The sequence below is a fragment of the Rhopalosiphum maidis genome, unplaced genomic scaffold (assembly GCF_003676215.2).
Source record: "Rhopalosiphum maidis isolate BTI-1 unplaced genomic scaffold, ASM367621v3 scaffold142, whole genome shotgun sequence".
Classification (NCBI taxonomy): domain Eukaryota; kingdom Metazoa; phylum Arthropoda; class Insecta; order Hemiptera; family Aphididae; genus Rhopalosiphum; species Rhopalosiphum maidis.
In genome coordinates this window covers 1-50,824 of record NW_021014631.1, presented here as the reverse complement: position 1 = coordinate 50,824, position 50,824 = coordinate 1, and the positions used below count along the sequence as shown (strand labels likewise).

Here is a 50,824-nt window from a genome sequence, read left to right as displayed (position 1 = left end):
GACACATTTTTGACGTAAACACAAAAAACTGGAGACAGATTTATACAAATTCTAACATAAATCTAATGTTTCAATGAATATCATCAACCTCAACGTGTAAAAAAATATGTACACAATTAAAATTACAAATGTAATCATTGTAAATGTAATGTCTATAATTGTTTAATTTTAAGATATATTATTTTTTAATATATTTCAATATTTGTAATAATTGTATTATGTCATATTTCTAATAACATTTATAATGTGCAACCAATTAAATAAACAAAAAAATTCTTCGTGAGCCAAACTAAATTCATGAATTACAACCCGTTAACAATCTATAGGGGTTAAGAAGACGTTATACCCGCATGTGTTGTCTCTGTCTTACTAATGTAGATCATGATAAATTACGTTCAGCAGAACACATTTTGTGATATCAGCTTTAATATTAGAGTAAATTTACCTATAATCAAATTTAAAGGTTAGAATATTATCTAGAAAATGGCATCTGTTTTTATTGATATTATCATTTTAAAATAATTATAACTACCTATTTAGAATATTACAACTTTAAAATATTCATAACTCATAACTCTAATATTAAAGCTAGCATCACAAAACGTGTTTTGATGAACGCAAATTTGCTATGATTTACATTAGTAAGACAGAGACAACACATGCGGGTATAACGTCCTCTTAACAAAATAAGCTATAAACATCTACAGAGTCTTAAGGAATCTATTGATATAATCTCATACAGTCTACATTCAACAGACAATGATGAATGACATATTATATTATATTTAGATACGCCCGACAATACGCTACGATATAATATTGTATTGTGCACAATGACCAAATCAAAGTAATAAAAATTCGATAGATTATAAAAAGTGAACCATGTATTACAAAATGTATTTCTATTTTATACATACAAAATTAAACATAATTTACGCAAACAAGTAATATTTTATTTCCAAAAACTAAAAATAATTTAAAATGTTATAAGTTAAAATTAATATAAATAGGTAGGTAGTAGATACAATTTTAAATGTTTTAATAATTAAGACTATAATATACTTGATTGTTAGTGTTTTATATTTCAGTTTCGTGTTTAAAATAATGAAATAATAATAATTTTTGCAAGTAAATGAAATGTTATTATTCAGTCAACCCGGTAAAATTAGTTTTATTGACTCGAGTTACTTTTTAAAGTAAAACTTATTCTGATACATGTATTATACCTGCCCGCTAATAACGACGAAACACTGTAAAATTGTCTTTTAATTTTTAATTTTTAAATAATAATTAAAAACAAATTATTTTAATGCGCATGCTTAAAAAAAGGATAACAAAATTTCACAGAGCTGAGTAGTTAGTTTATAATACACGCGTAAATACTATATTATAGTATATACATATACACAACGCCAGCGGCCGTGGTCGGAACTGACGTCCCTCGACTTTTCATTTATAATAATGATTTACAATTAAATATTACACAATATTGTAATATTACTATATACACGACAGTCATTTTATACGCGTGCGCCGTCATCGGTCGAACGTCGTCGATTTCATTTATCATCGTCGCCTCGTCATCGCAATAATATTAATAATAATAATAATAATAATAATACGAAAAGCCGCTGTTTTGTATTCTTGCATCGTGTATGCCCATAATATACATTATTTTAGCGTTTAAAACATAGTCGATTAACATTAAGGTCTACGCATTTGGTTCCTACATTATTATATGCATCGTAAGATACCTACTCGGAGGTGTACAATTCATAACAGGTATACCCGGCAAAGATTAATATTCTTCGTTCGCTTATGGCTTATGTTATTATTACGATTTAGGACGGAGATATTTTTAAACTTTAGTACAGTCGCATATGATAGTTTCCTGTTCAACTGAACACTATCGTATGACTTGTGTGTCACTCATGAGTGACCATTAATGGAACTATAAAAAATAAACAGTATTAAATTTCAAGTTATTTTTTTCATGCAATTATTATAGTTATCTTAATTAAAAATATATATTTTCAAGACATTTTTACTAATAGTGTCAACGAGTAATTTTACATTATAATTAGCATTTACATATAATTAGTTATTTTTTATTGACTTGAGGGTTAGAAAAGATATTTTAGTATAACACGGAAAAACTGGTTTCTAATCTATTAATATTAAAAATTGAAAAAAATTATTTTTTTTCTACTTTCTTGGCATATTACCTGCGTTTTTTTATAATTTAAATCTGGTAAATTTTTTTGGCTCATGATTGTAATTGTAGTCTATAGATAAGTTCTAGAGCATAAAGAATATAATAGGCATCATATAGCTAGAAATACTACAATAATATAACTTAATAATAGCTAGGTATATAATATTTAAAAAGGAAATTTATTTACTCTATTTTTTCTGATGATTTGTAAAATCCGAGGTCAAATCGTTACGATGAAAACAAATTTTAAACTTATCAATGATAAATGATAATGTAAATTTTTCTCTTTTCAAAACCACATTGAATTAAAAAAAATTATCTTTCTTCTTCAGTATTGTATATATGTAACCTTTTCCCTAAAAGTAATTTTGGTTTAAAAAAAATTTTAGTACGTAATATTAGTATGAATTTGTACGACTAAATTTTAAGTTCTCAATATACCCAATTCAATGTGAAAAATAAATTTTCGATCTGTTTGATGACGGCGAATAATCAATAATTTTAGAATTTGCCTTCGTTGGTCGTCATTTGCATGTCGATTAGACGGATTTGCCGGGGTACCATTTTAGATCGAACACAGTCCGGACGAGATATAGAAATAGCATCGTATCCATATGTACTTGTATTTTTATTTTTTATGTATAAGATCAAAAGTAAAATATTAAAGTCAACATTATTTTTTTTTACACGTTAAATTTATATTTTTATCAAACTGAATATTTTCACGAATATTAGTGGTTGTTCTTATCGATTAAGACATTAATTTGTACACAAATGAAACTTATTATTTTTACTCTCGAGGATGTCAGCGCACCGCGTACCGTTCGTCTTCTTTGGCTGATTCATGCGTGCATTATGACAAATTTGCGTTCGCCAGATCCAATTATGTATTGTCACCCACCTTTAATATTATATATTAGTAAATTAACTTATATTCACATTATTTAAAGCAGAACTTCTTACCTAAAACCAAAGTATTAAAATCACATTCGAATTCAGAAAATGGAATCTTCAAATTACACTTAGATTCAAAGAGTCTAAGTTAGGTTCAATCATTTCATAAAACTTCTAAACATTTTGGTGCACAGTTACATATGTGACGATAAATGCTGTTTTATTAAATTACTGCTATTTTATATAAACAACTTAACTAATTTAGAAATAAACGTAAAATATTAGGTATTTGGTACGATTATCGACGACGATATCTATTTGTCGATAATTTTTTCATACGATGCATCATGATAAAAAATAAAAATACGTATTATTTCTTGTTTAGACTAGAACATGTAAAATATTTTAAAACATTTCGTCCATCACTATATAATGTTATGTTATATTATGTCGTTAAATAATTTACAAATCGTTAAAAGTGAATGTGACTTAATTATACGTACATAAATATATTAAACTTCTACATTTTATAAATGAAAATATGTACGATAATGGTTTTTGAGCAATTCCTATTTTCGAATATAAACTTTTTTTATTATTAAACTGCGTGCAATTACTGCAGTTGTTCAACAAAAATACATTTGCTCATAAGTCGTAAGTCATAAGTGTGATTTGATCTTTTCGACTAACCACACTTTTATATATTTTTTAATTATACATACTAATTTACTGTACGTACATTAACAGTGACATTTACCTTCACGAATTGTATTATTAGTTTATTTTAATAGAACAGGTGATGTGTACAATGTTCATACTGCATACATTTTTTAACCTTTGTAGTTTGTACCACACATCATGAACAAAAAGTCGATTAAAATTGCTCAATATACATCGCTACCTATGCAGTATGTACAATTGTCAATTTCTAACGCAAATTGGATAAGCTGTGTATTAGTAATATTAAGTGTATGTGTATCTATCTGATAGTAGAAATGTTTTGTTTGTAAACAATTATCTAAAATGCAATAGCCTTTTATATTGTTAAATGTTCTATAACACGTGCTTCGATGGTTCTCCGGATCGGATTACTACGTCTCATGGACATTGGATATGGTTTGTTAGTTTTTACTGTTTGTTGTTATTTCATATAACTGTAGTCTGTAATCGCAAGTATGCCATATTTTGATGATAATATAATTATGAAATTGGTACATCAAATTGGATATTGATTATTAGCACAATACTACTCGTATACTCGAAATAAGATTACAGTATTCTGTTTTTCTTTCTAAACTTATGCGGACGATGTTTTAAAATTGCTTAGCAAGAACAGGTAAGGGTACAACTTCAAATTGTACATTTAAGACAAAATATTATGTTCTTGCACAACAGCACCCGCTGTTTAAGTGTAATAAAAAATGTATAATCATGTAACTCAGTTTTATGATGTTAAAAAATATATTGTAATAAATAAATAAATAAGTATTAGTTCAGTTGTTTAGTTTAACTTTTAATATTTAATTATTTAAGTAGTCGTATCTATAAATAAATTATATTTGCGATTAATAAATGTATTTTAATAATAATTTAATATTACACTATTATTTTTGTGTATGATGGTTTTAAATTATTTTTCAATATAATATATATATATAAAGATGGTGCTCTAATATATACATGCTCCATGTGGAAATACTGATAATATGTTCTTACTTGGCACACATATCTAGAGCATTGCCCGGGCATTTCTCAGAATGACCAATTTCCTACTTGGTTTATAATACACACACACACACATATATATATATATATATATATTATATCGAATTAAAATATTATTCTGCCGTGATTGTCGAGTCAAATAGTGCGCGCGATATAATAGATTTATTATGCATATATAGATACATAGGTATCTACTATCTGTACAATATACGTATACGGTTTAAAGAGATATACCAGAATCGCGGTAGACGACGAGCGCTAAAGCATATCGGGCTGGACCACCACCGCGTGTTATATATATACATATAGCTAGCAGCTTCTGACGACGCTGTAGCAGAGATCCGACTCCCCGCCTCAGACCATCGCGGCTTCTCGTCCGCGACAACGTATGTAATAGTAATAATACACTCACCGCGTATTACAATGTCGTCCCCTGTGCACGTATTTATTCTATCTATAAAGTAGGTAAAAAACACTACTCGCGCCTCTCTCTTTCCGTCTCTTTATCACTCTCTCTCTCTCTCTCTCTCTCTTTCTTCTTCTTTCTCTCTCTCTTTTCATTTTTTTTTTTATCCCTCCTCACCCGTCATCACCACCGTCGGTACACGCGCGGCACCGTCTGCTCTCTCTCCCTGTATAGATGAGATGTGATGGTTTATTTTTAGACCCGCGCCGTCGCCGGCCTGCACCGTAGCCGCACTCGGATAGACAGCGGCGCAGCAGACAGTTATTATAATATCATAGCTAGTGCGATATACGCGAGACGAGCGCACACACGCGTCACACACACACACCGTCCGGATCTCCGGCGGAGGCGTTCGAGTTAACCGTTGTCGTTACCTGCTGTAGTAATTGTATTATTAAACGAAAATATTATAATTATAATAAATTACACATCAATACCGCAGGAAGACCACGACTTGCGAAGACGACGGAAGAGTTGAAATCAAATTTTTGTAAAAGTTTCGTAACCAGTCCGTAGTATTCAAAGGCCTGTCTGCAGTGTGTATTACACAGCATGTGATATACTAAAGTGTACGGAACCACGCGCAAGCTCAAAAACACCGACGCGAACTCCGCGCGCTACTTGCCGCCGCCGTTTTCAGCGTTTTATCGTCGGAAATATAACGGGATTCGATCACACGGTAAACAGTAATATATATATATATATATTTATATATATATGTATGTATGTACAGTAGAAATAATTTATAATTACATCGGTTGAAGTGATATACCAGGTTTAATGGCCCAAAATGAAAGGTCCCGGCAAAATCCTGTTTTATATCGGTTGTAATGACGTTCTTATAACTCGGATACGGATATATAATTACGTGAATTTAGACAATATTTATAATGACCTCTGGTCACATTATTATGGACGGCGGTTAATGAAAACAATAATTTTCAATATAAATAACCAGTGACAAATCGCATCTATTATGGCCATTAAATAATAAAAATTCTAAAATAAACTTTGAAAAAGTAGAAATCAAAATACATGGTTTTTCCAATATTTATCTAATGAATATTAAAATGTAATAAAAATGTTGTTTACTGATAATTCTTTTTTTAATTTTGTTTATTGTGACCTTTTTTCCTGGAATATCATAATACACGATTTCTACTGTATATATATAATAATATACTTATCATATATATTAATTGGTAGGTACTCGTACAACAATATGCCATCTGTAAATTATAGTTATCTATTAAAGCATATAATATTCGTTACACTATTCATAACAAATTGTATTATACTTTATTACTTCGCAATTATAGTTTGTCAGTCAGTGTTTGTGAGTCATGTGGATTAAACACTATGAAGAGATGTGTGTGTGTGTGTTTTTTAAATCATGTGATTTGTTAGGTACTTAATGAACAAAGTATACTAAAATTAAAAACGAAATAATTTGCGATGGTGAATTAAAATAAGTTCTTAAAAGTTGTAGAAAACGAGATTCCAAAGGAAATATTTTGAAATTGTATATTTACGAAATTTCCTACAATTTATTAAAAAAAGGTACCAAACATTTCACTCAATGTGCAAAAACAAATATATTTTTTTTTACTTTTTTTGTTTAAGGATACAAATAGAAAGTGTGATAGTAATAGTTGTCTAAATTTGTGCGATATCGTAAAAATTTTCTGATATTGGGTACTTTTTATAAAGACAACGCAAGTCGAGGTGTTTAAAAACGACCAACTAAAGTCGATTAGCACAGTTTATATAGATACGTATCAATATTGTAGCTGAATACCAAAAACTTGAGAATAGGATGCCGCGCATATTATAAAAATATTCATAAATAAATGTATGTTAAACAAATATAAAATTACGATAGATAGCATATTTTGTACGATTACCTATTAACATTAGGTGTATACTTAATATTTAGATTTCTAATATTATATTTTGCGGTGACGGCGTTTATTCGTTACACCGGGAGCGGTGGTGCAGTTCAAGTGTACAACAATAGTGCACATAGGTACCTTTGTATATTATAATATAGGACATGTTATGATAATGTAATAACAGTAATATACTGGTATATAATATATTAGATTGTAACGTAATCAGGTGATCGAAAATGTATGTCGACGACCTACTGCTGTGCCATTATAAGGAAATCTGTCTTAACCCTACATAATATTATAGTTTTAACAAAATATATACCATTGACATTAAAAATTGTACAATCAAATTCTCATCAATAGAGCTCCGCAGTTCGTGGGTGCCAACTTTTTCAACTTCAATCGAGAAATTCATTTATGGTCTAATGTAATTGAACTTAAATGTTTAACGAAATTTTTATCGGAGATATAAATACAATCAAAAATGACTATATAGAGGTACCTATTTTAATTATCGACCATGCATTCACAATACTAACTTATAAATTTATAACAAATATACTTATGTTCGTGTATTTCTTTTTAATACATTTCGTATGAATAGATTGCAATTTGTAGTTAACTATTGTATTTTTATCAAATTTAGGGAAAAAAATTAATAATGTTAGTTTAAAATTATTATTTTTAAAACGTTGTCTCCTTGCACTATCCGACAATCAAATTATTAAATATATGTACCTAAAATAGTAAAATATATGAAATAAGTATTAGAATTTAATTTTATCATTTGAGAATAGATAAATTAAATCATTCCATTATTTTATTTTATTTTTTTAAGCCGGTAATATGTATATCATATTAAGGTATCGACGTATTGGTACAATATTATTTCATAAAAAAATATATTCCAACTCAACTGTTATACAAATTTGCATTTATGATAGACACGAGTATTAAATATATATTGTTTTATGATGTCTTGTCATTCGCAGCCCGGTGGCGACCTTCCATCACCATCCTGGCTTACACTGTTCTATAACACACTACACACTATATGTTGCACGACACAGTAGACTGCAATACATACATATATATATATATATATAATAACACCTCTGCAGTCTACACGCACAGTATTAGATTCCATGGGTTGTCGCGTGGCGTGATATTATTTTTGGCCGTGTTCAGTTTAATGTTATGTTTTGTTTTAAACGACATATAATATTTATATATTTAATTTTACCATGAATAACGTTATTTAACGTTATTACGTTTTTTCCGAGAAAAATAGTCAACGCAACACATTACGTGAATTTTTTATTTCATATATTTTATAAACCTGAGTCTTTTGCACAGTTATTACTTATTAGTTTTAATACGTTTAAATTATCATACAAATTAATGTTTTTTTTTAAATAAGAAAGACTTTATGATGAATATCATATAATATTAAAATTATAAACTGTATGAAATATTAAGAGCAGTATCCACATTTTCATAGTTTCAACATTTTAATATAAAACGCTTTTAATACTAAAAACAGTAAAAATCGTGTTCAAATTTCTATGAATAGCTCAGCTAATTTGAAAATTATACTATGATTAGAAAATGGTATCATACATATTTGGTGAGCATTTCAAATATTTACAGTCATTACTTATTACTTACTCATTTTTGAATTACCTACAATAAAATAGATTTCGTTAAAAATGCGTAGGTACCGAGGTAGATATTAACTTGATACTCGTGCTTAAACTGATTTGTTAAAAAAAATATTATAATAATAACACGCATAATCATTTTAAAATAAATACATTTATCACTGCTTTGAATATAAATAAAATATAGCAATATGCGTATGTGTTATACATATTTAGTAATTTTACTTGCAGTACTCCCTTCCCGTTTGAAATAAGACTCCGAATGCGCCTATACAAGGACTCTTGCAGAGAAACAGCTCACTAAATGAAAAATACTTTTAATGCATTTTATTGAACAATAGTTTCTCATAGTAGGTTAATTTGGCCATAATCATAGAAAAAGAAAGAAGAAATTTTATATTTTATTATTTATACATGAAAACTTTAAATTATTAAAAAACATTTTCTCAGGTTATGTATTTGCACTACCTGCCACTCTCCAGGCGATACTGCGCACATACAATTGATACAAAATTGTCATCGTTTTCGCTATATAATTGTTAGATTGAGTAAAATTACGAGTGTTCAACCACTAACGGGGTAGTTTTTATTGTTTTGAATGTCCGCTTTATTAGAATTTATCCACCTTCAAGTATACGCTGCAGTGCTAAAACTAATTTATTACTACAATTAGTGTGCTATTAGTTGTTATAGCTAATAGCATATACACACACATAATAGCTACAAAAAATACTTACAATTTCCTGTACAACGTTGTAATAATATTATATAGCTATATGGAATTGCTGGTTTGTCGGTATTTGGTGGCATGGCTAACGTTGCAATACCGTATGAATTGCTATGTAGGTACACTGCAGCTGGTGTTAGCGAACAGATTTACGATCGAAACGTCAGACCAAACAAAACATATACTTTAATTATATGTATATCTATATACACTGAATTCCTGAATTCAATCCATTCCATTAGAATTTAAATGGAATGACCTGTGAGAAGACGATTATTGTAAATGTCAGTTTTTGTTGAGTGTTGACTATTTAAGCTAAAATTAAAATTTGATGCGCGTAATATTTCTTTCGAATTGAATAAATGACCTACAAGTAACATTGGAAAGTATCAAACTTAGTACTTACCAAATATTGTAATATTGCGAATAATAATACATATTATAGTCATATATTACGTTAATAATAAGAAACTTAAATATAATTATCAATATTGTGTGTTATATTTTATTATAAAATACTATATATAGAAGTGGTAAGATAACCAGTTCCAAAGTGATACCTAAATCAAATACCTTTGAAAATAATTAATAAATTATTATAATTCTATCGAGGATCAAAAAATTCAAATTTTGATAACATGCTAAGTTTAGAACAATAAGATTTTTTTTTTTGAAAAAATGAAAATTACCTATTTGGAATTGTTTATTTCTCATCGTGAAATGCAAGGTGAAAATGTGTTTAAAAATGAAAACAAATTTTTTATGGAAAAAAAATTAAGCTTATACTTAACTATACCTCAAAATATGATAGTTTTTTAAAAATGGCATTATCCACTAATTCCACTGACCGGTATTCCTATAGCCATTCCACTTAGGATCTAATTAGGTTGTTGAAAGCTCTTTTCAGCTACATACAACAATAACAATATTATATAGGTCGCAACCCGTAGGCAAAGGCAAACCCACGAATTTATTATTTATAAGAACGTGACTGTATAAACGAGTATATTATACATTATACACATGTCCATGGAAACTATACATATAAACGACGAAAATCAAAAACCTATTACCATGCACCTGACGCTCTCCAGGTCAATTACCACTGCACAACATATTATTATTGCTTCTTTCTACCTATAATATATAGTTATGTGTGTACTGCGTATTATTCTCTGAGGAAAAAAATCGTATAACGAGCTATTTCTTCTGTAGTCTTAGATTTGAAAAAAAGTCTTAGACCTAATAAGTATAGTAGCTCAAATTTACTTTTGGACAGGAATTTCGAATATTATTTTTTTAATCATGTTCTCCCATTACCGCGAACCCTATTTAATATTTAAATTTATACAAAAAAAAGATCATACATTTGGAACAATCTTATAAATTTTACAATATATTCATCAAGCATTATTCACATATTATATCATGTATACTATATGTTTATACATATATTATTATGTAACATCATCATGTCAATTAATCGAAAAATTTAATTTTGTGTGCTTTATTTGGGAAATAACAGCGTATAAAATTGGATTAAAAATCGTAATGAATTTAATAACTAAATCAAATTTTTAAAAAAAGTGTTATAGCTATATACTCATATGGATAATTAATTATTTCATTAAAGACTGTATGAGTTGCATGTGAAGCTTTGATATAGTATCTAATATCTATTGTTGTTATTACTTACTATGAAAAAAGATGGAAAATTATTACAAAAGTCGTCAACAATAATTTGATGATTTTTGTTTATAATAAATGTTTAAATTATAGTTGGTATTTAATATAAAATATACCTTCACCGAATTATAATGTGTTAAGTGATCTCAACCAAAAATCGAGTTTTCATTTTTTTTACCGGTTTTCATACAATATACAAATTATGCTTTTCTGTAGAAGAAATTCCACTATATAATTAACTAATATTTTGTAAAATAAACATTATCCATCTTGATAAATCTAATTGTATGAATGACAAACGTGCTACGAGAAATCAAGTTTTAAATTTATACGCACTCCCAAGTTACGAACATTATTTATAGTCAATAATATATAGGTATATCAAAATAGCTAATTCAACGACAGAAGCGTCATTTTGAGAGATCGTATTTTTCTAATTTTTGTCAAAGAATCCTTTTCTATTAATTTATTTGACATAGACAGTACCGTGCAGAGACAGCTATATAATTAATAAATATGCATATTATATAAAATAAAACGCTTATAATGGATGCAAATCAATGGTATCGACCGATATTTATAAAATGTTCGTCAATAGATTCAACAAGATCCGTAGATTATTATTTACTTGTTACTTTTCATCGCATAAATGTTGAATATAATTTACTCATAATAACTATCATTTTTCTTATACACTCATTGTTGTCCTTCCTCATTGACGGTTACAGAAAATAAAATAGTTATAATTGGATATAATTTTAGACTAGTGTTATATATTTAGTCAAAACAACTCAAATAATTGTGTTAAAAATCTGTACAGTTTACGGAGTTTAAAAAGGAATAAATCCATGGACATATTATTTGTCACGGGTTAGTGTAGGTCCGTGTAGGATCAGTTAGTAAAATGTATATAGTATAATAAAAGTAAAACTAATGTTTCAATTGTTAGTACGTGATTATGACCATTATGTATGAGTGGAGTGAATTATATAGCAAGGAAACAACGAGTACTTCAAAACGTATATTTAATTAGATTTATAAACATACGCTGTGTATTACACCATATATTATAATTATATTATGTTATTAACTGGAGGTTATGATTTCCGCCGCGACGATGATACAGTGTTCAATACACATTTATTTTCTAGATTTTTTCAGCTAAAACATATAAGGCACACATAATGTGTGAGGGTATTTTAATTTTTAAGTAAATATAAATCTTTTCTCGTCTCAGGTATTGACGTGATTTTTTTAAATGGCGAAATATAAATTCTAAACATCATACGAGTATTATTGTGTTTTTATGGAACAACATTGAAAAATAAATTAGGAGTGTTTAAAAAACAAAAGTTGACACCTTTCACATGTATAATATTATTGTATGTGAAGCTGTTTAAAAGAATAAAATCTCGTAAATATGCACAATAAAAAATATTTTACTTCGGGGTACTCATGAATCTCAACGCTTCTTTTAGAGAATTGGCGAGGGGTTGCTATACATATACTTAAATCAAGACAAACAATTTTTGTATTTTTTTATGGTAAAAATCTTACTACTTTTACCCGGCTATAACCACCTGTTTCAACATCCTTTCCGTAACATGTGTAATACACTAATACCAGTATAGGCAGTATACCACACACAAATATACAATATATAGCTAATACTCTATACAGCATACGTTTATAAAGTAAAAACTAACTGAATGTTACAAATCGGTATGACTAATGAATTATTGACAGAATAATTGATTAGCGGTAAGTTATCATGAAAATATAAAAATCAATGTATTCATCAATTATAGTGGTCATCAAACTGGAAAATAGATTTCGCAATTAATTTCCTTGATTATTTTATCATCTATTAAAACAATATGTTTTTTCTTCTAGAAATATATAGTAAAAAACAAAATGTTTACATAATAATAAATTAATAATTAAATATAATTCTTGAATATAATTGGCCGTACAAAAACACTTTATTGTGATACCTGGACGCTATATTTAAAACTGATATATTGTCCTGGTCAAACGGGAAGGTGTCCACTGAACAGTATTAAATAATTAGGGAAGATATTTATACAGTTTTACAATTTTTTTATTTTTGGAGGAAAAAATACCTAGTTTTTACCAAAATGTGTTTCATGACCTAAAAATTCTACGTAATATAAAATTGTAACGCAATATTGTATATTTTATGTGTATAGTATATAGTTGTACTCATTACTCAAGTGCTTCTTATAACACTCAAACAAAACGTGAATACAAAATAAATAATAATTTTTCAATATTTTATTAATTTAAGTAGATAATTTGATAAAGTATAATCACTCATAGGCAGTAAAACAAATTTTAGTACAATTTCAAAAGATGTATAAACTTGGTTATTTGATTAATCTTGTTAAATTTCATATTATACAAAAAAATAAATATGTTTATAAAAGTATCATATTGTATTGGTTTCTTTTTAAAAACAAAGCTAAGGAACTAACGAGTACCAATGGTTTTGAGGTAAACAAAAAATATGAAAATTTGTTTGTTAGCATGTTTTTAAAGAAAAAATAATAATTATTGTACCGTAACAAAAATTTTAAAAATATTAGAATTTATACATTTGTTCAGATTTATTATTATGTATGGATACTTAAACATAATTGCATTCAATATTCATGTTTAAAAAGACATATTTTACTTCACTGCCTTAAGAGGATGTCACCCGCATGGCCGCGTGTGTTGTCTCTGTCTTACAAACGTACATCATAGCAAATTTACGTAATATGCGTATTAGAGTAAATTTACCTATTATCAAATTTAAAAGTAAGAATATTATCTAGGCAATGGCATATGCTTTTATTGATATTATCATTTTAAAGTGATGTGTTATGTAAGATACTTCAACTTTAAAATGTTCATAAGTACCTCCCTTTAAAATAATAATATCAATAAAAGCATATGACATTTTCTAGATAATATTAATACCTTTATACATTTTATAATAGGTAATTTTACTTTAATATTAAAGCTAACATCACAAAATGTATTTTGCTGAACGTAAATTTTCCATAATATACTTCAGTAACACAGAGACAGCATATGAGGGTATAACGTCCTCTTAATAATAATTATATAATAGTACACGAATTTAGTTATACAAACTTTCACATCACTTATAACAACAATTATTAAATTATACTTTATTTTTAAATTTCCACCTAAAGATCGACAATAGGTTCGTTAATATATCGTGTTTTAAGAAAAAAACATTTATAGATTTTACCATCCCGGTCCTAAGTTCTCACTTGAGGCGAAGGCGATTGTCCACCCTGGCCTCTCCCTAAACACTGTTCTAAATCTTTACCTATATTATGTGTATAATATGATTGGCCATAATATAATATAACATCGATTGGACAATTGTTTAGACATTTTCGATATACGCCTAGACCACGTCAGAGTTTGTTTACGCGTCGCGGAACACATAATGCGTCCCCTCCACTAAATTTACAGCCCGAGTGCATACTTGACCTAGAAATGGTCGTGACGTGACGCATCGATATGATAATACGTATTATATAGGTATCATCGCAGAGTGCAGTATAGAAATACGTGGTAATATAATAATATATACTATCGGGAATTACTGTCGGGTTAGGTTTACCGTCGATATACCACGACGTTCGTACAGTCGTATACCAAGGTTCTGATTTTCACGTGTTCTAGGCGAGGAATCGTTTTTGTGCCAGCAGTACGCGGCACGGTGATCATCGGGCAGTCATGTCACCGCAGCCGTCGCCGCACTTCAATCACCAACAATCACCGCAGTACGCCTCCCGCAACGACGACGGTGACGACTACAGCTGCAGTTGTTACAACCACTCTAGCCCGTTTTCCGGTACCCCAAGCGTCGCCGACCCAACAATCGCCGGTCAACAGTTTTCCGGCGCAGTCCCGATAACTTCCGGTTCGCCGCGCCGATGACGGCGTTATCATGACCGACCGCCGGTACAGCGGCAGCTGCGGAAGCAGCAGCAGCGACAACAGCGACAACAGCTACAACGGCTATAACGGCAACAACGGCTACAACGGCAACAACGACTACAGCAGCAGCAACGGCTACAGGTGCGGGATCAAAACGCAACTGCATGCACCGTCGTCGGGCCGATGTAACGACCACTACAACAACAACAACAACAATATTTGCAAAACCGGGGTCGCCCGACCGGCCGCCATGCACGTGAAGAAGACGTGGAAGACCGCCGCGGTGATGTTCCTGGCCGTGGCCACCGTCTCCACGGTCACCGCGGCGTTTTACTTCAATTACGCGGCGACCGCGTGCTGCGCGTTGGCCCCGCAGTCGTCTTCGTCGCTGCTGCAGGAACCGTCCAACGCCGCGGCCGCGAACAACGGTCCAGACCGGTCCAAGTCGGTCGGTTCTTCGGTACCACGCACGTCCAAGCTGTACGCCGTGTGCGAGATCCGCGATCACCTACGCAGCCCCGCCGACCGGGTAAGTACCAGAATTCATGATAAATTCGCAAAATAATAAATGCGGGTTTGCGAACGTCGAGTTCCGTTCGACAAAATTGAATACTTATTACGAAATTTCACGAAACGTCGCGTAAAAATGGCCGATAACGTTCGACGACGAGCGCGCGCCGTTATGCGTGTTGTCATCAAGTCACCTCAATCGCCATATTATACCTATCATATTATATTCATTGTCGTTATACATTCATTCGGCGAGATCACGAATAATTTTCACGTATACATGTTTTTGGATTGGGTACACATATCTTGATTTCCTTGCTGTCATTTTGGGTAACACTAAATATCACCATATACTATTATGATATGTTACCCATTTTATTGTTTACAGTTAATACATATTAATACTTCATAATAAACAACGATATATTATATTTTTGATTGAATTAAACATTTAACCTGACATAAGATACCTAAATTGCAAAATAATGACAAAAAATTCAAAAACATATATAAGGTTCATAAATTTTCCTTAAAGTGGATAATATCGATTTTTTTTACTTGGGTCCTTGAAATGCGTTGAGTTGACTGCATATATCCTCATGTCGTCTTTTTACCATTTTCAATTTTTATAATTTTGCCTATCGTACCTATTATCTTATATTATTATCTTAGTTACCATATGACATAAAACTTAAAATATTTTTTTTTTATACTTCACGGTTATGTTTGGTTAGGTAAGAATTGTATAATATTACCATTTGATATACATTTGGAAATTTGATATAAAAGCATGGTTTGACGTATCAAAACTACTCTATAAAAATACAACTAGGGAATTAAAAAAACTGTCATTTAGGACATTTTAGTATAAATATCGTGATAGAAGATGCGTTGATGCAGCACACAACCACATTTTATTCTTAATATAAATTTGAATTATAAAATATAAAGTAGCGTTAAGTTTAAACAAACATTTGTAAACTCAATAGTGTAATGCTTTATTGTTATTCCCTGTAGTTGTGTACATTAATTGTCGAGGTAATAAATTTAATATTGACAAAATGTTGGCCTAAAAAGATTAAAATATGAGAGTATGAGACGCTCACCATGCCTCATTTCTTATCTTTCTGGAGTTGAGTCACCAACTATGATCGAATGCCTCGTAATAAATTCGAAGTATAGTGGAGTTTTATTCTTATATATTATTATGTTTTGAGCCGGTAAAATAGTTGTTATGGAGCTGAGAACGAGAAAATTAGGTGCAGTAGCAAAGCCAGGATTTTTTTCAGGGGTGGGGGTTAGTAATAAAATAAAATAAATCCACAACCGTGTTAAAATAATAAAATAATTGTATGATAATGATTATTATCACCAGTGCAGTCGATAACGTGAATACGGCATAACAGAGTACATTTCACCACGAATAAATGATTTTATTTCTATATTATAAACATTATATTTTTGATAAAAATACGGCCGAAAGGGGGGTCAACAACCCCCCCTCGGCTACGCCACTGATTAGGTGTGATATGAGAGAGAGAAAATAATAATTTTAGGCAAATGATTTGTTTGAATAGACGGGTTTATTAAAATAAATTTAGTTCCAAGAATTCAAATGGCATTAAACTAAGACTAGGAGGAATAAAACAGATTTAGAATCGTCTAGGTACCTATTATAATTTATATCTATATATACCACTCCTCACGATTTTAATGGGGGTAATTTACCATAATAATAATAATAATAATAATAATAACAGTCTTTATAGAACATAGGTTACGAAAAACCTCGAGATGGGCGTCGTAGACGTCAAGTTAAAACATTACATAAAAAAAAAAATTAAAAACATAATAATCATATAATGATTAAAATGGGAAGAAACAAATCGGCCAGATAACGAATGATTGTAAAATCATCGACATCGATTTTGGCTCACCGACGAAAAGACTATTATATTGAAAAAAAAAAAAATACTTACAACTAGAGGACTGAATTACTCTGAAGTGAACAAAGCTGGTCGCTCTCAGTCGACTTTCAAGGCCGAGAAACGAAAAATAAGTGGCGGTCGATTACGCGACGGTCGTCTTCAAACGAAATAATATGTACTGTAGACAGGTGGGGGGAAAAATGAATAATTTATCATTTTAGTTATTTGTGACTCGGTACGTTTTAGTTATCTAACTATTATATAGTGTGCAAATCGTCATAGATTCTATCTTATATAGCGGACAGTTCTCGACTTAGAGCTTTCTCGACGAAAACGGCGTGTCAGTGGCGTTATTTCTGCCGTGACATGATATAATTATATAAATTACAAATTAAACAAATTATAAATAATAAAATTATATTGTGTACTTTGTATAGGTTATAATAATAATAATTATCATTATCATTCTTATTTTTTATTTGCATTGGATATGACAAACTGAAAAATAATGTTTTATGCTTGTCTACAATACTAATGGTGTTTATGTCGAATGATAATCGTAAAATCTATTACAGTATTTATAGATACCTATTTATTCACTCTAAGGTACAATTAAGCCAGGTTCTTTCGACTGGAAAGTACATAAATAATTGAATTTTCAACAAATAGGCAAATATTTTACGAATAACGTATTTCGATGACTATCGCGTATTTGACAAGTACACCAACATTTGCGTAATAGATGTAAGAGTAACCAAGTTAACTGTTATTACTACCGGTTAAGTAATAACAAATATGGGGGGATACTGAAAAAAATACTTGGACAAAATCATGAATAATCAGAAAGCAAAATTGTCTATCTACCAATTATTATATTTATATATATATAAATGTTACACTATTAAAAACAAGATTCTCATTTAACTTAAGTAAATTATTATAAACTTGTATCTAACATAAACAAATTATCTACCTTGTTCAGATATATCAATTATTTTTAATAATGATAGGAAACTTTTAATGTATTATATTACATTATATATCGTTTATTATATTTTATTATTCATAAAATACATAATTTATTGTGTAAAAAGCGCAATACACAGATATACCTTAATAAGTATTTAGAAAAATAAAAAAAAAAATACTCTTACGTAACTTTGCTAATTGTTATAAAAAATAAATACAAGTATAAAACTGTAACCTAACCAACTAATGTTTGCCTTTGTGGCTTTGCTTATAATGTTAGACCTCGCCGAGCGTATAGTTCCAATTTAAGAGTTTGGGTGTATACTATTAATAAGAAATATAAGAAGTATGTATATATTAAGAAGACGGCATGACGCTACTTCCGCATGTTTTGTCTCCGTTTCACAAACATACAACATACACATTTTAGATAAAAAAAAGTATAGAACCATTAACCAATTGTGTTGTTAGCTTTAATGTTAGAGTAAATTGATCTTTTATCAAAGTTAAAATTAAGACAATTATCTGTGCTTAAGTGTTAATTTTTTTTATATTTTAATTTTTAAGCGAGGTTTAAGTATTGTAAATAATAAATATTAAAAGTTAAAACTTTAAACTTATTTTTAACTATGATATTAAGTTAATTCATTCGAATACTAAAGCTAACAACATAAAATTGATTCTACTGAATAGAACGTAAACGCTATGTTGTATATTTTGTAAGACGGAGAAAATATATGTAAGGGCAGCGTCTTCGTAAATAATATTTCACATACAATTTAGTGAATGTACAATTGTAAATAGATATAACTATATGTTTGGGTGTACACATTAGATTTGTGATACAAATACTTAATTATATACCTTTATAATAAAAAAGTAATTCCGCTATTAAACAGTATAGGTATTGTCGAATGTACCTACCTCGCCAGTCGCCATTGATTAGGTTACTGTTGTTGAGTAGTGACGTGTTGAATTTTAATTCGATGTTAAACGATGAAAATCGATTCTGAGTGAAGACACAGCTTTGCTTCCCCCCTCTAGTCAGACAAAATAAACAAAAATATTGACATGTTCTTACTTCTTTACCTGTTGCCTGTTTTAACGTTATACCTAATTGATCACATTGACTGTACACATAACTTTATATAATTACTTACTGTTAAAAATGAATATTAGTATATTACCATTCAATAAATATGACTATGTAAGTATAATAATTGATATTAATTTCGTTAAATATACTAATATATTTAATCATTTTAATCTAAGGTATTAATTAGTCAAAAATGTTAATTTTACCTATTAATAACTATATTAATATAATATATTTTAAAGATTATATTACATAGACACAAGAAATAAGAAATAAAAAAACATTTAATTAAAATAATATTTTATTAATTTTTCAAGAATGAAACTCAGAATTATAATTAGGCCATTTGAAACTTGCTTTAATTGTTACTAGGAAATTTTGAGAGTTGGAATGACTTATGTCAATTATCACTTTGTCTAGTGTTTAATTTATATTTTAACGTTGCGAAACCTTTGAAGTGTCACTAATGAGTGGCTTTTTAATCATATCAATCACATCATTGATCAAATACTCTTATTATACATTAAATGTAAATGATCACTTATGTCACTTATATCTTAATTTAAATTTAAAAAGTAAAACAGGGATTTGAGGGAACTGCGTGTTTTTATAATATATAATATTTATTTATACTTATTTCCATTAATATTTAGTAGTTAATATCTTGCTATTATTATAAATCTTAAAAAGATTCTATCCCGGTTGTGGTTTTTTTTTCAAAATGTACCTATTTTTAAAGGATTTAGGTAAGAGTGGAAATTTAAATTGTATTAATCAATATAGGAACAAAAAAACTCAAAATGTTTAAATAAAAAGTCTAAAAATGTAACTAGATCTTTTTTTTTTTAATTTACGTTTTTTTATAACATCCACATTACTGTATGGTACTATTATATTATTACTGAACTTAAAATACTAATGCTCCTACTGTTATTTGTTATCATCGACAGTTATTATGATCTATATTTTTGTCTCGACTTACATAACTATGAGATAGTAAAAAAAGGTGTAGGTATCTATAATTAATATTTATGCAGTACTAATTATTGCTAAATTTAAAATTTTTTTTTTTTTCATATTTTCTCCCCATTTATTATTATAAGGTATGTGTACTTGTAAGACTCTTACTATAATTAGTATTTTTTTTTTATCATAATACAGAATTTAATAGTTTTATAAAAATATACATTTTTTTTATTAAGATTTTTATTTGGCTGTTTGTTGAATATTTTTATTTAAGGCGATAATTTGAAGTCTTATTTATGGTCACCGTAGAATTATTTTTTATAGGTAATATTCAATATTATCGTATTATGCATATTATTAAATATTAGGTAAGTAATTATACTTATTTAAATTATAACATAAGAACTTATAGGCTATTTTATTTTTATATTACGTTAAATATTTTAAATTAATACATAAGAAAAAAATCTTTACTAATTATCAAATAAGGCCAGTTATAATTACATTAATAGCGGTATTACAAAAAGTCACAGCGCTTTATATTTAGTTGGAATAATCTAGTACAAATTTTAATGTATAGCCATCAATTGACAGATGTTGGGATAATTATTATTTTCATATAAAATAAAAACAAATACATTACATTATTGTAAAAATTAATTTTTATAGAAATAATTGTTGTTTTGAGAAAGTGCAAAAATACCAACAATATTAGATTGTTATATTTTAATTAAAATAAAAGGTATTTATAGTACTTATCATTTATTAAAGAAAAACTCACAATAACAAATTTATAATAAAAAAAAATAACGAAAATAAATTTTAAGAATCTTTGGATAATAATTTTTTACATTGCTCGCAGTGAAGCTTTAGTTCTTATGCCAACTTTATCCTAGAAGACAGACAATATTTAATAGCTCAGAGAGAGAAAGGTAGACTGCATAGTATGGTTTCAATTGATGAACTATTAAATATAACAGAAAAACGTAGATAATTTTTTTAAAAAAATAAGAAAAAGCTATTAAAAAATTTAATAGATATGTATCTTAAATTTAGTGGAAACCCCCTATTTAAACTGAAATCCATTTCTAAAATTTCCCGTTTTTCTTTTTTTTTTGGGTTGTTTTTCTCAATAATTTTTAAAAATACTGGGAGTTTTAACCTTTCTTAAGAACAAACTAAATCCGACTTACATTAGATATCACCCTCAAGTTGAAAATTACAACATTTTTTTGACTAATGTTTATAAACACAAAGAATAATACATATCATTGTATAATCAATACATCAATATATATTCAACGGAACGTTTTAATCTAAAAAAAAAAATCTTAAAATAAAAAGTATCGTTAAATATTAAAGTTGTTTTAAATCATTAATAATATAATTTATATTATAAATATATATCTATAATATATAAACTATAAAGTATAAAATATATTTAATTATATCAACCAAAGTTACAATAATCGAAAATAAATAATATAATATTCTGTACTATAATTAATTATTAAGTACCTAGTATATATTGGATATACTATTTATACTTTAACGGTATAAATTATCTAAATTAATTAGGTGCCTATTGGTGAATACTGTTAATAGATAATACAATAAACAAGAGGGAACTCCAATTAATTGGTAATTTAATAAATAATATTATTAATATTATTAGTCTATAGACTATATTTAATATTAATATATACACTCAAAAAATGATAACTAATTTCAAAAGATTTTCAGTAAGTAAAAAACTCAATAAATTATTTATTTGAAAATTATAATTGTTGTATGAAGAAAAACATTAAATAAACAATATACATGTTTTTTAATTGTTTATTTGGAAATCTGAGTAGGAACTTTAATTGCTGGACGATTCTTGAGTGATTTATAATTTAGCACGTAAGATTTTAAGTAATTTTGTGTGTTTTTTAGTTTTTTTTTAGATGGTCTATAATAATGATTTCCTAATATCCATCAACTATCAAGGTAAAATGTCAAGTTAGTACGTAGGAATTTTAATAATTTGAAAAATACTTTCCCTCGTGGTCATTAAAAACTAATGCATTCAAATAACGATTTCTTGGACAATTCTATTATAAATATATTATTTATCACATATAATGGTAAATAAAAATTATTATAGTGAGCAAAATTGTATTTGAACGATCGTACCGAAAACACTTGATAAAATATCCATAAAGAATCTACCTAGTATAAAATAAAATTCACTTTATATTGAAATTTAATTATTTAATTATCTAGTATTCAAAAATTACTAACTAAAATTATTATTAGGATTTGATACCGAACGTTTCTAAGAAATGGAAGAAATTTTTTTTATCATGCGTGTTTTTCGTGTGAATATTAGTGTATATCTATATAAATATATATGCTTATATAATATAAGTATTAAGTGTATGCACTATAGTGTAAATGAAACAGTGAAGCGCTCCCTAATGTAGACGCACATGTCAATAACGTGTAACAGAAATATTAATTTTTTTTTTATTCTGTAAGTCGTAAGTGTATATAGCTGAAGTAGGTACTAACGTACCACACATTCATGTACGACATACAAAATATTCACAACGAGCGCTAAACGTAAATTATTTTATTTGTTATTTTAAAGCATCACTCTTTGGTCAATCACACCTGTATTATATAAACTATAACTACAGTTACCTGTTAAAATATCTCAAATCACTCAATTGGTTAATAGGTGTATTATGTTCAGTGATAATAAAAATATTAGGTACCTAGAACAGTAGTACCTACCAGGTAATTATTCTATAACTGGTACTCGTATCGATTTTATTAGTTGAAAATTTCAAATGCAAAAGTGATTTGCTTGATCAAAAACCTTGATTTAATACAAGGTTTTTTCATAGGTTGTGTTTATACTAATCAAAATATATTGAAAATACATAATTACCATTTTTTTTTCTATAGTATATTTTAAGTTAGAATTTTGATGAAATTCGTTAAAATTTTCAAATTATTTTCAAATTAAAAAATTCCTAAAATATTTTAATATTCATACCTTATAGATTAGTAAAAAGATTGATTAAAATAAATAAGTTTTCTCTAATATGTCAAATGACAATTAATTAATTAATATAACATGATAAAACTTCATTCGTTTATGAAAACCTTATTCTAAACTTTATAGAATATAGATAGCTTTTTGGTAAATATTAAAATATTTATATTTATAATAACGGTGTTTTTATTTATTTTTTGATAAAACTGCAGCGGACTTGGTTTATATCCAACGTTACATTATATCTGTTTCATTTTAGGTCTACACAATAATTATTTTATCTATTCGCAAAATTAACAAAAAATGTTTAAATAAAATGCTACAGCTCTTTGCTATTGTTGATCAATAATGTAAAAAAATGAAAATGCTCGTATTGAATGTGATAGCCAACATGCAACAATTAAATTCAATAAAATAATACCAAAAAGTAACTATAAGATTTCCTGGAATGGATAAGGTTTTTATGGGATAGAAAGAAAGTTTGTTATAAAATATTTTGTAGGACAGTTTAGATATACGTTATAATTATTATTCCGAGGTGAATATTTTAAAAAGTTTGTATTTTGTTTACCTATGTTTGATATTTTTGCATTATCTCAGAGCTGAAGATGGTAAGTCCTGATGGTCTTGGAAAGGTTTTATTTTAAAGTTAAAAAATATATTAAATATATTTGTGTAATAGTGTGCTTAACATACGTAGGTAGCTAATTTGTTTAGTTTTTGTCTTTATGTATTGAATGGTCCAGGTTAGGTATAATAAAAGTCTTAAGTAGGTACATTACTATTTCACTGATTTGTAACAATAGTGATAATTATTTGTTTGTTTTATTTTTGCAGGATAAATTTAGCCGCAATCGGCGACAAACTGTTGACAGCACAAGCAGTACCGTCGATAAGAACCCAGCAAATAAATACACTAACAATGTGGAGAGTGATACTGCCCGTAACGGTGACAAAGGGAACGATACCTCTCTCATTTATTTCATTACGCCTACATATCCACGAAGAGAGCAAATTGCCGAGCTCACAAGATTAGGTCAGACATTAATGCATGTCTCCCGACTTTATTGGATAGTAGCGGACGACCGACCCGACTGCAGTCTACAAATAATGAACCTACTACCAGATTTCAGTAAGAATAATGTTCAATAATATGTTCCTACTTTCCTAGCTATACCTATTGACTATTCTAGAATATTGTTGCAATATTTGTTTTCCAACCGATCAGGGGAAGTATGGTCTGGTCCTCAGCCCGGTTATAAAATTTAGATGGCGACAAAGAAAACATAAAAATTAGTGCTTAAAATAATTATTTAAAAAATAATAAATCTCAGTCTATTATTTAAAGAACATATTGAACAAAATAATATTTCATTGTCGACCATCAAAATTCAAAATAGTTATAACATTAATATACATTTCAATAAACAATAAACGCAGTGATAATAGTATAATTTAGTTCTTGAAATTCATGAATTTTTATCTTTAATTTATGTCTTTTTATAAACAGTTTATAGTATTTTCTTATTAGGTAACAACCTAGAGCTGGACTTTTAAAGCTAAAACGGATACAATTATTAAAAATAAAAATAAATACACTGGTTAGATTTTAAAGCAGTGGTCTTCAACTGGTGGGTCACGTTAAGTCTTCTTTTTAAAATTAAAATTATATAAAGTAAAAAAATAATTTTTTAATTATTAAATTTAGAAAATTAGTAAATGAAAATACCTACTATAATGTATTTTTTATTTAGTTTTAATAGTACTACTGCAAAGCATTAGGCAATTTTAGCTTTTTTACAAAGCTTATATGAATTGCAAAAAATGTAGGCCTAAAAAGTGGGTTGCGATTCCAAAAAGGTTAAAGACCACTGTATTAAAGTATCCGATTAAAAATTCACAAATAAGTTTATAATAACACAATGAAAATTTGTGATAAAAGTTTTTGTTTAATTTATAACTAGAAAATAGACACAATTGATAGTTAATAATATCATGTATGGATGTACTTAAAATTTAAAATGCAATATGCTTTGTATGAACTCAGAACTATATAACTATAACCTAAGTATGAAGTGGCCCAATGCACATTATTTACTACCTGCTAAGTCAAATTCTGCAACCAATTTTAATACTTGTAAAACTCATTGAATTAAAAATATTATTGTATATTATTAAATGTTGACTTATTATGATTTATCATTTTTCCAGGCATTCCTTATACGTATATTGCCAGCCCTATGCCATCGATATATAAACGTGACCCAGACGCCATGCCCCGTGGTGTTTCTAACCGTAGAGCTGCTCTCAACTGGATAAGACTGAACCACAACATTAATGACTCGAACGCTGTAATTTATTTTGGTGATGATGACAACACGTTCCATTTGGATCTTTTTAAGGAAATACGTACCACAAAGAAAATATCAATGTTCCCGGTTGGCTTGGTTGGAGAGTATGGTGTTAGCTCACCGATTATTGATAAAGTTAGTTTAACATAGTTTTTTAACATCATTAGCTATGGGCTTAAAATTACGATTAAAATGTACGATTATTAGTTGTACATACTACATCTTGTAAAGAATACATTTATGTAGTAGACTGAATAACTGATTAATCTTTTTTGATGTAAAGGGAAAAGTAGTTGGCTTTTTTGATAGCTGGCCAGCAAAAAGAAAATTTCCAGTAGACATGGCTGGATTTGCTATTAATGTTCAACTTTTATTCAAATACCCTTATGCAACTATGCCATATAAGGCGGGTTTTGAAGAAGACCGTTTTTTGTCAGCACTGGCTATTCGATTAGATGAAATTGAACCAAAAGCAGAAAATTGTACAAGGGTGTGTATATATGAAAAATTACTTATTAATTATTTATAAATAGGTTTATATATTTTTATTTTATTTTGAATTTGAACGGATTTAATGATTTAGAATGATAATCTTAAATTTTACTTTAAGCTAAAATTAAAAAACTAGTACATTTATTAAAAAATAAATTATAAAATCATTTTTTTATATTATATAGCTTTTTATTTTTTTTTAATTATTAAATTTTATTTCAACAACTTTCTTTTGTTTACTATTTGTTAACATTTTTCTATTCATTTATATTTATTTAACATTCATTTCAACATAAAATTCTGTTTTTTATTTCTAAATCAAAGTAAATTTATAAGATTTATGATTTATGCTACCTGCCTACTTATATTGTATAATTTATTTGGAAAATAATTAAATAATTGTAAATAGCTCGTGTAATTAACAATCCATAAAAGTGTTTAAAGTCAGAAATATTACTGTATTTTATAAATCAGATTAAAATAATAAGTATGGAAGATGTCATAAATAAATTATTTTAGTTTCTTAGTTCATAACATTTTGTTTATTTAAATTTATTTAACTTACGTTATACAGTAATAATATTACCAGTTTATCACACATGAAATAATTAAATTTCTATGTTAATGTATACATGATTGTCACAGATTTTGGTTTGGCACACTCAGACAGCAAAGAAACCTAAGCCAATAGTCATGGTCAAATCCAAAGCAGCATTGCCTGGTTCACTGGCTACTCTACTCGATCAAGTGACTATGTTAGGTATAGGTGGAGTGAGCGAAACAACAGGTAGGTCAAAATAAATGTATACTAGTATACAAATGTATAGTAGTTTTTTTTAGTATAAATTCCATTATTAATTTTATGTTTTATTTTAGGTGTTCGCAGTTATATGACAAAAAATGGTAATATTTTTAGGGTATAACCTAATATAACCTCATTTTCTTTTAATATTTGTATAAAGTGTTTTATTAGATAAATGTAATATAATTTTTAGTATAAATTATTATTATTATAAGATTTTATTTTATTTCTTTAAATTTGTATTGTTACGTATAATATTTTTGTTTTCATTTATATATTTTGTTGTTGTTGAAGTCATTACATTATAATATTGTTTATGTTTTTTTTTTATGTGTGAGTAATTTTAATACTATAAATAATCAATTTTAAGTTCCAATACAAAATGATTTTATTTGATTGCCAAATTATAGTTCTATTACTTAAAAATTTAAATAATGAATCTATTCAATAATTATTATTTTAGTTTATTTTCTAAGATAAATGTTATAACAGATTAGTTTCAGTATTTTATATATATAAATGTAAAATGTAAATAAGATACATGTAATTTGATTTTTATCACTATGTAGTATTTAGTAATAGCCACTTTGTTGTCTCTTCATATTATTTTTTATTTGAAGGTTTTGATATGTCTCCAATTACTTCATCCAACACATAATTTAGCAATCCCATTGTTTGATCTTGAACCAAAACTATGTCAAAAGCAAGTTTATATTGTTGCAAATAACCATCTTCATGTTCCAGCTGTAATTAATGTAATATATTATGTTGAAATTTATGTTGAAAAAGAATAGATTAATATATAAATTATACAATATAAAATATATGCTATTACCAAATTGGCATTTAAAAATCCTATACGTAGTACAGTATCGTATTGAATACCACCATCCATATTTGCATCTCCTAACGAATCACCTAAAAGGATAACATTGGATCTTCCATTTAAATGTGTATCCTGAAAAAAAAACAAATTTTAGTTTACTTATAAGCAGTTATTATTTGTAGTTACATTTACATTTTGATGTGTATCAATGTATGCATGTTCATTTTTATTAAATACATGTATGAGTTTTTCTCCTTTAAATCCTTCAATTGTAGATAAACCGTTATTGTCTGTAGACAATTTTAAAAAATTTGATACAACTTTTACATTATCAGTTAACAAATTTTCATGCAATAGTATGAGTTCAACAACATCACCAATGCCAGCGGATAAAACAATAATAGGTATTTTTTTGCAGAATAATTTGTTAAATGCTTCAGTACTACCATCTCTAAAAAATATATACAAATATTATTAAAAATATAAATTTGTAATAGAACATATTATAGGTTTACCTTTTATTTTAATATTGCATATGATATTTATAATTATAAATTATTATACTAGTAATTTAAAGCAAATACAATTTAAAAATCACTATTAAAAAAACAAATAGTATTTTAATGTATACATTTGGTCAAGTATCAATATGTTTAATATTGATTTTAGATTCAAAATGTATGCTATGTAACTGTAAGAATGATTGTCTGAATAAACAAGTTTGTGTAGCATCTAATGTATATAATATTATTCACGTAGGAGAAAATATTTGATTAATATTATACATAAATTAAATAAATTGTTAAATATAACAATGGTTTTGAAAAGAGTAATAATAATACCATAAAACATTCAATTAAACATACACCTATGATTGACGAATTTAGTGAAAATTAAAGATTTTATGCAGTATATTACATGAAACTTAATAGTGAAAAAATATTTCACTAATTATTAATTTTATAAAATATAATACTAAAATCACCATTAAATTTATCAAAAAACAAATTAAAAACTACTTGAGTATCATGAACTATTTTTATTCTAACAAATGATTTATAAATACCTAAGATGAAGGTCAGCTTTCTCAATAGATTTTTTAATATCTTTATACTGAAAACACAAGCCTTTCAACAAAAGTTGACTTTTTTGCCACCATTCTTCAATAAATGGTAACTTTTGTGCGACTGTCATTTGTGTGTTATCTTCAATTGGTCGATATGTTTGTAATAATATTCGGGCTTTTTCTTTGTAATCTTCTGATAAACTGTCACATGATTCAAATACACCTAAAAAATATAAAATTCTAATACATTTTTTACATAATTTTATGAATTAAATTATTTTTAAATTTTCATTAGCTTAATTTATAGCAATGGATTTATACCAATAACATGTAAAAATTATTCATTAGTGGTTAGTATTACTATAAACTACAACTTAAAAACAGGTAAATATTTGATTAAGTGTTTGATCTTTTGTGCATTTTATTTTCAAAACCTTTGAACTATTAACCGATTTATAAACTACCATGTAATTTATGATTAAAATATATGCATTTAAATAAAGATCAAATAGTAATAGTATTTAAATTTTGTTTTTTTTTCATTATGTCATTATTGTGTAACAATAAGATATTATTTATGGTTTTGTTTATATATGACATAGTTTAAATAAACAATAAAATATTACTTAAATAATATGAAATTATTATTTAAAAAAAGTTGGTAAATCTACTAACTATGTACTTCCTGGTTTCTTATATTTTTATTTCCAATATAATATACACAAATAATTTTAACATTTTTAGTGCATTTTCTCGCTTGAAAAAATATGTTTTATATAATATATTGTATAGCAATGAAGGCAAAAATTAGATAAATGCTAACATCATATTAAAATATAATTTACCTAATTATATCTTTTATAATTACAACAAACTGCAGTATAAAATACCTTAAATTATTGCATACATGATTTTACATTTTAAGCTAATCATTTTCAATATTGACAATTATGTTGCTACCTATTGGTTTTTAGAAATAATTTAGAATATTATATTTTAAAAACAGCTTATAGTTGACACCAATAACCAAAAATGTTTTGGTATAATACTTGTATTACATTATTCCAATTTTTAATCGATGTTATCTTAATTTAATTTTTTTTATACATAATTTTTAACATTTATCTAAATGTTCACTTCTTTTAAATAGAGAACAACTAGCATTTCAAAACATTTAATTTAAAATTGAGTAATGTAATTAGAATTTGCAGCAAAATATCAAAATACATATGTTATTTAACATTTATAAACCGAATAACCTCAAAAATGTACTAAAATTCTATCATATCTTGAAAATGTTAGTATAAATTATAAATATTAAGTAAAAAAAAAAAAAGGAAGATAAAAAGCAATTCCAAGTACTTATAAAATTAATTATGAAGGAAATTCAAATAATATATTTGTTTTCAACTTACTAAAACTACTCATTGTTTGTTTGTTGTTGTACTCTGACGTAGATATGGTTCGATCGAAATCTGATATTATCTTGAAATACATTAAGATACACACACAGTAAATACATAGTATTAGTAGTTAGATATATAAAATACTATGAAAGAATGTTACTTGTAATTTATCAGGGCCGTCCGTCACTAGCTGTGCAATCTTTGCGTTGACATCATTTTCACATCGAATGTGAACCGTGGAGCCAAATTTTTGTTTGATCTAGAGAAAAATACAAATATTATATAAAATATAATAATTTATATGTAAGTTTCTTACCTACAACACAGTCAATAAAACTAGATTAAAAATACACATAACGTACCTCTTCAATGAACTTCATGTTTGAGCAGGAACGTGAAATAATAATGAAAGAGTTCGCACAGCACGTATTGTAATCAATTGAATGAACCTCGGGAGCGCTCGACAACTATAACAATTATAATACAATTATAATATTATTATGAGAACAGTACAAGCAATAAATGTACAATGTCCGTCCTACAAAATTAAAATTATGAACTTCGTCAGAACTCCGCTGTGTGAAACCGCGAGGGTGGTGATATTAAGTTGTAGTCAGTGACGAGAAATCGTCAACGATTGACAACAGTCGCGATCGGACGTTCGACAGAAGGATTTTCGGCCTTTGGCAACGACGTTGATATCGGGACCGTCAATGTCTGTTAGGATTTATGAGTGGCCGATAAAAATATTATTGCAATTAAGTACGCTGCAGTAAGAAGTAATCGCAAGACGCGGTAGTCACGTAGTGGAAAAAATGACCGAGCAAATAAAAAATAAAACCATAGAATTAACTATTAAGATTAACACCCGCGGTCACATCATCATCATCCGTCACAATAACGCGGCAACCGGCAGATAAGGCGACGAGATTGTGCCATTGTGGCGATGTGTACCTACGTGGCTATTATCCGGCAATAACAATATTCTAATTCTAATATTTACATAATTACATAATATACCTATGTAAAAATTATAAATTATGATCGTCGTCGTCCTCGTCGCTGTCGCCGCCACCTCCTCCGTACAAAACATACATGTACTGACGTACGGTTATGTGGCAAAAATATGTGAAATTGTCCTGGAGGACGGCATCAATAATCCCAAAAATCAACGAATCCCATTCAAACAATGTAGGTACAGGCGATACAGATTTTATACGTTTAAATACTAAATAATATTGTCCCTTTCTAGAGTTGTCACTAAGAATTTTGGCTATTCGACATTATATTTTTTGATTAATTGCATTTATATGAATATGTAACAGTCGACCGCCGCACTATCCAAATAATAATAAATCGTTATTTTATTAATTGTTGTCAATGTTGCCGTTGTGTCAAAATCAAAATTGTGAATTCCAGTCACCACTTTTTGACATGACATAAATTATTCGAAATTTGTATATTAACAATTATGTGCTTTGGACTTGACGTTAAACTAATATACCTATTTTATCGACACTCAAAATGAACATGGACATGGTTTTTTTTTATTAGTCTCACCAATAAACTCAGTAGATCAGCAATTAAGTCAATTAAGATGCATTTTTAAATTTAGATAAGATATGAATTGTGATCGGTTATAATTTATACCACAGATTAAGATATAGGTAGGTACTTGGTATATGCCGTATATATATTATGTCCTAACTCCTAATCCGTAACCTAGACAAATAATTGTCTTAAAATATACCATAATATTTACATTTTTCGGTATTAAATAACACAATTGATGTCCCGGCGTTTGCAAACGGCAATTTTTCGTGGAGGCCAATTTTGTTTAACAATACCGATAGAACACGGTTGTGTGAAAAGATCTTACTATTCATAGTTATCTTCCTACTCTATGTCGTATCTACAGGAGTACCTACAAGATTACAGCCGTGAAGAAACCAAGTATATGTCTACAGCAGTCAACTATTTATAGGTAGTCTTTATTTAAGGTCTATGAGCATGCCAATTGGCATAATATCTATATAGTTAGGTATTGGCTTTCACTTAAGTATAGGTATTAGTTTTACCTACTTTTTAAGCGAGTCTGTAAAGTCAGAAAATAAATTATTTATACTTTATAGGTACCTATACTATAAAATAAGTAAATACTTAAATTTAAATAGTTATGGTATAATCATGTACGATATAGGTACCCAAATAATCAATAGTTACTCATAATCCATGTATACGTATAAGGTCTAGTGTCGCCTTGTCGGGTTTAATGGTATAAATGTATAATTATATGGTGTATACCTATAATGTCCTACTGTAGTACTGAGTATAATATCCTTATTGGCTAACTAGTAGCTGTTGTATCGTTATCTAATTATCTTCTCTCATTGATTAAGTCAAAGTGTACATGAATTGTGAAATAAATATTGAATATCATTCAATTCACAATTGACAATTAGTACCTACTAGTCTACTGCCTAGTTGCTATTAGATAATACTACGAACTTATTACTACAATAGACTATACACACGACTTAACATTATAAAAAAGATCGCGCGCGGTCACAAGGTTGTAGTATACATAGTTTGTATACTAAAATTATACAAGACTTAAGACTTGAAGGTAAGCAATTCTAAATATTGAATCGTGTTATGATCCATTACTTAAAATAATATTATATACTGGATTATTCATAATTCTATCAAAATGCACAGCAGGTACAGTTTTCCTCATAAAATTTTCTCGAGTATGTAAAAACACTAAAAACTATTATAATATTCATGTTTTTATATTTAATCTTATATTAGTTCATATTACGTCAACAATTTAAAAGCCACACAATTGTAATTAATCAATATACTAGGTATGTAGTATGTACATTAGGTACTTCTGTTTTAACAATTTATTCTCATTACTCGTATAATATTATTATCTATATTGGTATAGATGAATAGTCTATTAATTATTTGTTAATTATATTAAAAATTACTAATATATATATATATATTATGTAAATGTAATTAATATAATATTTTATTCATACATCATACTTATTAATATATTACATTTGTTATATGTATAGGTATCTATAAATGTAGAATGTTAGTCTGGTAGGTATTTAATCATTCTACCAATTATGTGAAACCATGACTCGTGAGTCGTGGGATAGTCTATAATTTCTACTACAAACTTACAAAGAAAGAATGCGTTCGATTGTATCTAAGAAGTTATAGAACCCATTTTAACAAACCTATTAGCCGTATTTGCAAAAAACAATAGATATACGATATACCGCATAGGTAATATATATAATATTATACTATCGCGTTTACACATTATAAATGCGTGTGTGTGTACTTTATGTATACTGTATAGCTATAATTAAAAATAATTATGATTATTATGAATACTAAATATCGACGGTCAGTTGTGAAACGGCCAATAATAGTCGAAACAATCAATTGACTACAATTAACAAATGAATGTCGTACATAAAATATATTTAAAATCAATGATCATTAGTTTCTTAAGTCATTTCTAAAAGAAAAAGGTTAGGTATTCTGTGATATTTTTTTAAGTTCAAAGGAGCATAGTGTGGGTTAATTTTTTAACCATTATTTACCTCCACCGTCCATTTTCCTCCACAAAATAAAGGTTATAGTTATAATTTTCCTCCAAATATTAAAATATTTAGCCCATATTTTAGCCGATATCAGTGTTTTTATGTTTTGTACCAACTATGATAGAAAATAAGAGCAAAGCTAAGATCCAAATGGGTGATGGTAAACTATAACAAAATGAACCTTTTTCTAAAATGTATTACCTATGTCCTATAGGTACCTACTCTTATGTGAACTTTAAAAAAATTATATTTCTTGTTAATTACAAAAAGTAAAATAATTATTCAGCTCTTTTCCTTACAGGTATATTCATTTATTTGCTGACATATCCTTTAATTATAAAAAAATATAATTGTTAATAAAATTCATAAATCGATTTTTTTTTTTTTGTTAATTTACTATTAATTAAATTACTTAAAAATGTAGTTATTTTAAAATTATTATTAGAGGAAATTGGTCAATATTTATTTTTTTTACTTTTCTAGAGAAAAATAGCTACTTACAGCAAATTGTACGATATATAGTTTTTACGTACCATAAACATAGTATTAAGGCCCGAGATACTAAATTTTCAAAACGAATGAGAAATGCGTTTATTTTACTTTATTCCAGGCATATAAAAATATTTTTATATGTGTCATTGCTTATTAATCATTAGAGTCATTAGTATCAAACTATCAATTGTTCTAGTACTAGTACCTAGGCACAATTACTATAAAGAGTATAACGTATATACAATTGCTGTATGGTACAAAAGTTTATGCATTAAAAACTACCGAAATATGCATCATATACTTATGTCCTTTAAAACATTGAAATATATTCTTGAATTAATTTATTCTTAGTTTATATTTATATTTCTTAGTAGGTACTTCAATTATTATTTCAATTTCGTTGAATTGTGTATAATACTTGATTCTAATATTGCTAAAATCGAAAGATTTAAAAATATGTCAAAAAACAAAATTTTGGATTTGAATTTGTATAAGTATAATTGAAATTTGTAGCTGATTTAGAATTTGTTGGTTCATTAAATAAAAACTTGCAGATGCAATGAACTTCCAAACGATAATAATGAGAGCAATATATACATGGATTTTTTATAAAATAAAAAAGTCAAGATATGTAAATATTTATGTTTTTTTTTTTATAAAAAAATACGAATTACTTAACATTAAGTATTTGTTCAGCGTCCATTTTTAAAAATTGAATAATGTAAAAGACAAAAGTACTGAATAGAATAACAAATGAACAAACTATAGTAGCTAATCATTATTATAATAATAAATTGTATGTTTATATGCGAACATGCGGTATACATACGAGTATACGATATACCAATAGCAGATAGGTACCTACCTAATATTATATAGCGATATCAATAATCGTATTTATTACGATGTTCTCTACTACGATTTATTACATATTTTATTAATGATTATTATTATTAATAGGTATGGAAGTATATTAGTGAATAAGTAAATATTTATAATAGGAATTCAAGATATTTTACAAAACATCTAAGTACTTATTTGTAACATATATTTAAGAAATTTAATTTGCTTCAGAAAATTCTAAAATTTATAATAATCAATAGTCTGAATAGGTATAGGTTACATTTTATTTTATTCGCAGCGTATTATGTAATGTGTTCATTTTAGTATTAAAAAATCTATGTACTAACCAACTAACCTAATAATGACTCATTAGTCATTATATTTAATTACGATAACGATAAGTACCTAGTTTCAAGTTACCTCTTACTAAGCACTTACGTTTTTATTTGTTATATTTTAAAATCTATTACAACTTACTAATTAGCCTTTAAGCATATTTATCAGTTAAATATTATAATATTATTTTAATATTTTTTGATATAGATGAAATAGTATATATGTACATAGTATAGGTTTTAGCCTTTTATAGGTACCTATGGGCTATGGGCGCTAAGGCTATATAGACATAATATTATATGGTCATAGTGTAAGACTGTAAGATGTCTACAAGACTATTAAGACTATAATCATAGGTGTGAATGCGTGATATTCTCCAATTTAAAAATGTGGTTCTTTTTTAACACTAAACGTAGGCAATTTTTAAATTAGTAGTAGGTAATGAAAAAATATTAGCTTTTTCCTGTAATAATATACAATTTGTACTCAGTATATCGTACCTATAACGGCTATAACTAAATGTCTTTAACGGTTGTATTACATAGACCGTATACCTTATTTTAAGGTCTACGCTGTATATTACAATAATTGGCTATCGTACTCCGACGGCCAATAATGATTGGAATTTTCGAGTGTGTAGGTACATAAAAAATTAAAAATATTAGTTTCCGTACAATAATTATGGTACGCGTATCTATATTCCGTGGTATAGAATGGATAACGATAGCATAAAATAGTGTATAGGTGAATATTTGTATCGTTTCAAATTACGGTTGTGGTAACACGGCAGTGGATGTGGCGGTAGACGCGACCGATAGTAAGTTGTAGTCCGTAGCACGGACACGGAGCTGCTCGTTTGGAGGTACCTAGTTGGAGGTGGTATCGCCGGCCGCCGTCGCATCGGTGCCGGCAACGTTCAACGTGCGTTGTGTTTATATTGTTTAGTGTTTATAGCGTGCACTGGACGCGTCGTAATACTCGTTTCGCACACCGACGTCGCACGAACTATTGTCATACTAATCGTCATTCACTGCCGCCGAGTCCGAGTGTTGACTGGCGATTGCCGACATTTTTATTTTATTCATTTCGTGAAAACGTGTTACACGTTTGACGACACTCGATACACTATTTTTTTCCGGGGCGAACGCCGCCATAATATACAATTTGTTTTTTACACACCATTCTCACGTGAGTTCCTATCGTGTGTGCACACTCCTTGTTAGTAATAATTATTTATCTATCGCAAAGGTCCTCGTGTTCGAGTAGCCACTCGTGGAATTTTGTCTACTAATTCAGGTAAAATTATGCTGCTGACGTTTAAACAACCGTCTTTCTTCTCTATGCCCAATACAATCAGACTACACTTAGTCACACTTCTCTTTACTTTGCTTTATAGCGCACGCGTTTTACGGGTATTTCTGCTCGTCAATGTTTTTTTCTCTCATTTCGGATATATTCAGATACCTGCCCGCTACTTGCCCGTGTATTAAAAAAACATTTTTGTCTTAGTTTGTGGGTATCTGATTTCCCGTTATCGCGACTGACGTAACGCGGATTGATCCCATTTTTCATGACTCCATTTTTATTATCTTTTAATTACTGAATTAAAGCCAACTTAATAGACATTTGCACACTCCACTTAACTAATAATTATTATTTATTGCCAAGATCCTTTATATTTTAGTTGTCACCAGTGCCGGATTTGCAAGATATCGGCCTGCCGAGTTTTAGAATTTACAATGTTTGTTTACAGCTACAGCTACTATACAATTTGAATAATTTGAATAAATTATATCTTCTACTAATGTTTGGATTAATTTATCATTATAATAAAAAAAAAAAAAAATGTGACCAAACACTGAAAATCGGTTCATATTTTGAGCGCCCTACCGAGTTTTACTCGATAATTCATCGAGCCAATCCGGCCCTGGTTGACACTCGTGGAATTTTGAATACATCCAAGTACCTATCAGCTACCTGCCTGTGTATTGAATAGAATTTTTGTTGTTTAATTTGTAGGTACTTGCTTTCCATTTATAGTAATTAATGTAACGAGTATTGATACTATTTCGGATTTTCACAACTATTCTTATCATCTTTAAATTGACTGAATTATAACCAACTTTGTGGACATTTATAAAACATTTGTTGTCTAAATTAGCGTACGTTTGTTTGGTGCGTCTTCATAGCAATTTACTATTCGTAAGCATCTTTTTTGAAGTTTGGCAAATAATATATATTTGTACATGAGTATCTGCTTAAACAAATTATAACAATTTTATTTTTCAATGTCATTTATGAACATATACAATTGGATAATATTTTTGCTATACCTAGTATCAAAACCTCAACTTAAGATATGTGTATAAAAGGTGTATGTTAATATTATAAGAATATCAAATATTCCTTAAATGTTATCTTGGTATTCTATCATAATTCACAAATCATAATCATTGTCAATCAATGCTACTGGTCATTGTGATTACCATTGCCTAAATTGCTAAATGCTAAATGTACAATTATGGCGAGTGCCATATATGGATAGAGATGCGTGGATATGTCCAATTTTTGCCAGTTTATAATTACAATGATAGTATTTAATTATATTTTCATTTAATAATGAGGAAGTTACTATATAATAAGAATTATTAATTTGTTTACTTTATAAATTAAAACTTATAAAATTTGAACCTTATAAATTAATTTGTTGCTTTTGCATTCTTATGTCTTAAATTATTCAAGTATATACAAACCTATTTTACACTTTTTGTGGTTTTCTAATGTTTAATATTTCATCAATTTAATCTTTTGTGCATACTGTCATTTAATTATACTGTTTTCATACAATAATTTATTCAGCAAGAAATCATGCTGCAGCCTGACAAAAATAGGTTCTACTTCTCCATTAACACCTGTCCTAACTGGTGTTCATGGTAAAATGTCGCCTGGGTTTTATTTGAATCAGTTCTATAGAATAGATAATGATTTATTAACCTTACTTTAGAATATTCTTTGTAAAATGGGCATCGAAATTAAAATTTTTTATAAGTGCAGGAGTTGTAACAAAGCTTTCTTTGACAGCGTTGAACACTTACAAAACCATTAACTTATATTTATTGTTAAGTAAATTTTTATTTATTTTAAGAATCCAAAACTGAATTTTATGCTCTGTTAGTATTCTGTAATAATGGTTTTATTTTATAATAAAAATGAATCAAATTATGACCCCCTTCCTAGAGTCATTACAACAATAAATGTCGCTCAATATAAAAGCAATTAATATATTTTATAGATCATAATGTTTCCTATAAATAAATTTTCTAATCTAAGTTTGAGAGGAGGATTAAAATAACTTATTTAATTTAGACTTACATTATTATTTTTCATTGTATATTTATATTTCTTTAAGAGGACGTTATACCCGCATGTGCTGTCTCTGTCTTACTAAAGTATATCATGGAAAATTTGCGTTCAGCAAAACATATTTTGTGATGTTACCTTTAACATTAGAGTAAGTTTACTTAATATCAAATTTAAAGGTAATAATATTATCTAAAAAATGTCATATACTTTTATTGGTACTATCATTTTAAAGGGAGGAATGAACATTTTAAAGTTGTAGTATTTTACATAGCTATAACACTTTAAAATGATAATATCAATAAAAACAGATGCCATTGCCTAGATAATATTTTTACCTTTAAATTTGATAATAGATAAATTTACTCTAATATTAAAGCTAACAACTCTAGATGTGTTCTGCTGAACGCAAATTTTTTATGATGTACGTTAGTAAGGCAAAGACAACACATACGAGTATAACGTCCTCTTAACAAAAACATGATTAAAAGTATTATTATACCTATTATTAACTCCAAGACAATATAACAATTTAAAATTATTTTTGTAATTAAAAATACCAATAAAACTATTTAAAAGAGTAAATGTTTTTGTATATTTGCCATTAATAACTGAAAATAGAATGATAACAAAGGTTTTTTTTAAATACTGACCATTGGTTAAGTACCTATGTTATCATAGGGATAAAAGTTCTATTTCCATTATTTTGTTATCTATTTTTATTTTGTGTCATACTCATACATAATTATTGGTAGAAGTTATAAATAATAATTTTGTAATAATTGAGAGTGCATATTATATTTTTCACGTTATTGATTTAGTTATCTTTTCTTTCAACTAGTTATTATCTTGGGGATAATATTTTTTGACTTTTTCTTACTCTTCACATGATTTTTGTGGACACAAGCAACTTTTTTCTTAACGAAGGATCCATTTTTAGGTCATTGTAATATATTATGTATTTATATCAAAAATTTAGTTCTGGGTAATTCTTTTGTTATTAATGATACTATTTATCTGCAGAACATTGGTCTAGATAATGTGATAATATTTTTGTTATTTTTTTTGTATGTCTACATATGTGTTAGCATTAAAGCTGTGAAGTACATAGAATGTTGTTAGTTGATATTTATGAGAAATTATTATAATTAAATACAATGAAAAAATAAAATAATTATTTAAATTGGTTATTTTTATGTAATGCCTTATGTCTGATATATTATTTCTACAATTTAAATTTATATTTTGGTGCTTTAGAATATGATTTAGTTTTTATTTGACAAGTTTCTATTTTAGCTGGTTTTATTACCATTATTATATCTAGTAGAGAATATGAGTATAGGTTATATTAATGATTCTAATTTTTTTGTTGTGTTACAGTTTTGTTTTATTAAAAATATCTGTTTATGTTTCATTATCATCTAAGTATATAACGATTCATTTTTTAATAGAACTATTGAATTTATTGTTGGTGATTTACTTTTTATTAATACTTTATCTTTTATATTTATTTTTAGTTCTTTAAATGTATTAATTTTGTTGGCATCTATGATTAATTATATTAACTATAGACTTTATTTTATATTGAATTATTACTAGTTATTGATCCAAGGCTTTAGTTTATTTAGTTATTTGATTAATTTAAATATTTGTTATCTAAGCTTTGAACGTTTATATCTATGTACTTTTTATTATTTTTTTAAACTTTTTGAACGAATGAAGAATTTTTCACATTTAAAAACGCATACATTTTCTATAAATGCTTCACAAATAGTAATTTATTTTGAAAACTACAGGTAACTTATATAAAAATTATTAATACAAACATTCGATAAAAATTTCTAGTAGGTATCTGCAGTTATCTGTTTTTAAATTACAACAAAATAGCAAAATTTATTTGAAACATTTTTATTTTACGGTAAATTATATTGTAAAAGTGTTGATTTCAAATTCATAAAAAAATAAATTGATTTATTTTTAAATATAAATTAAAAAACTTAAAAAAAGTATCTTTTCTTAAAAAGAAATTTTCGATTTTTATGGATCAATATTATAATTAATTTATACATTATTAACTACTTAATAATTTGCTAATTTTTTTTATTTTGATGAGATTCATTAAATTTTTAGTTAAAAATCTTATAAATATTTTTGGTAGATTTAAAAAGATAAAATAAACAGATGGTGAAAATTTTATGTTTCAAGTTAATTGTTTTTGAGTTAAGACAAAATAAAGAATTAAATTCTACCAACTAGATCCAATTTGCTACCAGAAACTATCTGTAAAAATGATAATCAGTGCAATAATACTGTCTCCAAAGATTATAAAAGATACATACATAAAAAAAAATACACTGAAATCAATACATTTATCTCTGTTAAGAATATTTTACTGATGTTTGTAAAAAAAAATTAAGTATTCCTAAAAAAAAAGTTATTCATGTTCTTAATATGTAATAACTAATAACCAATATGGATTTAGGCTAGGCATAAAATCTCACTTATTTTCTAATTTATTAGTTCAAATACTTATATATCTATAAATACGTTTGATAAAGTAGATAATTTACTTTAAAAATAAATAAATTTAATTTGTTATTTATGGAAATTGTTTAAACTGGATAAAATCTTATTTATATTGTTTACTAGTGATTAAAGTAGTCATTTTTGAAACATTCCAATAATTTTATAGTTAGTTCTGGTGTAGACCAAGGCTCTTTTAGTTATATTTTTTATTATTTACCTTCTATTTATTTAGCTGAGTTTACATTTTTTTATTTGCCAATAATTTCAAAATATTTTTAATTGTTAAATCTTTAAGTGACACTTTAAATTAGGTAACAATCAAATTTGGTTATGTAGTTTTCTTTAATAATTAGAGTAAATTAATGTATTATACAATTTAAATATTGTATAGAAATTTTTCTCTTAATATCAATCTCTAATAAAATATATTGATAATTTCACTTGATTTAATTTTACCTACTTATGTATCATTGAATAATGTATTGCTATGTTTAATGTTAATTTATTATATAATTGGTAATATATTTTTTTATTTTATAAATTAATTGTTTCTCACAAAGTACCTCAGTGGCGCTTTTGATATATGAGCAGGTGAAAAGAAATGGAAAAATCTTGAAAATAAATATAAAAATTAAAATTATCTGTTACATATTGATTGAAATTTAAAGGTATTAAAAATACCTCAATCTTTGATTTTAATATCTACTTAATATTTATACCAAATGTTTATATTTGTTTATATATGTACAATTTTAAAAATTATTATATTTGAGTTATTAGTTTTTTTTTTTTTAATAACTGTCATTAAAAATTTTAATAAGTTGAGCAATTTAATTTAATCTAATACTCCTCATAAGTTGTTATTAAAGCTGATTAAAAATTTAAAGATACACATGAAAGTTATCTCAATAACTATTTTGTTGTTAAAATTTTATAAAATGTTCAATTTTCTTAACTAAAGACTTGAATACTTTTCATTAAAATTTTCCCCATAAATAGTTTATTTTGAAACCAAAATATCTAAAAAATATATCAGCACATATATTTTGTTGTAATTAAAATATATTTTTTGTGCAGACTTGGTACTTTTAGGATAAATATTGTATTTCATTAATACAATGGCACTTTCAAACCACTGATTGATTTTTATTGCCTTTTGATATCATAAACATATTTACACTGCTCTACAGAAAAGTGATATTGATTCTAAAGTTAATAATAATTTATAATTGATATAATATTTACTTTGTCTTAAACTTTGTTAAATAAAAACTACATATATTTTATTTACAATTATTTAGGTTGGTTTTGACCAATTAAAAAATACAGGTCTAAAATTATATGAATTGATGATTACTATTACAGAGTATGTATGCTAAGATTAAAAAAAAATCCTCCCAAGAAATAATGTTTATACTTTCAACTTTTTCTTAGGTAGTAAATTTTGTAAAATCCTTTCTTAGTGGATCTTTTTATTACTAAACAAAAATGTTTATTCAATTTCATACTTAAATAGTTCCGGCTAGGTAATGATGAATCAGTCATTAGGCATTAGTGTAAATAAGAGGGGGGCTTGAGTGGTCTTAGTCCGCCTAAAATGAGATATGAATTAAAAAATAAGGAAGATATTGAAATTGTATTTCTTTATTGAAAATTTTGGTATTCATAATTTTAATATATTTTCTTGTTTATTAAGGTTGAGGGTATAGTCCCATAACCCCTTCCCTCTGTTAAACATTTTAACTATGGGCTTGAGCCCACTCAATTTAATGGCTCTAGTTACGTTTATGCTGCCATGACATGTTATTTTTAATAATAATAATAAATACATTAAGAATTTAATTTTTTGACTCAACCTCTTGGTAAACTATTTTTAGGTTGGATGAGACTTAATAATATGACAATAAAGTAAATTTTAAATCATTAATAATAACTCATTAAAAAGAAACAATATGTTCATACATTTTATATTAAATTAAGCTATTGTTGGAAAAGAATTCAATATTAAAATTTTTTTACTTAATAAATTAGTACCATTACCTTAAAGAGGACGCTACACCCACATGTGTTGTCTCTGTCTTACCAATGTACATCATAGCAAATTAATAATTAATATTAAAGCTAACATAACAAAATGTGTTCTGCTGAATGCAAATTTTCCATAACATACTTTAGTAAGAAGTATCTGAAAGTATAAAATATTTAGGTATTACATTCGATCAATACTTTAAATGGGATATACACATAAATAACACACAATAATAAAACTACGGATATTGTACTATCTGTTTATTGATTCAAGAAAATTCCTAAATAATTATGCTTTACGTTTGTTATACTTTACCATGACATAATCTATTCTACAATATGGAGTAACCGCTTGGGGTGGCTTAGGTATTATAGAAAGCAATAAAATATTCAGAGCTCAAAAAAATATAAATAAGAAGAAAACAGGGAAAAACTAAGGATCTGTTAAATGAATTCAAAGTATTACAGAAATGCCATATATTATACCTACAAATATAATTTAATTTAATTTAAACATAAATACTATAACACGTTTAAAAAGCAATTTAGAAATCCCTATTGGTCGTCGTTAATTGAAATCTAGTCATTGTTTTTCATAAGTGGGTTTGTGATTACTGAATGATATTCCGATGCAAATTATTATTAGTAAGTCTTATAAAATATACAAACACTCCATTAAATTATGGTTGATAAAAAATACTAGTAACTTTCAGCTTACATAATGTACCAGTATATAATACTATAATATAGACTATTTATTTTTTCTTAGTCTATTTTTTTAGTTTTTACATAGTTATACATTTATTGTTATTTATGTTTTTATTATTATTTCACTAATTAATAATTACTACTAGTTATGTATTTAAATGTTTTTGAATTGTAGTCAAATGTATCTCAGTTTTTTACGGAAATATTACAAATATTATAAAATTTATAAATGTATACTTTTTTAATAGTACTCCATCATTGCTGATAAGAGGTTATCCTCAATGGTGAGATAGGCCATTTAACTATGTTATATATATATATACACTGAAAATTGTAATTTCTTGGCCAATTAAATATTATTATTAAGACAGGGACAGCACATGTGGGTGTAGCGTCCTCTTAAGGGAAACATCATATCAAATAATTTGTTACATATAGGGGGATTAACATTGCTTTTATCCTTTAATCTAGTATCATATTTGTGCTATTACAGTCATTTATTTGGTTAAAATTATTATTATGAAAAAATAACTTATAATTTTTAATACTATTGTTATTTTTGTTATAGATATTAAATTAAAAAAATTAGATTTGTTAAATTTAAAGCCATGGAATTATTACCAAATCACGACTATTAATTTAATTGATTTTTTTAAATAATTCAAAAAACAACTTTGATTTGATTTTTCTTTTAAAAATAGTATAGTGTCCTCCACTCAACTTATTATTTTTTATTTTATATTTAAACTTAGTAATTTATTAATATAAATTATAAATTATTAGTAGCAATGGCTTTCAAACTTTTTCAAAGGTACAGAGTGCTTGCGAATTGCAGATTCATTATATTTATTATTTATTTTTATTATTTAAATGCTTTTATTATATTTATTATAATTTATTATACTATTTATTATATACTTAATATAAACTGATAGATCAATCTTCACTAAGAATCATTTGTTATATACAATGACTTATTATTAAAATCAAATTTAATACTTACTTTACTGTGACTTCTTAATGACAATATATATTCAACATCTACTGTATTTGTACTGTAGAGCGATAACCTACTTTCTCCCATTTTTACCTCAATAATATCAATAAATCATATTTCCTGTTATTTTTGTAATATAATGTTGAGATAAAAATGTATCTGAAGTTAGAAAAAGAGAATTAAAACATCTTTTACTATTAGTGTGTGTTATTAGTCATAAACTCATAACTCCTTATGTATTACGTTCCTAGCTTAAATCGACAACTATTTACAATGAAAAATCTACCTCCTATAGGTATGTAAAAGAAATGAAATAAAGCAGTACTAGTTTAATCTATCAATGTATTCTTTTGTTTGATTTGATGTATCCATCATAAAAATAAACTTCCATAATTATATGTTGACATGCATATTGAGAGTATTAAAATAGTTATTTTTGCGAAGTGCAAAATTTTTGACAGTGAGTTTTAAACTCGTAATTTTATAGTTCAAAAAATAGTAAAGAATTTTTCTTCCATTATTGTTTATCAAACGCAGGATTTAAAAATGAAAAACCAAAATATTTTTGTATATAGTTAAATTTGGCAAAATGTATATGCCACTTTTTGCATGTCTGTCATAGGTTTGTTATTTCTACTATAATGTGTTTTTATATTATATTAAAAATATAAGAAAAAGATTAGATTTTTTTATACTATGTAAAATATATTTGTTATAATAATAGTATTTTCTTTCTCCTTTAAGTATTAAATTCCAATAATCAAAACATTTAAAATATATATATATATTATTATTAATACATTTTTGTTTGATTTTTTAGGATACATTTACATCATGTCATTAATGTGTCCTTCTGTAGAAGAGCCAGGGGTTAATCAAGAAACCCCCACGTCTGTAGGAGAGCTGAAAATTTTAAAAGAAACTCCATCTTCAAATGGAGAACAAGAGGTTTCAAAAGAAACCCTCCCTTCTGCTGAAGACCAAGAGGATCTAAAAGAAACTCCATCTTTAGATGGAGAACAAGAGGTTTTAAAAGAAACTCTCCCTTCTGCTGAAGACCAAGAGGATCTAAAAGAAACTCCATCTTTAGATGGTGAACAAGAGGTTTTAAAAGAAACCCCCCCTTCTATTGAAGAACATGAGGATCTAAAAGAAACTCCACCTTCAAATGGAGAGCATGTGGTTTTAAAAGAAACCCCCCCTTCTGTCGAAGAACAAGAGGATCTAAAAGAAACTCCATCTTTAGATGGAGAACAAGAGGTTTTAAAAGAAACCCCCCCTTCTATTGAAGAACATGAGGATCTAAAAGAAACCCCATCTTTGAATGGAGAACATGAGGTTTCAAAAGAAACCCTCCCTTCTGCTGAAGAACAAGATGATCTAAAAGAAACTCTACCTTCAAATGGAGAGCATGTGGTTTTAAAAGAAACCCCCCCTTCTATTGAAGAACATGAGGATCTAAAAGAAACTCCATCTTTGAATGGAGAACATGAGGTTTCAAAAGAAACCCTCCCTTCTGCTGAAGAACAAGATGATCTAAAAGAAACTCCATCTTTAGATGGAAAACAAGAGGTTTTAAAAGAAAATCTCCCTTCTGTTGAAGACCAAAAGGATATAAAAGAAACCACCACTCCTGTTGAAGAACAGTTTCTAAAAGGAACCCTCCTTTCTGATGCAGATCTAGAGAATAAAAAAAAACCCCTCCTTATGAAGGAGAAATTCAGGTTCTTTTAAAAGAATCTGAAATAAAAAAAGAACCACATGAAATTCCAGATATTGAATATACCATTTTAGAAGATTACCCTATATCTATTTCAAGCGATGATGAAGATTTAGATTCCCAACCAGTACCTTTATCAATACCGATACCACCATACTATTCAATGTCAAATTTAGAATACCCTAATAATGTAAGTGAATCAGATGGCGATGTACCAAAGAAATGTTTGTCTATACCGCCATCTAATAATCCCATGGAATGTATCATTATAGATAGTGATAGTGATAGTGATGAAGAAAAAAATTAAAACCTAGTCTCAAACGAAAAAGAAGTTTGAATATACCATTCATTGAGATAGAAAATACTAGAAAAACTATGAAGCCAGGGCCAAAGTCAAAAACAAGAAACATTACTACAATTCATGAAATGTTAACTAAAGCAAAAGAGTTAGGGTTAGGTCCAATAATGGATTCATCTGATGATGATGATTCATACTACAGTGATGAAAGCGAAGATACTGAAGGTACTGAACCTGGCGATGTCATAAATCTTACCTCTTCAAGTGATGATGAAACTAATTATAAAGAACCTAAGGTTACAGAACTTGTAGCTGATAGTAAAGCTACTTGTTCATCTGATAATTTAAAAGAAAATTCGATCAATGGTGAAAATAAAATTATAAATAACAAATTAGGTGAATTATTAGATGATATGACAAATGAAACTGAAATATTAGAAAACGCAATTGATCCAACTGAAATAATAAAAGATGAAAATATGGACAACGAAGAATTCACAAATATAGAAATTGATCCAACTAAAATAATAGAGGGTGAAAACATGGACAACAAAGCATTAACAAATAAAGAAATTGATCCAACTGAAATAATAAAAGATGAAAATATGGACAACGAAGAATTCACAAATATAGAAATTGATCCAACTGAAATAATAGAGGGTGAAAACATGGACAACAAAGCATTAACAAATACAGAAATTGATCCAACTGAAATAATAAAAGATGAAAATATGGACAGCGAAGAATTCACAAATACAGAAATTGATCCAACTCAAATAATAGAAGGTGAAAATATGGGCAACAAAGCATTAACAAATACAGAAATTGATCCAACTAAAATAATAAAAGATGAAAATATGGACACTGAAGAATTCACAAATATAGAAATTGATCCAACTCAAATAATAGAAGGTGAAAATATGGGCAACAAAAGCATTAACAAATACAGAAATTGATCCAACTCAAATAATAAAAGATGAAAATATGGACACTGAAGAATTCACAAATATAGAAATTGATCCAACTCAAATAATAGAAGGTGAAAATATGGGCAACAAAGCATTAACAAATACAGAAATTGATCCAACTAAATAATAAAAGATGAAAATATGGACACTGAAGAATTCACAAATATAGAAATTGATCCAACTCAAATAATAGAAGGTGAAAATATGGGCAACAAAGCATTAACAATACAGAAATTGATCCAACTCAAATAATAAAAGATGAAAGTTACAATAATGAAATAGATGAAAAGAATAGCTTAAACGATACAAATGAGCTATTAAAAGTTGGGGAATAACAATAATTTTTCAAATTTTCCAAAAGTATAAGATAGCGAAGATGTTTAAGGATAATTCTATTAGTAAAATATCTTAAATCATTCCAAAGCAAGAATTAAAGGAATTGAAAAAATGATTTCCATTTTGAGTATCCATAAATGTTTAGAGGATCATCACAGTTGAATTTGTAAAAATTTTGTACATATGCCTTAAATGTAAAACCAATGAAAATATGAATAAAATACATAAAAGTTGTAAGTATTTGTTTAAGTTATGATGTTATGAATAAAATGTAATTTTATTTATTAAACTTATGTTATTTAACCAATATTATTTTTAATTAATTCGTGCATGGATACTTAACAAGTATTATCAGATTTTGGAATAATAAAAGTTAATACACCAAGTATTTATTATTTGATTTAAATTATAAAATATACTGTAAATAATATAAAACTTTAAAATAGTTATCTATGAAATTATAAAATGTCTGGTTCCTATATGACAAAATTATTAAATATAGTAATTGTCAAACGTTTATTTTAAGTGTAAGGCATGAACTCAGTATAAGCAATACATGCAATTTTATTCAATAAATATATTATAAAGATTTCTTTTTAGAAAAACATATATTAGGGTTTTATGATTTAACAAATTGAAAATATTTGAAACTATTGATAAAAAAAATTATTTTGTACATTATTTTCAATAATTTATGTAGACTAATAAAATATTTAAAATAATTAAGTATAAAAAATAACTCATATAATCAGTATAATAAGATGATAATATTATTCCTGATTAGTATTAAGTCGTTTTCATGATTATAGTAAAAAATGGATATTTTTAATCTTATGACAAGAAAAAGTTCAGACATCTGGAGAAAAGATGGAATACTGTATATATATAAAAAGTATATATAAGTAACATTAAATATGAATAAAAATATCTAATTACTATATAAATACATATCAATTTATATCATTTTTATTCAATAAAACAAAGAACACAGAATCAATTAATAGTTAATAAAATAAATTATTTTATTATTTGTAAATGATATTTTTGTATATCTTTATAATTATAATGTAGTTATAAATGCATTAATATCATATTAAATGATTATATTTAAATAAAACTTTATTGAGATACTAAAACTGTTGCCAAAAATATTCACATAAAATATAAAGAAATTGAAGTTATATTAATAAATATTATTTTATCATGTCATAAATAATAAAGTTTTTAATTTATTTAGATCAAAAAAAATGTGTTTAAAAAAAAAAAAATTATTTCATGATAAAAATTGAATGATGAGAAAAATATTATTATACACCATATATGAAAGAAAAGTTAAAGAATTAATATAGTTTTAGATAATTTTTATACATTTTTAAAAATATTTTAGTTAATCAATTTCATTTTTACAGTTAAGACGAGAATTAATACTACGTACTACATAACAATTATTATAAATAATGTAACAATTTATTGCTATATTTCTCAGTAAAATAAAAGCCATACCTCATATAAGTTACTTATAGTTATGAAAATTAGAGTAGTTTAAATAATGTAAATATTATAATATAAAATATTTGCAATTCCTTATATTTAGATGAATTAATTTCAACTTTGAATTTTAGAATTGAAATTAGTGTCAAAAAAGTGAAAAATTTCGAAAGGAAATGTCTTTAATTTCATTAGTTTTAATAATTTTCTATTGTGATAAGTTATTTGTTAAACATTGCCATAATTTTAGCTTCTGTTAATTATTGAAAAAATTCCAGAAAAAAGTTATTTAAAATGTTGAAGTCATTTGAAAACAAGTTAAAACAATGCTATAATAGATGAAATTTTATTTTTATTTTTTACACTAGTGGTATTTTATTAAGTTAAAAAATTGAA

General features: G+C 26.9%; 4 protein-coding genes across 7 annotated transcripts; 3 read left to right on the top strand and 1 right to left on the bottom strand.

The window, feature by feature from the left end:
* Window positions 1–5,607: 5,607 nt before the first annotated feature.
* LOC113560268 (galactosylgalactosylxylosylprotein 3-beta-glucuronosyltransferase S-like) lies at window positions 5,608–27,639 on the top strand. 2 transcript variants are annotated; one of them, XM_026966034.1, is made up of 7 exons: window positions 5,608–5,979; window positions 14,990–15,776; window positions 24,597–24,891; window positions 25,971–26,245; window positions 26,394–26,600; window positions 27,248–27,389; window positions 27,479–27,525. In XM_026966034.1, exons 2-7 carry the CDS (start codon window positions 15,258–15,260, stop codon window positions 27,523–27,525), a joined length of 1,485 nt encoding a protein of 494 aa, XP_026821835.1. In that variant the 5' UTR covers window positions 5,608–5,979; window positions 14,990–15,257. The 2 variants fall into 2 exon arrangements, with proteins under 2 accessions (XP_026821835.1, XP_026821834.1); XM_026966033.1 differs by lacking the exon at window positions 5,608–5,979 and having other exon boundaries at window positions 15,258–15,776; window positions 27,479–27,639.
* A 256-nt stretch (window positions 27,640–27,895) lies between these two features.
* LOC113560272 (cytosolic 5'-nucleotidase 3-like) lies at window positions 27,896–31,916 on the bottom strand. 3 transcript variants are annotated; one of them, XM_026966040.1, is made up of 8 exons: window positions 31,723–31,916; window positions 31,065–31,169; window positions 30,863–30,961; window positions 30,712–30,781; window positions 29,297–29,519; window positions 28,423–28,681; window positions 28,240–28,362; window positions 27,896–28,148 (listed from the first exon to the last, which is right to left on the bottom strand). In XM_026966040.1, the coding sequence occupies exons 2-8, from the start codon at window positions 31,080–31,082 to the stop codon at window positions 28,008–28,010; spliced, it is 933 nt and encodes a 310-aa protein (XP_026821841.1). In that variant the 5' UTR covers window positions 31,083–31,169; window positions 31,723–31,916; the 3' UTR covers window positions 27,896–28,007. The 3 variants fall into 3 exon arrangements, with proteins under 3 accessions (XP_026821841.1, XP_026821840.1, XP_026821838.1); XM_026966039.1 differs by lacking the exon at window positions 31,723–31,916 and adding an exon at window positions 31,231–31,667; XM_026966037.1 differs by lacking the exon at window positions 31,723–31,916 and adding an exon at window positions 31,245–31,666.
* A 4,879-nt stretch (window positions 31,917–36,795) lies between these two features.
* On the top strand, window positions 36,796–47,363 carry LOC113560269 (polycystic kidney disease protein 1-like 3). The gene is made up of 2 exons (XM_026966035.1): window positions 36,796–37,295; window positions 46,439–47,363. Exon 2 carries the CDS (start codon window positions 46,453–46,455, stop codon window positions 47,350–47,352), a length of 900 nt encoding a protein of 299 aa, XP_026821836.1. The 5' UTR covers window positions 36,796–37,295; window positions 46,439–46,452; the 3' UTR covers window positions 47,353–47,363.
* A 312-nt stretch (window positions 47,364–47,675) lies between these two features.
* On the top strand, window positions 47,676–48,713 carry LOC113560271. The gene has a single exon (XM_026966036.1). The coding sequence runs from the start codon at window positions 47,714–47,716 to the stop codon at window positions 48,590–48,592; it is 879 nt and encodes a 292-aa protein (XP_026821837.1). The 5' UTR covers window positions 47,676–47,713; the 3' UTR covers window positions 48,593–48,713.
* The last annotated feature ends 2,111 nt before the right edge of the window (window positions 48,714–50,824 follow it).

Bases quoted from the DNA above. Each gene is read 5' to 3' on its own strand.
- LOC113560268 (XM_026966033.1), top strand. From the start codon at position 15,258: ATGACCGACCGCCGGTACAGCGGCAGCTGCGGAAGCAGCAGCAGCGAC. The intron at 26,246-26,393 runs GTTAGTTTAACA...TTTGATGTAAAG, and splicing joins GCTCACCGATTATTGATAAA to GGAAAAGTAGTTGGCTTTTT. The intron at 26,601-27,247 runs GTGTGTATATAT...TGATTGTCACAG, and splicing joins AAGCAGAAAATTGTACAAGG to ATTTTGGTTTGGCACACTCA.
- LOC113560269 (XM_026966035.1), top strand. From the start codon at position 46,453: ATGTCATTAATGTGTCCTTCTGTAGAAGAGCCAGGGGTTAATCAAGAA.
- LOC113560272 (XM_026966040.1), bottom strand. The intron at 30,782-30,862 runs GTAACATTCTTT...ATGTATTTCAAG, and splicing joins ACGGCCCTGATAAATTACAA to ATAATATCAGATTTCGATCG. The intron at 28,149-28,239 runs GTAATAGCATAT...CATTAATTACAG, and splicing joins GATTTTTAAATGCCAATTTG to CTGGAACATGAAGATGGTTA.
- LOC113560271 (XM_026966036.1), top strand. From the start codon at position 47,714: ATGAAGCCAGGGCCAAAGTCAAAAACAAGAAACATTACTACAATTCAT.